Source organism: Nansenia antarctica, assembly GCF_963989245.1.
Source record: "Nansenia antarctica genome assembly, chromosome: 4".
NCBI lineage: Eukaryota > Metazoa > Chordata > Actinopteri > Argentiniformes > Microstomatidae > Nansenia > Nansenia antarctica.
The window spans coordinates 35,276,312-35,348,400 of record NC_137689.1 but is presented as its reverse complement, the minus strand read 5'-3'; positions in this window follow the sequence as shown (position 1 = coordinate 35,348,400).

The following is a 72,089-nucleotide window of genomic DNA, read 5'->3' as shown; positions in this document are numbered from 1 at the left end:
AATAAGTCAAAATACAGATTCCAAAAGAGACAGCCTGTGCATAGTGTACAACCTAGCCAAGCTACGGCTAATCTCAGCAGCTCATCAGACGAGGAACCTGTGTATGTCCTGTCAGTAGTGGGAGGTGCAGGGGGTTATTTCGAAACTCCACTGCTGGAGGGGAAACCAGTGCGTATGGAAATAGACACTGGGGCAGCAGTCTCTCTTATATCGTATGCTGTCTACAAAGAAACCCTGCCGCATCTGCCACTACAACCAACGAAACTCAAACTGAGAACCTACACCGGCGAGTCAGTGCCAACCAAGGGGGTCATCCATGTCACAGTCCAGGTGAATGGGCAAACCGCACACCTACCACTGTACGTCGTGGGGGGCGGCTTGTCATCTCTGCTAGGCCGTTCGTGGCTGGCGGAACTCCGACTGGACTGGCCCAAGGTTCACATGCTGAACAAAGGGGAATCCCCTCTGACTGCTATCCTGAACAAACATGCGGAGGTGTTCAAAGAGGAACTTGGAAAAATGAAGGACATCATAGTCAGTCTGAACATCAAGCCAGACAGCAGACCCAAGTTCCTGAAAGCGAGACAAGTCCCATACGCCATAAAGCCAAAAGTGGAAGCTGAGCTGGAATCATTGTTCAAGAGTGGGGTGCTGGAGCCCATCAGTCGAAGTGAGTGGGCCACTCCCATCGTACCAGTCATTAAAAAAGATACTTCGGTGAGAATCTGCAGAGATTTTAAAGTCACCCTGAACCCTGTGCTAGAGGCTGAACACTATCCACTCCCTCGCATAGAGGACCTGTTCACAGGCTTGGCTGGAGGACAAAGATTCAGCAAAATCGACCTCAACCAAGCCTACTTACAGATGCAGGTCGACGAGAAATCTAGAGACCTGCTCACCATAGTCACTCACAAGGGCCTGTACCGATACTGCAGACTACCTTTCGGGATTACGTCTGCACCGGCTCTCTTCCAGCGTGCGATGGAGCAGATACTGAGCGGCTTAGACGGGGTCCAATGTTATTTGGATGACATACTCATCACTGGAAGGACAGAACAGGAACATCTGGGGAACCTGGAGGCCACTCTGCAGCGACTGGAAGAATATGGATTAAAAGTTCGCAAGTCAAAGTGTGAGTTTTTCCAGTCTTCCGTCGAGTATCTGGGTCACGTGATTGACGCGGAGGGCTTGCACAAGGCTCCATCCAAAACCAAGGCCATCGTGGAAGCACCAGCACCTCAAAATGTGAGTCAACTCCGCTCTTATCTGGGGCTCCTCAATTACTACGGGAAGTTAATCCAGAACCTGTCTTCTCTACTGCGACCCCTACATCCGCTGCTGTGCCACGGGCAAGCCTGGGTATGGACTCAACAATGTGAGGCTGCGTTTGAGATAACGAAACGGGCGCTGCTGGAATCTGACGCCCTGACACATTTTGACCCCGCACTGCCCCTACAACTGGCGTGTGATGCCTCCCCATATGGGGTGGGAGCAGTTGTTTCACACATCATGCCCAGCGGGGAGGAACGGCCAATTGCATTCGCCTCCCGTACACTCAGCAAGGCTGAGAGCGGCTATGCACAAATAGAACGTGAAGCACTGGGGATTGTGTTTGGAGTAAAAAAAATTCATCACTATCTCTTTGGGAGAAAGTTTGTTCTCCTGACAGACCATCAGCCCCTCACAACAATCTTCGGGCCCCACACCGGCATTCCATCCCTGGCGGCGGGAAGGATGCAAAGATGGGCCTTGTTGTTGTCTGCTCATGACTACGACATCAAATACCGCAAGTCGGAGCTGCACGCCAATGCGGATGGCCTCTCGAGACTACCCCTGCCTGTGGTCCGTGCCGAGCCGACACGGACCGGCATTTTCTACTTCAGTCAAGTTGAGGAAGCGCCCATCACAGCAGCTCAAGTGAAGAGACACACCCGGAATGACCCTGTATTGTCAACGCTGATGGATGTACTGATCACCGGTAGGAGGGGAGACCTTCCCGAGCTCAAGCCCTACCTCACAAGAAGGAGTGAACTGTCTGTGCAGGCAGGATGTCTCCTCTGGGGACGCCGGGTGATTATTCCGCCTGTGTTACGGAAAAGGCTACTACTGCAGCTACATGAAGGACATAGTGGGATCGTCCGCATGAAGGAGCTTGCGAGAAGCTACTTTTGGTGGCCTGGACTGGATGGTCAGATCGAGGAGACTGTGAAAACATGTACGTCATGCCAGCAGGTGTGCTGCATGCCGCAGCCAGCTCCCCTCCATCCGTGGGATTGGCCGGAGGCACCATGGCAGCGAGTTCATGTGGACTTCGCTGGCCCGATGGAGGAGAGGATGTTCCTGGTGGTGGTTGATGCCCACAGTAAGTGGCCGGAAGTGGCGATAATGAGATCGACCACAGCAGAGAAAACCATCGAGAAACTAGGAGAGATGTTCAGTCGATTCGGGTTTCCAGAACAGCTGGTGAGCGATAACGGGCCCCAATTCGTCTCACAAGAGTTTGAGAGATTCCTGGAGGCAAATGGAGTACAACACATCCGCTCTGCCCCCTATCACCCATCCACAAATGGATTAGCAGAGAGATTTGTTCAGAGCATGAAAAACGGCCTGAAGGCCTCACAGGGACAAGGATCTCTCCACCAGCGGCTCAATAGGTTTCTGCTGTCATACAGAAATATACCGCACTCAACCACTCAAGTCGCGCCGGCAGCACTTCTCATGAAGAGACAACTCCGCACCAATCTCGACCTTCTGAAACCCCCAAAGACCAAAGAGACTGTGCACCTGAAACAACAGGCTCAGGTCAAGAGACGTGAGCAGAGAGCAAAAGAAAGGACCTTCCACCCCGGTGACCGTGTACTGGCACGTAACTATAACAACCGAGCTAAGTGGACGCCTGCTACAGTCCTGGAACAGACCGGGCCGGTGTCTTATACAGTGCGGACCAAGGATGACCTCGTCTGGAGGAGACACACCGACCAGCTTCTCGCGGGGTCTGCAACACCTGGGGAAAACACACCAGTGGTTGCTGCTGAGCCAAGCAACCGGGGCAGCCCAATCCAGAGCACACTCATCCAGGATACACCAGGTACAGTGGAGCCTGTTGACTCTGGATCCACTTTCACCGCTGTATCCGAGACAGATCTGTCGCCGTGTTCCACACCGAAACCTGTTCCGGATACAGACAGTGTAGTTCTGCCGGATGGCCGTACTACTCATCGCCAGTCACAGAGAGAGCGGCGACCGCCGAAACGCCTGGATCTGTAGTAGGGATGTGACAGACCCTCAAGAATGGGGCATAATAATCCCCTGGGTCATGTCAGGGTTTGAGTAGTCCGTAACTCATTCCCTTAGAATAAGATGAATGGTTTATAACAAGTTAACAAAGTGATCTTGTTGTTGTGATTGGAGTTCTGAGCGATTGTTAATTTCAAGGGCTATACCTATTTTCATCCGTGACAACTACATGTGGAATTGTCTGTTGCCAGGGGTGTAGGGGTTCAGGGTTTGTTAGTGAGCCTACTTGTTCATTAAGTGGGGAGGAGTTGTCATGTACTTATACTACCACCTTGTGGGGCATCTGGGTACTGCCTAGTATATATGTATGACGTGTTATCCGTTTCCGTTGTTGACTAATAAAGTTATCACCACTACAGTAACACGGTCTCCAGCTCCTGCTTGCTCTACTATATAGAAAGTATATTTAGTTATATCAACATACCTAGTTAGGATATAACACTATGTACATAAAATAGAAGATCTTACCTTACGAGTGGAGTGGAGTGGAATGGACAAACAAGCACGAGTGCTTCTCGTAGCCAAATCGATCGACCAATGAGAAAAAACCTGGAACCAGTTTATCCACTCCCACAAGGGAAGATTTCACGGCAGGATTCAGGCTAAAAATAAGCTTATTTTGTTGATTAAGTACACGTATTTAACTATCGTAAAACTGCTCGGAAAAAAAACGAGTGGGTAGTTCAAAACCTTAACTTGTGTCTGATGACAAAGAAACGAAATCTGATTTTTTGCTCTGAAAAACTGGCGCCCCCTTTGCAAATCGATGAGGTCACGTCACATATTTGAGGGGTTGTTTTGCAAAAACAGATACCTCCCTTTGTATTTATTATGTTAAATCATGTTTTTTATTTTAGATTAGATTAGATTCAATCTTATTGTCATTGACAAGTACCAAGGTTGTCACAAGGAAATGCAGTTCGTCATCTAACCTGCATTGTAGTAAAGCCAAGCATGTTTCAAGTTTATTGTTATGTTACATTTAAGATAGTACAATTCGTAGGGTTCTGTTCCTGACATGGCAGCACAAGACATAAGGCAATAGGCATAATACAAGATAAAGGTGACAATATTACAGCTAAGACAGGATACACTAGTGATGCAACTAGTAATAATAGATAGTTCAGTAATAAAGTGTCTGTGCGCTTAAAGTTTTCGTAGTCCGTATACTTAGGGATGGGGTGTAGGCCTACTTGGGGATGATAGTCAATTGTCTACAGTGGGCCTGTTCATGTTCTTCACTGTGTGGATATTGCAATCATTGGACTTATCGGGAACGTTACCCTTATGAAGACGTACATTACTGTGAAGTCAATGCGGACGGTGGTCAACCTTGCGCTACGTGCAATGAATATTTATGTAAAAGTAAATATATTTGCATGAATATCACTATTATATGTACAGTAAAGATATATGTATATAGTGTGATTCGTACAGGACAAGGACGAATAAGATATGTGCAGTGTGCACGTATCCTTTGTGTGCACTCCTTCATAATACGTGAGAGGCAATATTTCTTATGTCGGTGGAAATGGTATCCATTTCAAAGCGTTTCTCCTCTTTCATCCTTCTGCCAGCGGAGTCGCAGTTGCTCATTTCTCCAGTTTCTATGCGTACGCATGGGTCCCAGTGTGCTTAGAGGTGCGCACAGTTTCACGCCAAGTTCCTTTATTATAAATCCCAGATTTGCGGGAATATTTACATACGCATGTACGTACGCAAGTCACAGAATCAATCAATCAGATTCTAACCTCTCCATCATGGGCAAGACCCAAAAGTTTTATAAGGACGTCAGGGACAATAGTAGACCTGCACAAGGCTGGAATGGGCTACAAGACCATCAGCAAGCAGCTTGTTGAGAAGGAGACAACTGTTGTGCGATTATTTGAAAATGACAGAAAGACAAAATAACCATCAATCGCCCTTATTAAATCATATTTAATTGGATCTGTAATTATTATACATATTATACCAATACTTGGATGTTATGACATTATCATAAATAATAAGGTAAACATAGGACGAATCACATTTAAACTGATTCCGTTGTCGATGCAGTCTGGAACATGTTATATATGGTCTGGGGCATGGGCGTCAGCAGCTTTTTGAATGTGGGGGGGACACTTATTTTTCGGGGGGTCTGGGGGTCCTCCCCCCGAAATTTTTTAAATAGTAGATTCAATTTCCTGCATTCTGGTGCGTTTTACACCCAAAATAATCTCCCTCTTTCTTTGTTTTTCCTTGGAGCATGGCATGGTCTGCAATTACTGACTACTATTATGTTTTGGTTTAACTCACAGAGGCCTGACACTGACACTTGGCACTTTTTAGGTACTTTATTAAATATGAAGATTCAAAAAGAATCAAAGAGTGAATTAGAAAAGAATGAGGTAACTCAATACAACCTGTTAAAGACTTGCTTTTACTCCATTCTTTCCCCAAAATTTCAAAGATTCCCCTTTTTTGTCCTTTCATTAAATGTTCCATATCTCCTCCTATAATCATATTTCTCCTCTATTATCTGTACTATGCATACAGCAGGATTTCTACAATTAGAACATAAGACATCATACAAAGGCTCCAAAAGTGTGACCTCTTTTGTCATTTGCAGACACAAATGACTGGCAAATCTCCTTTAAGTCAAGTTTGTCAAGATGCTCTTGGTGGATGTGGCAAACAGCCACATGTTCAAGCGCCTTTGAGCATTGAGCACTTGTTCATATTGTTTTTCTCTAATAGAACATTTGACATAGAAATACAATCATCAATACAAAAAATACAATCACAAGCATTTTAGAAATAGAAAAATAAATGGAACAGGTGTTTTCTTCTTCTTTTTTAACCCTAGCTCAAGCAATCAGATGCAAAATTGATTCTTTGGGTGGGTGCAATGGCCAAATTAAATAGTGCAAATGCTCAGGGCAATGAACACGGGCAGGAGATGCAATAATGACAGGACAGGTAAGCACTGTGAGGTGTTTGTCGCCATTCTGTGCTTTTGATGACATTTCGCCTGTGTCTGTTCTGCATTTAAACATGTCTAACCGCACTAGTAATGCCTAACAAAACTGCTAGTGCCATATAGCTGATCTAGCTCGTATTTGGTTGCTAGTAGGCTATGCTAATTCTATTGCTAATACAGAGAATGTCTCATAAGGTGCTAACATTCTTATCAGAAAAGCTGGCTGTGTTTGACCTTGGGAGAACGCAATGTTGCTGTTTGGCCACTCACGGGAAAACTTGGATGACTTTGACTTACTTTTCTCTTCTTAGAAAAAAAAAATCCTTATATCCATCTTGGTGGATGATCTAAATATCGTCTTGCCTCAGTCTGAATGTTTTGAATCTGCGTGCGTGTCCGATGCTGCTGCTGCTGCCGTGTTAAAAACAGAAGTAAAACGCGGAGTGGATTTCTGGATATGGGCAATCCCCTACTCATAAAGTGGAACGGATTTGATTGTGAAGCAATGAAAATAACGCTGACCAGTCATGCAACATATTTTTGATGGCAAATGTGGGGGGGTCCAAACGACCTTGTTTCAAAGGTGGGGGGGACACGTCCCCCCCCAAATATATGGTGGTGACGCCCATGGTCTGGGGCCTCATTCATAGAACGTGCTTAGATCAAATTTTGATCTTACCCGTGTCGTACGTAGAAAACCACGTCAACGTAGTGATTTATACAATTTCAACGTGAGTCAATTTGATCGTGGAAACGATCGTAGCTCGACGTCGAGTATTCAACTTGCTTACGCACATTACCTACTGGTTATGCGGAGTTATTACAGGCATGTGAGCCGCACTGGAAAAACGTTGCCTACTGTAATTCATGCGAAGTTTAAGTGGCTCGTAATAAAATTAACGATGTTGTTACCAGCCGAGAAAATGGGTTAAATTCAAGATTTAAAGGGAACTAATGTTTATGATTGTATTTCAGTCTTTCTTTATATCCCTCCGGAGCTGTCTATCTCTCTTCAACATGCCTATGCTTTGCCCGACCACGCGCTAAATGATACTGGATTTCGAGTTGAGTCGGGATGAGGGGGAATGGCACCCCCCCTGAAATAAAAACAGTCCAAATCATCCCCCTTCTAAAACTGCCATCCCCCCTTTCCATCCCTTATGTCATTTTATCAATGAACGTGGTATTACTGCCCTCTCCCGCTTCCAGACGCACGCCTACCCTATAATATAGTATTAACGCCCTGTGATAGCGGCTCAAATAGCGGCTGAATGAAGCCAAGTGCTATAATATAATATAATACAGACAGTATATAATATTGTCAGTATTGTCCGTCTGTATTATATTATATTATAGCACTTGGCTTCATTCAGCCGCTATAATTGAGCCTCTATCACAGGGCGTTAATACAAACCTCATTCACCTGCGTTCAATTCCAAGTATGTTTGGTATTTATAGAAGGAAGCACGTACGCAACTTTAAACCATCTCAGCCCGTTTTATAAATAATGCTTACGTCCGTTTAGAAAAATGTGCTTACGTGAAAGTCAAAGATGACGTTCAAGTACTTTTTTATGAATGAGGCCCCTGGTCTCACACGGCAGACGTCAGGATTCAACGTCTGTCGTTCGCATCCAAACGTTCGTTGCGCGGAAATTGACTGATTGGGTGAAAAGTATTTTTTTTCTGCGTTCTGTCGGGCGTTTGACTGACCATTTATATGCAACGTTTGCAGGAAAAGTGCTATAGAAATAAAAAGTTATTATTATTATTATAGGCAACTATGGGCGTCAAAAAGGTAGGGACAAGACGCTCTTTCACGTGTGCAACAGAGTTTATTGGAGGCAGGTGTGGAACTTGCAAATTCCACTGGCGTGCGCACCGTTTTATAAATCCGAATGTTGGTGACGGAAATGTTCTTGCTTTGCAAAGGTGCGTAGGTACGCAAAGCGTAGGTAAGTAACGCTTTATAAATGAGGCCCCAGGGCATTAGCAAGCACACCTATCCCTCTCCGCCTCTCAATCCTCACCATTTAATTTCAGCTGGGACCATCTCACAGACATACAGCAGCCATGTGCCAACTATATTAAAGGAACCACAAATGAACATGCCCTTTTTAGATGCCCTTGAATAATTCAGGTCTTCTGAAATGGAATATGAAATAATCAGCGTATTCATAAATCATTGCCAGTTTTGACAGGACTCTAATCCTGGCATGAAAAATTAATCAATTTTGATTTTTTTTTTATGTTCTTAGGGGTTATTTATGTCACCATTGAGGTGCAACAATGTTATTTATCGAACCATTTCATCAAGGTGGTGCTTTTTGGAAAACATGTTCACTTAATGCCCGTTTGAAGTCGGCATGTTCCATTAACATGAGAACAGAAGTAATACAGTTAGACTCAAACAAGAACCAACATCACAGGTACATTGGTTAGTGAGATGTTCTGTTTATTTAGATAGGTGAGAAGGTGAGAACACCCCATTTGAACTGCACACCAAACAATCCACACGTGGACCGCCTGAAAAGGTGGGTCCCTGTCCTCATCCAAGTAACACAATCCTACTTTTTCCAGAAAATAACACAAGCTACATATACGTATTATGGGTTGCTGCAGACAGATTTCATTGTAAGGAGAGAACAAAGTTGCTAACTCAACGAGTCTGGGAAAGACATGGAGCCATGAGGGGGTGAAGTTTCTCTTCGATAGGCTGTCCATTAAATGTGCCAATGTGAAACCTAACCAAACCAAATGAACCAAACAAAGTAATAATTTAAACCTGTGTAGTATATTTTACTTGAACACACACACACACACACACACACACACACACACACACACACACACACACACACACACATACATGAATTGTATAGGATGGGCCTGTATTATTTGCCCTTTTGACTTGCATACGTTCTGTGGGATTCTCCTGGCTGTGGGGGTTTTACGAACCTTTGTTCTTGGAACCCATATGGTCATTTACAAGATGGAGGGCCAAAGTGACTGTACCTTAAGATGGCCTCCTGACCTCTGCCCCTTTTTCACACCTTGATCATCTCTAAAGTTATTGGATAGGCCTGTATATATACCTTGTATTTGCATATGACTGTTTACAAATAGGGGGACACCTCTGAAAATCGCTCTCTTACTCCAGCTTGCTCTCCACTCCAACAAGCAGCACCAGCACCAACTTTTTCTGTAAACTGTACTTTGTTTCAATAAATAGTCTTAAACTACTCAGAATTATATTCTTCATTTTAGTGTCCAACAAGTAGCTTAATAAACTACACCTTGATTCAGAAACATACAACAACATGGTCTCCTCAGATTCTCTCCCCCCCCTCTCTCTGTGTTCTCTCCCCCCCCTCTCTCTCTCTGTGTGTTCTCTCCCCCTCCTCTCTCTCTGTGTGTTCTCTCCCCCCCCTCTCTCTCTGTGTGTTCTCTCATGGCGCTTTTCCACTACAGGGCCAGCCCTGGTCAGCCCGGGCTGGCCCGGTTTATTATCCTTTTTCCACTGCCAAAAGTACCCGTGCCATTTCTGGTACCCGTGCCGAACAAGAACTAAAATAGTTCTTGTTCGGGATGGGTAACGAAAGTTGGGGATAGGTACTTTTTTGCCAGGCTGCGTGTGACGTGTGACGCTGCACACCGTTGATTGGTCAATGGAAATCGTCCTCCCATGTTCATAGATTTCTTCGCTAACCGCCATCTTTAAATACCACAACAGATTTCGCTCTAGGAAAATGTCACTTACTGTTTCTGTAATAACTTATTAATAAAGATTAGAAAAGTTATGCTAACCATCGTATTATCTTAGTTTAATGTCATTTCAATGCATCATAGAACTTTTATTTACAACAAGCATAACAAAGAAATCGCTATTATGGCGATGTGCTGTGCCTATGCTGTCCCTCAGTCCAGCTCGCTTCATCACCCCCCTTCTTGATTGATTGATTGATTGATTGAAAACTTTATTAGAAGATTTGCAGAAGTAGGTACATGAAAGTACATATTACATACAAGGTCAACTAACAGGATAAAAACCCAAGAAAGCCACTGGCTTATTTCAATTGGGGTCCTTGATTCTCAATTCATCGTTACATGTAAGACAGACAAAAAAAAAAAAAAACTAGTACTATCTACAAGATAATACAGACAAATAACTATTACTATCTACAAGATAAACATACATCCATCATGGGAAGAACAATACAACAAAACATAAGGTATGTACAGCGGGTAGGACAGGTGGGGACATACACCACAGGTGGGGGCGGGGGACAAAACACAAAGTATGGACAGTGGGTAGTTCGGGTCTTTTAATCAGATTTTTGATTTAGAGGGTCCAGTTACGGATTGCAGCCTCCTGTAAATGTTTTTTGAGAGTGGTTTTGAAGGTGGGCAGTGTTTTGCACTCCTTTAAGATTATAGGAAGGGCGTTCCACATTTTTACTGCATAGTTTGCAAACGAGTTTAACCCCTTGTTTGTGGTGCAACGCGGTTGAACGTGGTTCGTGGAGCTTCCTCTGGTATTGTATGTGTGGACGTTGTTCACTTTTTGGAAGTATGTTGACAGGTACTTGGGTGTCTTTGTGGTGTAGCGTATCTTGAAGACCAGGCCCAGTGCAAGCTGCTGCACTCTGTCAACTACTCGTAGCCAATCAAGGCTCAAAAAATGAGCAGCGGTTTGATGTGTCCTAGGGTTGAGGCCTAGCAGAAGCCTAACCAGTTTATTTTGGGCTGTCTGGAGTCTTGTTTTATGGGCCTTTGTGGTTCTATAGTACCATGATGTTACGGCATAGTCGAAGTGACATTGAATGAGAGCTCCTGATAGGGTCCTCAGTGTGTTTTTACTGACAAGTGAGGATATCCTGTACAAGAATCTAGTTCTATGGTTCACTTTTTTTATTACTTTTCCTGCCATTTTATCTCCGGAAAGATTTCTAAAACTGCCATCTCCCCTTTTCATCCCTTATGTCATTTTATCAATGCACATGGTATTACTGTTATTTCAACATTTAAACCTCTTTGACACATCGTTCCCTGTAACTTCAATGGAATCCCAAGCTGTGCCGTCCAGGCATTTTAGCCGTTCACTCGCCGTTCACTCAGCCAAATGCAGATTTGCGTCTTGCTCCCTTTATCCCTGTTTGCGAGATCTAAACTACAAATCTACTCGAACTGAAAGCGGCAAGTAACAGGCACGTAACATCCATATGCTGTATAAATAAATATATTTGACTACCAGCAAGACAGCGGTTGAGCCCCGCGTCATTCCAATGAGAGAAGCACACACAACACACAAAGCACACAAAATGAGAGAAGCACAGCCTTTCCATAGAAATACATTGCTCCCTGTATAACGTTATATATCTAACGTTACATGTTTTAAGGCTGATCTGTGCATGATGGTGCTGCATTTTGACATAATTCTTATCGCATTTCCCCCCGTTGTGCTGTGCTGTGCCGTTCCATATTCCAGCGCTTCATCATCCCCCTTCTAAAACGGCCATCACCCCTTTCCATCCCTGGCTTCATTTTATCAATGAACGTGGTATTATACATATTTACATATTACATATTTGTTGTTATTTATGGAAGTGTCCGGTTGCTGGAGGAACCAGGACGCCGGCTACACTGCACAGTTTAGCCCGAAATAGAGAGAGTGCTTTATCCCGCTAATAGAATACAGTTCCAGTAATAACACTTTTATGTCTATATTGTAATCATTCTCTTCATCTGTTTTTAAATGTTGATCTATTTATATCGATCTATTCTTGCCAATTCCTTATTACCAGTGGAAAGGGGGAACACTTTAGGACTTTCCGTTCAACTGAGGAATTTATGGAACTCGCGTAGAGTTCATCTCGCATTTCCCCCGTTGATGTGACGAACTGAAAGCGGCAAGTAATAGGCACTTAACGTTACATGTTTTAAGGCTGATCTGTGCATGATAGTGCTGCATTTTGACATCATTCTTATCGCATTTCCCCTGTTGAGCTGTATAGCGGCACTTATTACAGTGAAGTGCTCTTATGACACGTAACTCCACCTACAGTCCCGGGTCGCTCAGTATAATGGAGAAGCGTTTCTGAAAGTACGGCACGGCACGGCACGGCACGGCACGGCACGGCACGGCACGGATGCAAATGCGGCCCGGTTCGGGTTGGTAGTGGAAAAGCGCCATCAGTGTACTCACTCACATCATCCCTGCTCCCAAATGTGCATGCAACGAAGCATACAGTCAACCTTCGACTTTACTCAATAGCACAGTCATTAGCCTTCCAGCTCTTTAAAGCAATTTTACATCCAATTTTCTGTATAATGCATCAAAAACAATGCAATCATGAGTTTTGATTTCATGAATTCCCCCAATCTGTATAGGCTGTGGGACAGAGATAGCTTATTAGCCATTGTTGTTTAGTAAATATTATTAATGAAATTGAGTTCAGTTTTGAAAGTAATTTCTCCTCCTATTCTCTGTTAGAGACGATAATGTGAGCCACCAAACTGGAAAACCATGATTAAGCCATTATTAAACCATTATTCTTGCATAATGATGATGTGCATGATGAATATATGATGACTCACACAATGCATAATAAACTACCTTTTAGAAAAGTGTTGAAAAGGTGGCCTTAGCGAAAATGTTGACATGAAAACTGAAAAGTATATTTCATCTTTACCCTCACCCTTTACCCTTTAATAAAAGTACAGTGAGACTGTCAACAGTGTGATAAATGTGTATCTGCAATTTACCAGGCCTATTTCCTGGATGGTTTGGGCCCGTTTCCCCTACCACTCACAACGTGCCCTCCTGGATGTTCTTTTTTTTTTCTCAATGGGAAAAAAAATGCCTTTTAATAACTTTGCTCCCTTATATTTTACACTTCTGAAGATACCTCTTTTTGGGGGGTTGAATTGAATTTACTTTCCCTTTCTCAACTGTCTTATCTCAGTATGTCAAAGCAACGTGATAAAGCTTTCTCTTTTCTGCAATCTTTACCAACAAGACTTGTCAGAGCAGGAATTCCCTTTTTCAAGTGTGTAATTTAAAGTTCATGAGCACAGGCTGACAGTGCCCACTGTGGTTGTCACTGTCAACCAGTCACAAAACAGCACAGAACGCCACGACACAGCAAGATGTAAACCTAAAGATTGGTGGAGCACTCAACCTTGCGGAAAGTTTGAGATGTAGAGAGAGGGGAAAACATAATGATATGGGGGGAGGGGGGGTTAGAGAATCATCCTAGAGAGTAAACTTTGAGAGAACAGAGGGAGAGAGGGATGGACAGGCCATGGGAAACAGCATTTCAGAGATGAGGAAGCTAAATCATCATGTTAAATGTTAAACATTTTCATCTAAACACAGACCTGTATTAAGCCTTAAGAATTGATGATTCATTAGACTACTGTCCATCATTCTCTGAGTCACTGCACACTCACACCACACTGCCATTAATGTAACATCTTATAACCAACAAATTAAATTACTGTATCAGAAATGTGTTATTGCTTCCCACTTGGATAAGGTCTAGATGTGAGTTTTAAAGGAGAATGTAGTGGTGTGCAGATGGAAAGAGAGAGAGAGGGAATAACCCTCCTCCCCAAACTGCCACTCTCTCCAATGGAGCTAACTCAATTACAGGCACTGCTTTCCATCACCACAGTGTTCCACAGTGTTCCATCTTCTGATTGAATAGCACAGGAAATTCCATCACCTTCCCCATCTCTGAAAATGAAATGAAAACGTTCAGACATTCTCTCCTCTCTTGTGTGAGGGGTAGTGCTTAAAGGTTAGTTTTACCTCACCACCCCCCTGAGTCCAGGTAGTAGAATGTCAGTGGGTCTTGTTGGTGAATGCAGCCCCTTTGAAAACGTGATTAGTTGTTTTCTTGCATTAATAGGTACTTGATATATAGCAGTTGAGGGTAACATTTGTGTGCCACCAATTTAACCTTTCACATAAGCTTGTAGCAGTGGATTGTAAGAGTTTGGGTTAGGTTAATCTTTACCAAGCTTTCAATCACTTGTTCAATCACTTGTTCGATTGCAGTTCGGGACAACCCCATGGCTTGGTGTAAGTACATCGGTGTTAGCTGTTGCCATGAGGCTATTTGAGTCAGATGATTGTGACATGTCAAAGGTATGTGTTACGGTACATGTGGGAATACGGTACATGTGGGAAAACTAGGGTTAGGGTTAGGTGCTAGGGTGCCAGGGTTAAGGTTAGGGTTAGGGGTAGGGTTAGGGTTAAGGTTAGGGTTTGGGTTAGACATGCCAGCATGTACCAAGTCACCCTAGCACCTAACCCTAACCCTAGTTTTCCCACATGTACCGTATTCCCACATGTACCGTAACATATAGCCTGTACTACGGAGTATTCAATCAACATCACTAAAGTAAAATCCAGTCTTATTAAACTTGTGTTCATGCAATCAACAGGTCTGTAGATGATGCAGTCAATATGGGACTCCACTTCATCCTCCAGCACCTAGAGACACCGGCACCTAGGCCAGGATCCTGTTTGTGGACTTGAGCTCCGCATTCAATACCATCTTCCCTGCTCTTCTCCACTGCATAGATCACATCACTCCGGTTCTTCAACAACTCCATTGGCTTCCAGTTAATAAAGCATCGACTTCAAAATTCTGCTCCTCACTTTCAAGGCCCTTCACAATCTTGCACCCCCATATCTCTCTGAACTCCTTCACACCTACAGTATACTCCCTCTCACACTCTCCGATCCTCCGCTGCCTTTCAACTCACTATACCTTTGCCCGCCTGACCACTATGGGGTCTAGAGCCTTCAGTCACTCTGCCCGCTGTCTCTGGAACTCTCTCCCACAAGATATCTGCAACACTGATTCTCTTTGCACCTTCAAATCCTGCCTGAAAACGCACCTTTTTAAACTGGCGTATTTTTAATTGATGGTTGTTTTTAAGTCTTTTGTTTTGTCTTGTTTTGGTTGTTTTTGTTTGTTTGAATCACTGTTTGAACCTGTTTGAATCTGTTGCTTGTTTTTAAATGATGCTCTGTAAGGTGTCCTTGAGTGCTTTGAAAGCCGCCTATAAATAAAATGCATTATTATTATTATTATTATTATTATTATTACAAGCTATCCCAGCGTAGCGTGTCTGAGCCCACCTGGAGGTGCATCACTGACAGAAGGCAGCATGGCGGCTGGGCAAGCTTTTCTCCGAGCCCCAGACCAGAAGCACCAGAGCCTCACAAGGCTGTGTGCTCACTCCTCTACTCTTCTCCCTCTACACAGTTGCACCTCTAGCCCTTCTGTTCAACTCCTGAAGTTCACGGACGACACAACACTCATAGGATTAATCTCCGATGGGATGAGTCCGCCTACAGCCTGGCTTCCTGGAGCAGCCAGAACAACCTGGAGCTGAAGGCTCTAAACCCTGTAGAGACGGTAGTGGACTTCAGGAGGAGCCCAGCCCCAACTAACCCCCTTATCATGTGTGACTCTCCAGTTAGCAGTGTGGAGTCATTCAGATTCCTGGGTAATAATCTCACAGGACCTCAGGTGGGAGGAGAACATCACCTCCACCATCATGAAGGCCCAGCAGAGGATGTTCTTCCTGCAGCAGTAAGCGATGGAGTTCTACACATCCATCATTGAGTCCATCCTCAGCTCATCGATCACCCTCTGGTTCGCTACCTCCACTGCCATGGACAAAGGCAGACTACAGAGGACCATTCTTTTTTCATTTTTTTTCTTTTTGGTCACACATGTGGATTTTTTCCACTAGACCGTTTTGCTGTGCATTTCTCATTCCCTTTCCTTAGCCTCTACTTAGAACCTAGTCAACTCAATACAATACAACAATGTACTCCAATATTATCCGTTAGCAATGTTATCCTAAAACGCTAAAAGTCCCACCTCTTGGTTTTATCCTCTTTAGGGATGTAGACTGTGTAGCGACCATAGTTTGCTGAAGTTCAATTCCAATGAGGCAGTACTAACCCACGCTTTTCTGAATTCCTAGTTTTTTAGGAGACATTGCTTCATGATGATTGTATTTCTAACTTTACAACTATCCTCAAATACCTACTGTTCAGCCTCAAAGCTAGTTTTTACAAACCTGGGGCTGATACATGTTACAAAAGTGACATATTTTATGTGTTGAAAACATTCTGTGGAAATACTTCGCCACCATTATAAATGCAAAAAATAGATTCTTTGCTTCTCAGATATCAAGGAGAGGGGTTGTGTGAAACGAGGAAGGCGATGATTTGAACTGCCCCGTTTTATTTCAATTATACCTAATTGGCATCCCGGTCCACACAGTGAAAATGGAATACCAGATCTCATCCAGCGGCACTCTTGTAGGGCTCGATCAGCAAATTAAGTGGCGTCAATGAGATCAAACTCATACATTTTCAACAAGCACTGCTCTCGTTCCCTCTCTCCACTGCCCTGTTCCAGCTCCATCAGGCGGGGAGGCGGCCAGACACCGCAGGGTTAATCAGTGTCACTAATGGAGGCCGGGCCGCTTACAGACTTGGCCATTACCAGTCGAGAAGGGGATCATGCGCTATGGAATGCTGCAGTCAAAAATCATTTAAATCAGGTGTCTAGGGAGGATAGGAAAGAGGGAGTATTCTGAGGATGAAAATTCTCATTTCAAATTCTCATTTCAGAGAGGGCTGGTCTGAGAAGAACATTTGTGACACCTTTTGGTCCGCATATCGGCAACCAATCAACATGTTCAGACTTTTATTTTGAAACACAGAACTACGTTTCAACGTTGTCGGGAATCACAACACAAACTCGCTAGTCAAGCCAAAATTCTGCAATGCAATGGATTGGGTGAGTAATCCCCACTGCTACCTAGTTAACTATAACACTACTTTACATTGTTAGCAGGCTCACAAAACAAGCTGTGTTAGTTGACTAGCGATGTGTCATTGATTTTCAACAATGCGGAAATATATTCAAATTTTTCGAAGATCCAAATATGAGAACCAAAGCATTAGAACGTGTCACATTTGTGAGGTGTATTCAGTCATTGTATTCTGTTGGTAATGGATTGCGATGCAGTCATTAAATGTGCCAATGTTATTCATGATCTACATGATGTATTCTACTTCTCCCTCCCTTGATTATTGAGGAAAGCTGAGAGCGTGCCTGCAGGCAGACAATTATCTCCCCACCAGTTCACCTTTGATGGATTTCACCTTTCAGTTGTTGATATCACTTCACTGCGACTGTCACTATCAGTTTTTGGTTTTGCAATTGTCATCATAGCTCAGTATGATATATGATCAGTTTGTTTGTGTCTCTCAATCTGTCACTCATTATGGGTAAAGATTGTCTTCGTGCCCCTCCAAACCAAGCTATCATCCCACCCCAAAATTGTATGTATAAAGCAACTTAAAAAATGACCCAAGCTGTGAGGATAACCATTCAACCAGTGAGTGGTAATGAAAACATTGCTCTTCTCAATTAAAATTCATTCATCTTGCAGTACGCTTTGGGCATTCGCTGTATGAGATGATCTCCCATCAGCTGTAACAATCACAGTGCCACACAGTGAATGTTGAGTGAATATCACCGGGCTCATTGACATGCAAGGTGGGGGGGAGCCGAGTTGCCAAAACAGTGGTTGGCTGGCAGCAGCTGTTGTGTTTGGAGCTTGGTATTAATCTAGATCAGTTGGTGCCAAATTACCTTTAGCGTTGCAAGCAGGGATAATGAGGTTAAGCTGAGTATGGCAATCTGGAACGCATGGTGTGTTCGTGCAGGGCGTACACTAACTATGCTGGGCTTTTTTCTTTTGACTTTCTAGCCCACCTCCTAAGGAAACCTTTGCACAAACGTGATCTTTGAACATTTGGAGTTCACACACTTGCTAGTCAAGCCAAAACATTGCCATGCAATGGATTCGGTGAGTAATCCCCACTACTCTACACTAACTAGGTAGTAGATTTTCACCAACGCTGAAATGTATTTACATTTTTAAGAATAAAAGTCCCGGTTTCACCAGCTGCTGTCACATACTGTATGTATCTTGTGTATTCTGTATGACGGTGACAGGTCTTTTGATAACAACATTTACATGACAATGCGGATAGACGTACAGTATAATGGTAGTATAGGGTAACTAAACAAATTGATGTTTGCTATGAAAACAATAACGGTATTGAATTTAATTGAGAAATCATTGTATACTAAAGCTTTTTGCCTTTATAGTGGTATTTTTTCTTCAGTTAACACAGATATCGTGTATGTAGCGTTGATGAATTGTCTTACAATGTATCGATTATCGCAGAATCACTGTACCATAATACTATTGGTATCAGGGGCAAAATAACGTACGGTTATCGATATGTGAGTTACCCTGCTATTCCTACCCCTACCATTGCCACTTTGGTGTGCCTGCTCAAACCTCCAGTGATTTTGATGTACAGTAGCTTGTCAAGCCTCATTTAAAATGTCAGTTTCACGGCTTGAGTGGCTGTCGGGTAACTTTAAGGTTAATTAGGTTTCTCCCTTACTGTCAGTGGTGCAACTTTTATCCCTGATGATACTGAGATGCTGCAGGGTAATTACAATGAATTGACCTGTGAAATGGATGTGTCCTTCACTAGTCTGCTGGATGCATATAGTATTAGGGGTTTTGGAGAGGGTGGAGGATGTGGAGACAGTGGAGAAGTCTAAGAGGGAATTATCTCCTCTGCAAAAACATAGCCAATAGATTTGAGATACCACACCACACCAACGTTGTGCTTTGAGGTGCATGTTTGTGAAAAACATCTGTAGAATTTGATGTTGTATTATTTACTTCCGAAGATGAAAGAGAGATGAAAGAGAAATAGCATGAAATTTAGCTAAACTCAATTCCAATCAGGTATGATTCGAAGCTGAAAAACAAGAACCCTATGATTGAAGAACAACCACCCGGTTGTGAAGAAGGACCCTGGTTAGTAGTGTAACTTCAACAGCCACATAAACTCAAACTAAATCAGCCTAATATCACCTGAAAAACACAACAAGAATGAGAGGTATCATGTCAAGACCTTGAAAAACTCACCCATGTATTTGTTTAGAGTAGACTTGATTATTGTAATGGTCTACTAACAGGCCCATCTAAAGGGGCTGTTCATAAGCTGCAGCTCATCCAAAACGCCGCTGCTAGGGTCCTAACAAAAACGAAGAAGTTTGAACACATTACACCAATCCTGAGATCCCTGCACTGGCTACCAGTCTCGCAGAGAATTTAATTCAAAGTACTCCTAATTGCATACAAATCACAAAATGGTCTTGGACAAAAAATACACATCAGATCTCCCACCCTATATTCCCGCAAGGTCCCTAAAGGTGAGCTGAAACTAATTAGCTAATCATTCCAAGAGTGAAAACAAAACACGGTGCAGAAGCTTTCAGTCATGCTCCTGGAACAAACTCCCTGAAGAAATATGTGTAGGCCCAAACCCTACAAATATTTAAATCCAAGCTAAAAACCTTCATGTTTTACAGCAATTCTGATTAAACACAAACACTTCTATCAATGTATTTTATCCATAAACTAATGTCTTATTGAATGTTTATCCATTTACTTCTTATATTTGCTTTTATCTATTTATTTCTTATATTTGCTCTTATTCATTGTCATTTTTATTTTCTTACTATGCTCCTCTTGCTGTATTTTAATAATGTATGTAAAGCACGTTTAATTGCCCCTGTTGTATGAAATGTGCTGTACAAATAAACTTGCCTTGCCTTGCCTAGTGTACTGTATCTTGAGGGGAAAAGCTACTCATAGTTCCCTGCTGAGTTTATTACTTGTACTTGAAGATCAATCTCTGTTTCCTAATGCAATTTATGGTCAGATGGACCCGAGCTACACACGCCATGCACACATGCACGTACACACACACACACACACACAGTGAGGCAAGTGCAATTATTTTTACACCACAGTGGAGACCTCCTGGAGAGTTGGACCAGAGGCTAGAGCTCTCTTGGTGCACTGCCTGTATGACTGATGCTCTGTGGTTGAAGAAGAACAAATGAACTTTCTATATTTGTAGCAGACCCCCAACAGCACTGCTCACAGTCCCAGATACAAGACAATGGGGAAAGCAGGCTAGTGGCTATAGCTGTGTTGTGTTGTGCTGCACAGAGGGACTTTATGGCAAAGGGCTCATCCATCTGACCCTCAGATAGATGGTTTCATCTTCTCCTGCTGTGTGTTATTAGTTCTACACTGCATGGAGGGAGGGAGGGATGGAGGTTTACCTATTACCATTCCAATTATCAAGACAGCATTTCCATAGGCCTTCTGGTACTGTGGAAATGGCCCTTTGTATAATAGCTTACTCTGCAGCACTTTACATTAAGGTCACATTTGTAAAGGGTTTATAAATGTTTTTTTTTAAATTCATTAGTTTAGATTGATCGATATTCACTTGGTGCTTTCTAAATAGTGGGTTTGCAATCAGGAGACAGTTATTCATGCTTTATAAATGCTTTATAAATGCTTTTATTAACGTATAAATGCTTAGAAAACTAACCGTGGTGTGAAATAATGCAACACTGTTCGGGTCACCATAGACGACAACATCAGCGAAAACACCAAAGAAAGAAAAAACTGTCACTGTTCAGACATTCCCCAATCAAAAGCCATAGGTTAACAGCGACGTCTGAGCTTTGCTAAAAGCACGCCATTAACCCATGGCTTTTTTACTGGTGAACGCCCGAACAGTGACAGTGGAGACAACGCCGATACGTTTCCTGATGAAGCAGCATTTAACTCTGGGGATTTGGATGAATACAATAATTCAGACCTACGGAAAGCTATCAGAGACACTCAGAGGCAACACAGGGACAAGATGGAACCATAAAACCAGCACTGACATGATAGGTATACAGCATGACATGATAGGTATACAGTATGACAGGACATGATAGGTATACAGTATGACATAATAGGTATACAGTATGACATGTTAGGTATACAGTATGACATGTTAGGTATACAGTATGTGGCATGGGCTGTAGATGATTATGGACACTAGAACAGCCATGAGGAGTAAAGAAACATTTTAAATCCTTGCACTTGATCAAATTTCAGGACCCTCCTTTCATGACTTTTCCTAGATATGTGTGTTCTACCACCCTGTATCCTTACATTTTCAAAATCACATCAGTATAAGCTAATATAAATCAATTGTTTTGTTTTTCTGTGTAGGAAGCAGGCTAATTTACAAGCGGCCAACTAGTGGTCGTTGTGTGTGAATAGCAGCTTGAGCATTGTAAAGAGGGGATCTTTTAGTAGGTAAAAACGGCACGGCTGTTCTAGTGTTAAAAGGGGAAACCTGGCAGTACAGTATGTGCACTGATGCTTCGCTTCCTGACGATCTCAACACCTTTTACACTCCTCACAGAGGCTCCCGCTACAACATGGTCTCATCTACACCCAGGGACCCTCTATCATCTATCACCCAAGGGGTAGTGGTGGTCTAGTGGATAGTGAGTTGGACTTGTGATCAGAAGGTTGTGAGTTCAAATCCCGCCTGAAACCACACCACTACTAGTGTGCCCTTGAGTAAGGCACTTAGCCCTCAGTTACTCCAGGGGGAATGTCCCTGTAATTTGTAATTGTAAATCGCTTTGGATTAAAAGCGTCTGCTAAATGTCAAAATTATTTAAATTATTATCTAGTAAGAGCCCCAAAAGTGACCCTGCATGCGCCCCGGGCCGATGTAAAAGTTGGATGGGGGGCGCATTATAAATAAAATTAACATTAACATTAACATTAAGGAGAGTGAGCAGCACAGAAAACCACACAAACTCCTATATATGAACTTGTATCTTCAAGACCATCACTTGTTAAATCACCCCTATAATATGACATGCTGAACATGTGAACCACAAACGTGCCAACAACCACAAAGCACAGGGCCCAGACGGCCTCCCTGGCTACGCGCTGACGAGCTGGCAGAGTCTTCATGGACATATTCAACCTCTCCCTGTCCCCGTCTGTAATCCCCACCTGTTTTAAGGTGACCAAAATGAAAAATGTAGTTGCCCAATGTTTATTTTATTTTAGTTTATAGTTTTGTGGACAGTCCCCATTCATTAACAGCAGTAAAGCAGGACATGGAGCAGCTTTAGCCTGCATGGCTAATTTCCAGCTGTAGTCCCTGGCAAGTTGTTAATATGCACCCTAAAGTACATTAGTTAAAAGAAAAACAATGACAACATATTTACAAATAGAGCAAGCATAAGCAAAATTAAGAAAGACATACAAACATATTGCACACAACTGGAGCAGGCACAAGCAAGCACAGATGAGACTATCTGCCACACTGGACCCACTTCAATTTGTATACCGCCCCAACAGATCCACTAATGACGCCATTGCTTTCAACCTGCACACTGCCCTGTCCCACCTTGACAAGAGAGATATCTATGTGAGAATGCTGTTAATTGACTACAGTTCAGCATTCAACACCATCATTTGACGACCAAACCAACCTCAAGACCACCAGGACCAAGCACCGGACCTGGGGTGATAGGGCCTTTTCAGCCGCAGCCCCGTCCCTCTGGAACGCCCTCCCCAACCACATCAGACAGGCCGACACCCTCCCAACATTTAAACAGGCCCTCAAAACCCACCTCTTCAAGCTTGCCTTCAACAGTTAACCCTCTCCCCCTCCCCTTCCCATGTGTCCCCAGCACTACCTTAATTAGACCCCTATACTTTCTTTTATTTATTTATTTTCTTTCTTTTTATTATTATTACTCGATCTTTTCAGTTTGTAAAGCGTCTTTGAGTGTCTAGAAAAGCGCTATATAAGTGTAATGTATTATTATTATCCCCTCCAAGCTCCAAGTCACCAAGCTCAGGGACCAGGGTCTTAACACCTCCCTGCTTAACTGGATCCTGGACCTACTATTTCATGATAATTGTCTAATACTGTAATAATATGTCTCTATAGTCCAATATTGTCTACAGTGGTAGAATGAAAGAGACATAATGCACAGGCAACGCTGTCCTAACAATCATAGTCTGAAGCAATGATGGTCAAGGTCTGGTCAACGGTGTGACATCAGTTATACATGTTTGTACCTCTTATAATATAAGAGGTACAAACATGTATAACTGATGTCACACCATTGGGTATACCAATGAGTAGACTGCATTGATAGTTAAGCCTTGTGAGTAATCTTCTATTCTGTGTCTTTATGGAGAAAGGCTCTGATCGATCAGAGCCTTTCTCCATAAAGACACAGAATAGAAGATTACTCACAAGGCTTAACTATCAATGCAGTCTACTCATTGGTATACCCATACCAGCTCAGAGCACTAACCCACATTGGTGAACACAGAGAAGGGGTAAGTAGTGGATATATAAAAAAAATACAATCTTTAAACCTGCACGGTGGACATGTTTAAATGAGGAACGTGTTGACATGGTGACAGCTGTACTGTACTTTGGGAGATCTTGGGACAAGAACATGCAGCAACAGACTGAAGAACAGCTTTTTTCCTCAGGCCATAAGACTGCTAAATAAATAACACACAGACACACACACTAACACACTGACACTAACACACTGACATGACACATACAGGATGACCTGTCCTGGAAGACCAACACAGCAGCCATCATCAAGAAGGCACAACAGCGGCTCTACTTCCTGAGAGTCCTCAGGAAATACCACCTCAAACAGGAGCTGCTTGTGACCTTCTACCGCTGCACAGTGGAGAGCATCCTCACCTACTGCATCTGCGTGTGGTTCTCCAGCTGCACAGCCGCAGAGAGGAAAGCGCTACAGAGAGTCGTGAGATCGGCCCAGAAGATCATCGGCGCCCCCCTCCCCTCTCTGGAAGAGCTGTACAACACACGCTGCCTCAGGAAGGCCTCCAAGATCTCCAGAGACCCATCCCACCCTGGGTACGAACACTTTGCTCGGCTGCCCTCGAACAGGCGGTACAGGACCATGTTCGCAAGGACAAACAGACTGAAGCACAGCTTCTACCCCAGGGCCATCCAGGCCCTGAACACAGCAAAGACCTAGGTTCTGGGCCCTGGACAGTCTGGACGGATTGATGGCAGCTGCTGGATTGAAAATCAGGTGTAGTGCTGAGGCACAAATGTGTACATTTCAAGCCTGCAAACTGCGACACTTTAAATGAATGTGCAATAACACTATGTGCAATATGACAACCCTAGGGTACATAAGGTTGCAGAGAATAGGAAATGTTAGAATAGGTATAGCATAGCATAGAGTACAGCACAGTGTTTTATTTGTACAGTATAGTATAGTGGATAGTGTACATAGCCTTTATTTATGTAAACCAGCTCCTTTCCCTTCTTGTTTTTTTTTTCTTGTTTTTTCTTTCCTAGCACCAGGGGAGCCCCCCCCTCCCAAATTTCGTTGTTTGGTACCTGTACTATATCAATGACAATAAAGACCATTCATTCATTCATTCATTCATTCAATACTGAAACACAACTGTGAACATTTCAAACCTGCAAACTGCGACACTTTAAATGAATGTGCAATAATACTATGTGCAATATGACAACCATCGTGCACATAAGGTTCAGAGATAGGAAATGTTAGGATATTTATAGCATAGCATAGAGTACAGCACAGTGTTTTATTTGTATAGTATAGTATAGTGGATAGTGTATATAGCCTTTATTTATGTAAACCAGCTCTTTTCCCTTCTTGTTTTTAGTATTTTTTTCCTAGCACCAGGGGAGCCCCCCCCTCCCAAATTTCGTTGTATGGTACCTGTACTATATTAATGACAATACAGACCATTCATTCATTCATTCATGACCACCCCCCACACATCACACATAGAAGCACACCACACACAGGCATGCACACACACACACACACACACACACACACACACACACACACACACACACACACACATACACACAAGTGCTACCTAACTCATGTGCAACATTCTTCTAAATGTATATCTTGATTGTATATACTGTATGTTTTTCTCCCCTTAAATGTATTCAATTAAATGTTTTATATATTTTCCTTTGCCTCTTATGTTTTGTTATTATATTCTATATGTCTAGGTTATTTATTAATGTTTATATGCACCTAGGTGGAGCCCTCCCAGCGAAAGTATCTCACACCATTGTACTTAACCGGAATGACAAATAAACATGTTGAATATTGAATACTGTATCTAAATATGTGACAGCAGCTGGTGAAAGCGGGAACAAGTCAGCAACCAATAAAAATGTTCAGACTTTTATTCTGAAAAAAAAAAAATATGTCAACGTTGCTACTAGCGAGTGGGTAGCGACTGATTTTCAACAATGTTGAAATGTATTCACATTTGTCTGAATAAAAGTCAGAACATTTGAGCGGTTGCCGACTTTTCACCAGCTGCTGTCACATGCACTCACTGGCCACTTTATTAGATACACCTTTTCAACTGCACGTTAATGCAAATATCTAATCAGCCAATCATGTGGCAGCAACTCAATGCATTTAGGCATGTAGACTACTGGGATTTTCCCGCAGAACCATCTCTAAGGGTAACAGAGAATGGTCAGAAAAAGAGAAAATATCGATTCAGATGACCTTCACGTGCAAGTAACAATGACTCCTGCCATGCTCTGTTCCTCTCAAACAATGTAATCCTAAATTAAGATAACCTACACTTTTAATTGATTAAAGTTAGGGGACATATTTGATGGATAATCTTCTGGACATTGCCAGACGTTCATATGCCTTAAACTACGCAGTACTGGCAGCACCGCAATGGATCCTGAAGCTCTTGGCAAAATTATCAGAGAAATCGTCTGAGAGGAGATATCAACTGCGCTCGACAACAAGCTCAAACTCTCTGACACCACCCGCCACAGAACCAAAACCATCAGGCCAGACTGTTTGCAAAATTCATCTAATCTTTATTCTTTAATATTTTCCTTTTTTGGCGGACAGTCTGTCTTTTCTTCCCCCCATCCAGCTTTAAAACATGCTTCTAGCTGAACACTGACGCATGGCAGGCGACCAGGTATGGAAAATATCCTCAAATAAATAGGATTATGGTCATCTCTAATGTTAAAGTATCCTAAATAGCTGGCTAAAAAGCCTAATTCTAAAAAGGGTATGGTAGTTAAGAAAGAGGAACAATGTGTATGGTATTGCTCTATTTGTCCAAGCTCTGCAAGTGATGCGGAGTGAAAGGAGTCATCCAGATGGGAGGGAGGGGACATTTCTCTAACGAGTGAATGTAATGGGTGTTTTGGGTGGGAGATTTTTGTGTTGTTTTTCCGTTTGTTTGTTGGGGTTGTGGTGACCCAGGTGTGGGGAGGAATAGATCTCTTTCTGAAATTACTTGTATTCATTCAATATTGTTATTGTAGGCCTACAGCTCATGAGGTGTCAGTATTCCATGTTTTACCCAGACTAGTTTTACAACAGATTGCTTAATAGGACTAGGTGTTTCAATCCCTGAAGATTCAGCACGCAACTTACCTTAAGCTGTTGTAAAACTAGTCTGCAGCCTATAGTCTGTTGCAAGTTGGAACATGAATGGGCTGAATGCTCATATTAAACACGAAATGTTTAGATTATTTGCGGAGGCATGATATTGACGTCACATCTATACAAGAATCGCACCTGAGAGAACCTGATGTTAAACGGCTTGCCAATAGGCATTATTATGCGGCTGCTTCCTCCTCATTTGATTCCAGATCATGCGGTTCATTAGTTGCTCAAGCATAATCTTTCCCTGACAATCTTAGAAAGTTTCGGCAGCACTGATGGCCGCATATCTTGACCGCCCCGTCATCGTTCTAAGATGCAGTGATCTTGTCCGACTCACCATCCCCAAAGCCCGTACCGTTGTCGGTCGCAGCGCTTTCCGGTTCGCTGCAGCACACGACTGCAGTGTTACAGAACACCCTCAAACTCACCACCCTCACCTCACTCACTGCTTTCAAACAAATCCTGCATCGAACCATAGTCGATCAATGCACCTGCTGATCACCGTCTCTCACCCATCCCATAACCCATCACTGCCTCATTTTAAGTACCCCTGCTCCACTACCCCCGCTATCCCTCACCTCCGCTCTTCCTCACCCCTACCTCCTCCGTCTCTCTCCCCTCTCTCTGACTGTTAGTATTTTTTTATTTTTTTTACTTTATTTTTATTGAGATGTTACAGATATACAAAAATAATACTTTTCAGTTTTGGTTTGTTTTTTCACAAAACACGAACATGTCCCAACCCCCCCCCCCCCCCCCCCCCACCCCACAAAATCCCAAGTGGTGCATCCCAGGACGAAGGATATAAATAAATAACAATAAATAATAATACTAACAGTGGTGATAGGTAATGAAGACAGTACAGGTAAGTAAACAAAGAAATAAAGAAAAATAAAGTGCAATTCATTTGTAAGTGAGGATAGATGAGATGGTTTTGATTGATTGATTGAAAACTTTATTAGAAGATTTGCAGAAGTAGGTACATGACAGTACATATTACATACAAGGTCAACTAACAGGATAAAAACCCAAGAAAGCCACTGGCTTATTTCAATTGGGGTCCTTAATTCTCAATTCATCGTTACATGTAAGACAGACAAAGAAGAAGAAAAAAACTAGTACTATCTACAAGATAATACAGACAAATAACTATTACTATCTACAAGATAAAAATACATCCATCATGGGAAGAACAATACAACAAAACATCAGGTATGTACAGCGGGTAGGACAGGTGGGGACATACACCACAGGTGGGGGCGGGGGACAAAACACAAAGTATGTACAGTGGGTAGTTCGGGTCTTTTAATCTGATTTTTGATTTAGAGGGTCCAGTTACGGATTGCAGCCTCCTGTAAATGTTTTTTGAGAGTGGTTTTGAAGGTGGGCAGTGTTTTGCACTCCTTTAAGATTATAGGAAGGGCGTTCCACATTTTTACTGCATAGTTTGCAAACGAGTTTAACCCCTTGTTTGTGGTGCAACGCGGTTGAACGTGGTTCGTGGAGCTTCCTCTGGTGTTGTATGTGTGGACGTTGTTCACTTTTTGGAAGTATGTTGACAGGTACTTGGGTGTCTTTGTGGTGTAGCGTATCTTGAAGACCAGGCCCAGTGCAAGCTGCTGCACTCTGTCAACTACTCGTAGCCAATCAAGGCTCAAAAAATGAGCAGCGGTTAGATGTGTCCTAGGGTTGAGGCCTAGCAGAAGCCTAACCAGTTTATTTTGGGCTGTCTGGAGTCTTGTTTTATGGGCCTTTGTGGTTCTATAGTACCATGATGTTACGGCATAGTCGAAGTGACATTGAATGAGAGCTCCTGATAGGGTCCTCAGTGTGTTTTTACTGACAAGTGAGGATATCCTGTACAAGAATCTAGTTCTATGGTTCACTTTTTTGATTACTTTTGCTGCCATTTTATCTCCGGAAAGATTTGCCTCTAAGATGGAGCCCAGGTATGTAATATCCTCTTTTCTTGTGATATTAATGTTACCCACTTTTATTTTAAAATTTTCAGCCTTTCTGAGTTTAGATGGGGATCCGTATAGGATGGTTTCAGTTTTACCTAGGTGTATTGATAGTTTATTGTCAGCTAGCCAGATGCAGATTCTACTCAGTTCAGTGCTTAGCGCTTTTTCCACCTGCAATATGTCCCTGTCAGAGACCAGCAGAGCCGAGTCATCCGCGAACAGGAACAAATTGCAATCACATGCTGATGACATGTCATTCACATATATTAGGAACAGTAAAGGTCCCAATATGCTTCCTTGTGGAACGCCGCAGGTCACTGGGAGGGGGGGGGGACAGTGTTCCGTTCACACTAACCACCTGTTCCCTCCCCTCTAAGTAGGATTGCATCCAGCTCACCGATGTTCTATCGAACCCAATTGCTTTCAGTTTATCTAACAATATGTGGTGATCTACTGTGTCGAAGGCCTTCTGGAGGTCCAGCATGACCATGCCGCAGTATTTGCCCGAGTCCACCTCATGGTTGATGTGGTCGTTCAAATAGAGAAGGCATGTGTCAGTGGAATGGGATGTTCTGAATCCTGATTGAAATTCATACATCAGATTTTTTTCGGTAAGGTACCTATCAACCTGTTCATGGTCGTTCATGGTCGTGTTGGTCTATGATATCATGTCTGTTATGATTGTAATATTATGTCCCTCTCTAGAACGAGAACTCTAGGGGTTTATCCTGATAAATAAATTCACAACATATGTCATCACTCAGCATCCAGCGCACTTGCATTGTCAGGGAGGGTTTTTAGTTTGTTGAAATAGGATATTATTGGGTTCCAGGTGAAATAAAAGCGGTCTTTGGACCCCCTAAGTGTGTATTTAATCTTTTCAAGTTTCAAGTGAAGCATAAGGTCAGTCAACCATAAGGAGGAATTCGGTGGTTTGGGGGATTTCCAACAAAGCAAAATCCTCCGTCGAGCAAGTAGAGTGGCAAATGCCACAATGTCTTTATGCTTGTTAATAATCTGTTGGTCAGTTGGCGCTATGCCAAAGATAGCTGAGTAGGCGTTAGGTTGCAGGTTCAGATCTAGTGCCTGTGAGAGGGTCCTGAAAACTGCTGACCAATAATCAAATAATAAGGGACATGACCAAAACATGTGTGTTAGCGTTGCCGGAGCGTTATGACATCTGCTACAATTCTTATCTACGTTAGGATAGATTCTGGCTAGCCTAGATTTGGAAAGGTGAATTCGATGCAGGACCTTAAATTGGATTACGCCTAGTCTAGCACATGATGTGCTCCAGTTAACTCTCGTCAGAACCTCAGTCCAGGAGTCATCGGGTATTACGTCCCCTAGCTCCTCCTGCCATTTCTCTTTAATTTTGTGGAGGGAAGTGTCTCCGAGGGATGATATGCTAGAATAAATACTTGAAATTAGGCCTTTTAGATTTAGATTTATGCAATAAAAGTGGGTCCAAAGCCAAAAGCTTTCAGACATTCAAATAAGTACACCCACTCCACTCTGTCAAAAGCCTTCTCCGCATCCAGGGAGATAACCACCTCAGGTACCTCCTCGGACGTAGGAGAATGTATGACATTTAGAAGGTTTCGGATGTTAGAGAATGAGTGGCGGCTCAACATGAAGCCAGTTTGATCAGGGGAGATCACCTCGTCTGTGACGGACTCTAGACGCCGGGCGAGTGCTTTAGCTAATATCTTGACATCGCTGTTGAGCAGCGAGATGGGGCGATGTGAACCACACTCTGTTCTGTCTTTCCCTGGTTTCGGTAAAAGGGTTATGAATGCCTCTGTTAGTGTCTGTGGCAGGGCCCCATTATCCATTGAGTCATTGAACATTTCTAAGATGAGGGGAGTTAATTTGGTTGAGATTTTTTTTTAGAATTCGATGGGGTATCCATCAGGGCCCGGGGCCTTACTACTTTGCATAGCTGTGATTGCATTATAAATGTCGGTGTCTTGGAAGGGTAGTTCTAGTTCTGCTTTATGAACAGGGTTGATAACAGGGGCATTTAAATTTGTGAAGAAATGTTGCATATTGGTATCATCATTGGGTGCCTCAGAAGTGTACAATTTGGAATAAAATGCCCTAAAAGTCTCATTGATTTCGAGGGGGTCAGTTGTAAGCTCCCCATTTTCTCTTTTAATTTGTGGAATCTGTTGGTCAGAGGATTTACATTTTAATTGATGCGCTAACATTCTACCAGCCTTTTCCCCATGCTCATAAACAAAGCCTCGTGATTTCAGCAACATACGTTCTGTCTTATCGGATGTTAATAACTCGTATTTGGCTTTGAGATTCAGCTTATTTTTGTGAAGCTCCGGGGTGGGAGAGTCAGAGTATTGATGATCTATGTCAATCATTGAGTTGAGAAGTTGCTCCTGTTCTTGCCTCCTAGCTTTGTTCAACCTAGATGTGTATGCAATAATGTCCCCCCTTATTACTACTTTAAGGGTCTGCCAGAGCAGGGAGGGAGAAACAGTGTCGTCCCTATTGGTTTCCAAGAAATTGTCTATGGCAGTTGAAATCATTTGGCAGAATTCTTTATCTGTTAGTAGTGTGGTATCAAGTCTCCATGGAGCGCGGTCAGAGTAGTTAAGTGAGAAGGACAGATCCAATAGTACTGGGGCATGGTCAGATTCAATTATGGTTGAATATTCTACGTTTTTGACAAAGAGAAGTAATGTTCTGTCTATAAAGAAGTAATCAATTCTGCTATACGAATGGTGGACGTGTGAAAAAAAAGAAATGTTTTATCGTGAGGGAATTGGAAGCGCCATGGATCGACACATCCAATTTGGTCCTGACAACATTTTAGCCATCTTGGAGGGTTTCTTTGATTTTGGGTTGGAACGGTCTAAGGAAGGATTAATCATGCAGTTTAGATCGCCACCAAAAATAAGGCAGCGTGAGTTTAGGTCAGGTATAGATGAAATGACCTTTTCCATGAATTTCTCGTCGTCCCAATTGGGTGCATACACATTGACCAAAACTACAGGTTTATGGTAGAGGGACCCTGAGACAATGATAAAACGGCCGTGTGGGTCAGATATAATATCAGTGGCGTTGAATAGTGTTTTCTTGTGGATTATGATTGCTGTGCCACGTGATCTAGAATTAAAGTCTGAATGAAAGATTTGGCCAACCCCTGATTTTTTAGGTCTACTATGATCTCTAACCATCAAATGTGTTTCTTGTAAGAAAGCAATTTCCCACTTTAAAAGTTTAAGATGTGCAAATATTCTGGTCCGTTTAACAGGTCCATTCAAACCTTTAACATTCCATGAAATAAATATTGTATTCGCCCCCCCTGCAGTCTGACTACTATTCTGTGTCCTGTTCATAATCTATGAAATGTGTTGGTAATACTTATAAAGAAATATATGTTATGCCATATCACAGCCCAGCACTTACTGGAAAAAACACGTATAGCAAGTAAAAAGGTACCTCCACTTATAAATGTATAGTAAAATGTTGAAAACAAACAATTAAAACTGCAAAAATGACCAGGGATGCACACACCCAATACCCTATTAACCCAAACAAAATCCCAGATTACCCTAGATAACAATACAACATAGAAAAAAATAACATAAACATTGCCTATGTTTGCGTCCCCAATTGAGGCAAACTGCAGGCTCACCAAATCTTCGTTAGTCTTCCGCGAGTGTAGGCCTATTTCCATTAACCCTATTTTCACTCGAGGAACTCCCGATCAATTTGTATAGGTAGTAACATCACTACAAAAACATATAGTAAAGATGTCGAAAGAGGGAAAACGAATAAAATAATAGAAACAGATCTGTATAAATATAGGCAATATTAAACATAGCAATAATATAATTACTACAATACAATGTAGCCTACCATATACTATACAACCATAATACCACTACATAAAATAAAATAAATGACCCAGCACATTAACAAATGTAAATTTACATGTTGGGGTAATACATTAGTTGTTTCGTTAGTGTCAGTCCAAAAGCGAACATTAACATGGACTGTCTATTACACTGCTGATGTGTACAGCTAGAATGACTCGAAACAACAATAAACTTGTTCAAACCAAACGATTTCCAACGTGTATATTGCAGAAAAAAAGGCAGGGAGAAGAATAATGTACCTGGAAGCGGGTTCCCATTTCAGACAGTAATAGACTGTTAGTATTTTAATGCATCTGTATTTGCCAGTGTTTTATTGTTGTAAATTATTTAACCTTGTTTTATTTCTAGCTCCCCCCCCCCCCCCCCCCCCAAAGAGCCATTGCTTTTTGGTCAGGCTGCATTTGTAAATAAGAATTTGTTCTTACATGTTTGCCTGGTTAAATAAAGGTTAAATAAATACATTTAAAAATATATTATCTTAAAGGTGTTATTGCAGGACGGAAAATGTGCTTCATGTCTATCTATGCTCCGTACACCGCTGGACTGGCCATACAATCTTTCTGCCCGCTGGCAGATGGGCCGCGCTAGTTTTGGGCCGGTCGGGCCGCCTGACCCCCCCCCCCCCCCCCAAAAAAAAAAAAAAACTAGCTCGGCCCAAAATAGCGCGGCATCAACTAACGCTGAATCAAGCGGCGGCCCCCGTTTATACTAACACATGGGCTGGCCCAATCACATGCTTAGGCCCTGCTGTCCATCGGCCCCCTCCCCCACTCTGATCCCTCGGCCGACAACCCAAGTACAGTGTCATAGATAGATAGATAGACTTTATTTGTCATTGCTACAGTACAGGTACCAAACAACGAAATTTAGGAGGGGAGGCTCCCCTGGTGTTTAGGAAAGGAAAAAGAAACACATTTTAGAAAAAGCATAGATGCATAAAATCACAAGAAGGTAAGGAGCTGGTTTACATCAATAAAGGCTATGTACACAATCCACTGTACTATACTGCACAGATAGTCAACTAGGGTTGTCATATTGCACAAGAAAGTCTTTTTTCACATTATTTTAAAGTGTCACAGTTTGCAGGCTTGAAAATGTACATGTTTGTGCCTCAGCACTAGCTGCCATACAATCCGTCCGGACTGTCCTGGGCCCAGAACTTAGGCCTTTTCTGTGTTCAGGGCCTTGACGGCCCTGTGGTAGAAGCTGTTCTTCAGTCTGTTTGTCTTAGCGGCCAGGGTCCTGTACCTCCTGTTCGAGGTCAGCTTGACAAAGTGTTCGTGCCCAGGGTGGGTCAGGTCCTTGGAGATCTTGGAGGCCCTCCTGAGACAGCGTGTTTTGTACAGCTCCTCCAGAGAGGGGAGGGGGGCGCCGGTGATCTTCTGTGCTGTTCTCACGACTCTCTGTAGCTCGTTTCTCTCCGCTGTTGTGCAGCTGTGGAACCAGTTGGAGATGCCGAAGGTGAGGATGCTCTCCACTGCGCCGTGGTAGAAGGCCACCAGTATCTCCTTCTTGTTGTGTTGTTTCCTGAGGCATCTCAGGGTGTATAGCCGCTGTTGTGCCCTCTTGATGGTGCCTTTAGTGTTGTCCTTCCAGGCCAGGTCATCCCGCATGTTGTGTCCCAGGAATCGGAGGGTTGAGACTATCTCCACGCTCTCTCCGTCGATGAGCAGGGGCAGGATCTCGGACTTTTTCCTTCTGAAGTCTACGATGAATTCCTGGGTCTTTGACTTGTTTAGCAGCAGGTTGTTAACCTTGCACAGCTTGCTCAATTGCTCTACCTCATGTTCGTAGATAAGATAGTGAAAGGGGGTGCCCAGAAAATTAGGGAGAAAAAAAGTAAGAAGCTAGCAGAGGATGCCTCAAAATGTCAGAAACTGACAGATATGTTCTCTGCATCGACTGTGGGGGCTAGGCCTACTACAGCTGCGGCTGCCACAGCAACATCTTTACCGCTAACTAACGTTAGCACTGATGTGCCGTTAGCAATTGAGGAGGAGACAGAGGACACAGCTAGAGAGGTAAGCAATGTTGTTACTTGGTTTTACAAAAGCAAAGTTATGTTAGTCGCTTGCATTGGCCAGATTAAGGGAGCAGCAGCAGAGAATGTCTTATGACTTATGCTAACCCGTACAGGCAGCATGATTGCATTGCGCTTCACCAGGACTTGGCTGGAATTCATGCACACACAATGATCTCTCTCGTGGTGTAACGTTAGTGCTGCTTGGCTGTGGACTCTATAGCTAACGTTAGATGGGGGTGTTCTGCATTTTGTTGCTAGCTAGCAAGTTGAGGTATCACTGTCACTGACATAAATGCAATACCAACAATGGGTGTTAATAATACTTTTTATTTGGAAAAAAAAGATATAAAAAAAAAATCTACACTAGCCTAGTTCAGAACTAATGAATGCTTTTTATTGCATGGAGAAATAAAACTCATGCAGTCTGCAACCCAATAATGTTGTCTTGCAACCTTCCATTTGAAATGACTGGGCTTCTGGTGTAACATAATGCAATCATGCAGCCTGTGTGTACATGTAAATGAGAACTTTGCTGATTTTGACAACCAGTTAGTTTACTTCTCTGTCCATGTCTTGTTGAACCAGGTTGAGCTGCTGCTGCCCTCCCCAGAAAAGCAGAGTGTCAGGGAAAGAGAGGAAAAGGAGAGAGAAAAAGATGAAACAGAAGAAACAGAGTGCCACGTTCAGGACTTCAATTACTTTGCCTGTCCTGAGCCTTCCATGCTAGATCACTTTTTAGATTAGGTCGATAGATTTTTAGATTATTAGTCTTTCAGACTGCCAGCATGTTGATCGGCGGTGTCGGACCGATTGTGTTGGGCCGGTCTGAGCCACATGGCAGGGCCTAATTTTTGTCCCAGTCCAGCCCTGGCTCCGTATCAATTTGAATCAGATTTCTATAAGAATGTCACTGAACTCCTATCACACATTCAAAGCTTTGCTGTTATTATAGGCGCAGATATGAACGCCACTTTGAACCCCGGGCTCCACCGTTCTCATCAGGGGGACCAGTATTCTCATAACCCAGAGTCTGCTGCATTTCAAGGTCTCATATCAGATTTCAGCCTGACGGACCTATTCTGCGCCATTTATCTTTCATCTAGACAGTACAGTTTGTACTCTAATAGACATAAAACATACTCTAGAATATATTATTTGCTATACCAACTGCTATACCAACTGCTATATCACAGGTTCATGATGTAAATATGCTCTCTAATTCACTCTCTGACCATGGTGTAGTTATCGCTAAACTATTGCTCACGGGCATACCCATCAGGGCCACAAGATGCCGCTTTAATATAACTACAAAAAAACACAGATTTTTGTGAATACTTTAGAGCTGAATTGAATACATTCCTGTCTGAGAGGAGTTGCTGGTTCTGTCGATGACCCCGTCATACTTTGGTATGCAATAAAAGGCTGTATTAGAAACACCTCTATATCCTTCTCTTCCAGCCTGATCAAAACTAGACTGGGTTAAATATCGGAACTGGAATCAAAACTGAAATATTTGGATCAAGAACAATTACATTTGGGGTTTTCAGAGGAAAGAAAGCCATGGACTCAGTCAAGATGGACTTAAATGTCCTTTTGAGATCTAGAGCAGAATTTAAAATTCAAAGAACAAGAAGGAATTACTATTACAATGCGGCTAGACCCAGCCCCTCCTCGCAATGAGATTACAGAAAATGTTGAAATATTCTAACATAACATCTATTAGATCACAACAAGCCCTTCTATCTGATCCCAAAGAGATCAATGTAGAATTTCGCAAATGTTATGCATCACGATATTCCTCTGAAGTCTCATTAGACAGAGATAAGTGTAAAAACTTCCTTAGCGATTTGAACCTTTCCTCTCTTACTCAAGAGGAAGCTAACCATATCAGCAGATCCATCACACTGACCAACCTGGTCTCACACGGCAGCCGTCAGGATTCGACGTCTGTCGTTCGTCTCCAAACGTCGAATTCCGACGAGAAAACGAGCTCTGAAAGCGCAGGGGTGCGCCTGATATGTGCGCCTGTCGGGCTGCACGCCACATTTTGAGATACAAGCGCTTCAACGTTCATTCATTTGGAACTGCGAGAATGAGTAACATTAGCCCGATTGCACTTGCATTAATAAAGCGTTAATATATTTATTCTTTAAACAAACAAATCTGGGGGAGTGGTCGGAGTTAACGAGATATTGTTCCAATCCTGGCCATTCAAGTTTGCATTGCCTAGCGTGTAGGCCCGTGAGAAATTGAGAGCATATAAATCACTAGATGCCTACAACTACGCAATCTGTGGTCATGTACAGTACATCAAATACCATGATATAGATTCTAAATAAGAACAATATTCCATTTGCTTACAGATTCCGGGGTGTGGCGTTATTTGCCGATGTCCGTGTGAGTCGTCCGCGAATACATGTGTCTTCCTCTTTGCTGGATTTGTCTGCTTGACTGCATCACGTTGTTTAATTATAAATAAGAACAATATTCCATTTGTTCATTTGCTTTAATGAAATGACAATAATTAAACAAGTCCTGAGCAGGGCGAACGCAGGTGTAAACATTAGAACAGTCTATCTATTTCCTCTTCCGGTGCGTGCACCTAAACATAATATGACCGTAGTGCAATATTCCCTAGATTCAGACTTTTATGTCTTGAAATCAGAAGTCCTCCCAAGCCAAAGACAAGATAGGTTGTCTTACAATCCGTGCGTTTAATTGCAAACTAATTGCTCTCGTTTCCTCAACACAACACCCCCCCCCCGTGACCTCCACCAATCACAGGAATGCATTTGCACACAACACAGCTCACAGTAACAGTGCTAACATTGAATTTCTGAGCATTAATTGCAACATTAATGAACATATTATTACACGGTTGCTACAATACTTTACCTGATATAAAATGGGCGGCACATGCACAAGCATTTTTTTTTTATCTTGTCCTCAGTCCAGTTGACGCCGCCTGTTGCTCTGAAATGGTCTGATCCTGATGGAATTCGGTAGAACTTGAGTCCGATAGTCGTGGAATATCGATTCTGACAACCGAACGCAACAATCAGACATTTCTTTATGCTAGTAGCCGTTGTAAGCTATTTTAAGCGTACCTAACTCTATGGAGGGTGGATCGTGCCACATTTAAATGCAATACACACATCGGAATGCAATACACACATCGGAATGCAATACACGTGTAACACTAAATACAATGCAAAAATACGGCATATTTGTGCCAAAATAAAATCAATGTGTATTACATTTGAGCGCAGCGTATTACATTTGGTCATGAGTGTATTCCATTGAGCATGTGTATTACATTTGGTCACGAGTGTATTCCATTGAGCATGTGTATTACATTTGAGCGCAGCGTATTACATTTGGTCATGAGTGTATTCCATTCGAGTGTCGGTGGAAGAGTTTGAAGCAGCGGAGACAGGGTTGCCAGATGGGCTGTTTTTTGTGGATTTAGCTGTTTTTAGACTGGTTAGGCTCGAAATTGTCAATCCCATCTGGCAACCCAGAGCGGAGAGTCTACAGATAGTATGTTTACAGATATCGCACTGCTGGAGATGCACTCTACACGTTCTTAAAAGAAATAAAGCTTTATTGTACTTAAAACAATATTTCGTATGTGTTTTTTGAGAGTTCTTTACATCAAATGATATACATCATGTCAGCTGTGTGCCAATCAATCAGGGGGGTGGCACCTGGGGTGGCCAATCAGATTTCAGGGGTGGCACGTGCTACCCCAGGCCACCCCCTGGACACGCCCCTGGCTGCACTTGCATTAATTAGTTAGGCCACATCATTAGTTAGGCCACATCATTTTGAGATACAACCAACGGAGAACAGATTTTAATAGGCCACATTTTGAGATACAACCAACGGAGAACAGATTTTAATAGGCCACATTTTGAGATACAACCAACGGAGAACAGATTTTAATAACAACAGCAGAAACAATTGTCATCTTCACTGTTTTATTCGCTGTCAATAGGCCTATCAAACTAGGCTATTTTACAACCCGACGGCAGTGCGCTTCAACGTTCATTCATTTGGAACTGCGAGAATGAGTAACGTTAGCCCGATTGCACTTGCATTAATTATAGGCTACATTTTGAGACCGGTCGGATCTATTCATACAACAAGGGACACAGCACTTTCCCGTTTTCCCCATATTGTCAGGGTATTTGAGCCTCGGAAAAGCGCTATATAAATATCATTTATTTATCAAAGTGGGTGTGGCTTAGACAGTTAGGGGGAGTGGCTTGTATCAAAGTGGGTGTGGCCTGTCGGTGGGGCCGAGCCGAGTCGGAAAATATCTGAACCGTGTCTGTGGCACCTACGGTTGCGACGCTAAAGTCCTTTAACCTTTAATGTCACACTAGACTAGGCCCAAAAGCCTGAATTAAAGTGCTGGGGTACGTTTGGGCCCAGGGAACGGGCTGCGAAAGAGTCACACTCACCAAACTCTACACACTCCTTCCCCTTCATGGGACATTGTACCATGTCAACTTTCACCCTCCTAGGCCATTCCCTAGAGGCCCTGCACGCGACTGCTATATATTAGCAGGGACCTGCTATGCTAGGAAGCAAGTTGCCTAATGGCATGAAAATGCAACATGTTGTACTTGTTGTGTGCCTGTACGTGTGAGAAGATGTCTTTTTCCAAACGGCACTTCCAATCAAGCACTAGAGCTCCCTACAGTGTTCCGCCTCGTCGCGTGCAGGGCCTCTAGGGAATGGCCTAGGAGGGTGAAAGTTGACATGGTACAATGTCCCATGAAGGGGAAGGAGTGTGTAGAGTTTGGTGAGTGTGACTCTTTCGCAGCCCGTTCCCTGAGCCCAAACGTACCCCAGCAGGAGCACCTTTCAGTCAAAAGGCAGAGACCTATGAAGGCCTCTAGGGAATGGCCTAGGAGGGTGAAAGTTGACATGGTACATTGTCCCATGAAGGGGAAGGAGTGTGTCAAGTTTGGTGAGTGTGACTCTTTCGCAGCCCGTTCCCTGGGCCCAAACGTACCCCAGCACTTTAATTCAGGCTTTTGGGGCCTAGTGTGACATTAAAGGTTAAAGGACTTGATGTAGAATTTCGCAAATGTTATGCATCACGATATTCCTCTGAAGTCTCATTAGACAGAGATAAGTGTAAAAACTTCCTTAGCGATTTGAACCTTTCCTCTCTTACTCAAGAGGAAGCTAACCATATCAGCAGATCCATCACACTGACCAACCTGGTCTCACACGGCAGCCGTCAGGATTCGACGTCTGTCGTTCGTCTCCAAACGTCGAATTCCGACGAGAAAACGAGCTCTGAAAGCGCAGGGGTGCGCCTGATATGTGCGCCTGTCGGGCTGCACTTTAATTCAGGCTTTTGGGGCCTAGTGTGACATTAAAGGTTAAAGGACTTTAGCGTCGCAACCGTAGGTGCCACAGACACGGTTCGGATATTTTCCGACTCGGCTCGGCCCCACCGACAGGCCCCACCCACTTTGATACAAGCCACTCCCCCTAAGTGTCTAAGCCACTCCCACTTTGATACAGGCCACACCCACTTTGATACAAGCTCCACCCACTTTGATACAAGCCACTCCCCCTAACTGTCTAAGCCACACCCACTTTGATACAAGCTCCACCCACTTTAATACAAGCCACTCCCCCTAAGTGTCTAAGCCACTCCCACTTTGATACAAGCTCCACCCACTTTGATACAAGCCACTCCCACTTTGATACAAGCCACTCCCCCTAACTGTCTAAGCCACACCCACTTTGATAAATAAATTATATTTATATAGCGCTTTTCCGAGGCTCAAATACCCTGACAATATGGGGAAAACGGGAAAGTGCTGTGTCCCTTGTTGTATGAATAGATCCGACCGGTCTCAAAATGTAGCCTATAATTAATGCAAGTGCAATCGGGCTAACGTTACTCATTCTCGCAGTTCCAAATGAATGAACGTTGAATCGCACTGCCGTCGGGTTGTACAATAGCCTAGTTTGATAGGCCTATTGACAGCGAATAAAACAGTGAAGATGACAATTGTTTCTGCTGTTGTTATTAAAATCTGTTCTCCGTTGGTTGTATCTCAAAATGTGGCCTATTAAAATCTGTTCTCCGTTGGTTGTATCTCAAAATGATGTGGCCTAACTAATGATGTGGCCTAACTAATTAATGCAAGTGCAGCCAGGGGCGTGTCCAGGTGCCACCCCCCTGATTGATTGGCACACAGCTGACATGATGTATATCATTTGATGTAAAGAACTCTCAAAAAACACATACGAAATATTGTTTTAAGTACAATAAAGCTTTATTTCTTTTAAGAACGTGTAGAGTGCATCTCCAGCAGTGCGATATCTGTAAACATACTATCTGTAGACTCTCCGCTCAGGGTTGCCAGATGGGATTGACAATTTCGAGCCTAACCAGTCTAAAAACAGCTAAATCCACAAAAAACAGCCCATCTGGCAACCCTGTCTCCGCTGCTTCAAACTCTTCCACCGACACTCGAATGGAATACACTCATGACCAAATGTAATACGCTGCGCTCAAATGTAATACACATGCTCAATGGAATACACTCGTGACCAAAATGTAATACACATGCTCAATGGAATACACTCATGACCAAATGTAATACGCTGCGCTCAAATGTAATACACATTGATTTTATTTTGGCACAAATATGCCGTATTTTTGCATTGTATTTAGTGTTACACGTGTATTGCATTCCGATGTGTGTATTGCATTCCGATGTGTGTATTGCATTTAAATGTGGCACGATCCACCCTCCATAGAGTTAGGTACGCTTAAAATAGCTTACAACGGCTACTAGCATAAAGAAATGTCTGATTGTTGCGTGTTCGGTTGTCAGAATCGATATTCCACGACTATCGGACTCAAGTTCTACCGAATTCCATCAGGATCAGACCATTTCAGAGCAACAGGCGGCGTCAACTGGACTGAGGACAAGATTTTTAAAAAATGCTTGTGCATGTGCCGCCCATTTGATATCAGGTAAAGTATTGTAGCAACCGTGTAATAATATGTTCATTAATGTTGCAATTAATGCTCAGAAATTCAATGTTAGCACTGTTACTGTGAGCTGTGTTGTGTGCAAATGCATTCCACCGGAAGAGGAAATAGATAGACTGTTCTAATGTTTACACCTGCGTTCGCCCTGCTCAGGACTTGTTTAATTATTGTCATTTCATTAAAGCAAATGAACAAATGGAATATTGTTCTTATTTATAATTAAACAACGTGATGCAGTCAAGCAGACAAATCCAGCAAAGAGGAAGACGCATGTATTCGCGGACGACTCACACGGACATCGGCAAATAACGCCACACCCCGGAATCTGTAAGCAAATGGAATATTGTTCTTATTTAGAATCTATGTCATGGTATTTGATGTACTGTACATGACCACAGATTGCGTAGTTGTAGGCATCTAGTGATTTATATGCTCTCAATTTCTCACGGGCCTACACGCTAGGCAATGCAAACTTGAATGGCCAGGATTGGAACAATATCTCGTTAACTCCGACCACTCCCCCAGATTTGTTTGTTTAAAGAATAAATATATTAACGCTTTATTAATGCAAGTGCAATCGGGCTAATGTTACTCATTCTCGCAGTTCCAAATGAATGAACGTTGAAGCGCTTGTATCTCAAAATGTGGCGTGCAGCCCGACAGGCGCACATATCAGGCGCACCCCTGCGCTTTCAGAGCTCGTTTTCTCGTCGGAATTCGACGTTTGGAGACGAACGACAGACGTCGAATCCTGACGGCTGCCGTGTGAGACCAGGTTGCACTGACTGACTTACACAAGGCGATCACAGGAATGAAGAAGGGAAAGTCCCCGGGCTGAGATAGGATTCCCCCTGAGTTTTACCAATTTTTTGGGAACGAACTTGGTCAGTTTTTTGGGGATATGATTATTTTTTCCATTGAAAAGGGGTATTTTATTAGAGATGCCAACTCAGCTATAATAGCAGTGTTACCTAAACCCAATAAGGACCACACACTGTGTAGCAATTATAGACCCTTGTCCATTTTAAACACAGAAATTAAGGTATATGCAAGAGTATTAGCCACCCGAGTAGATGACCAATGATGACCAAACTAATTCACCATGATCAGACAGGTTTCATTAGAATCCGCTTAGCATCAGACAATGTGTTGCCTGTTACATGTTATTCATGCTACCAGAGATATTGACTCACCCTGTGCGGTCCTCTGCTAAGATTGTCACAGGGAATAAATAATATCTCTGCTCAATTTCCCATCTCATGGTCCTGCCGTCAAAGCTGTCCTTTTTCTCCATTGCTATTTGCTCTCTCGCTAGAACTGCTAGCTCAGACAATTAGACCACCCCCCCCTCATCTCTCCTATTACATTTAATGATACTAAACACCATATTACACTGTATGCAGATGATATACTGTAGGGAGTCCACCCACTGGTCGTAGAACGTGCGAAAACGGGGTTTTGCCAGGGTTGCGCTACTTAATCACCATTAAAAATACATTTTTGGAAGATATTGTCTTACATGTGTCAACATACATGTCCATATGTATTATAGTTTTAGCTCTGTGTACTTGTTTTCGATCTACTTATTGTTTTAAGAATGTAATTTCAATGTTACCGTTGCTACTCACTGCCGCATTCAGCGGCGCCGTTCTAATCCCAGTGATTTTCCGCTATTTACAAGCACTCTTTCTTGCCATTTCCGCGGCTCTGATCAATAGTAATCCTTTTAATGGACGTGTCACCTGTATCTAAGGCATCTTGACTTCCTATTGGTCTTCCGCCAGTCTCCACTCATTGGAGGATTTTTTCCTGTGGTAAATTTAAGGAGACACTTGACAGATCTTCATCATTATTGACGTCTGATCATCTTCGCGGTGGGTTTCTGTTCAATTCAACTTGTTTTCTATCTAAAAATATATACATATAGCTACATGTTTGTCTTGTATCCATGTTTGTCTTCTAATCCTTTTGATTAGAAATACAGTCTACTCCGCTCCGGTTGTAATTTCGAGAGCCTACTCTAGCCCGCTAGACGCTGTTTGTGTGAATGTGAAACCTCCGGTTTCGAAGGGTTAATAGTAAGATTGCTAGATAAGTGTATATGTTGTTTTATGTCCACATAAAATGTTATCCATGTAACACACAGTACTGACTAGCCTAATTTCGGTTCTTTGTTTTGATAAGTTCATATTTGATTTTTACAGAGTCTAGCTATGGCCACAAACGCACCTCAAGTGTCACCTCAAGTGTCACCTCTCCAAATTTTACCTCAAGTGACACCTATCGTTACAAACGGCTGGCTCTATGAGCAGAGTTTAAAGGGGAAGACTGCAGCAGAATTAACTGAAGAAATAATTAAATTGGTTCCTAATAAATATGGACGCTCAAACAGCCTCAGACAAAAATGCCCTCTCTAAAATCAAGAAAATGAAGAAAAACAAGTGTAAAGACCTACAATTATTTTTGGCAATCTGAATTCCTTCCACCAAAGGCCCGAACCCCAAATTCAATTGAAACCCAACTCAAAAAAGAAAACCTATCCCTAAGCAGAAAGCTTCAGTCATCAGAAGAGCAGGTCTCTCAAATACAAACACAGCTCACAGCCATGGAGGAAAACGCAGCTGATAGTCAGACCAAATTCCAGACCAGTATATTACAGTATCAGCAGGCCAGCATAGATGCCACATTGGACAGACAATCATTGAAATTACAATTGGAACAATTTGAACTTGAGAACTCTAATCTGACCAAACAGTATGACCTCTGCCTACAACAATTAATTAGAGTAAAAGCAACTTTACCAAGAAAAAGAGCATTGGACATGAAAGACAAAACAATTAAACCGCTAAAAACTACCATTAAGCTATCCAAGGAGGATCTTGAGGAGAAAGAGGGAGTAATACAAGTGCTCACTGAGAAGTTGAGCCTCCAGGACAAGTGGAAGCAGGAGAAGGTGGCCCTTCAGAAGAGGCTGAGTGTGATGAGAGGGAATGTGGCGAAAGCCAGGCGGGAGAGGGATGAGGCTGAAGATATGGCAGAGGCCTCCATTCAACACCTGGAAGCTGAGGTAAAGCAGCTGGAAAGGAGAGAGCGAGAGCTTCAGTCTGTGATAGACTGCACTGAGAGGGAGGAGGTTGCCACATTTGAAAATGGCAGATACACAAATGAAATCCGGGAGGTCTGCATGACACTACTGACAGAGGGGAATGTGAGCATCCGAAAGCTGCCAAAGGTCCTCACTACAGTAATTAAAAACCTGACGGGCAAGGTACCACAGAGGCTTCCCAGCAAGACACTTCTCAGCAGTCGTATTATGATGGAGGCCAGAATAGTGGCGAGTAAGCAGGTAAAAATATATCTGAACATGATATTGGTCTATTGCTCAACTTCTTGAAAATGTTTTGCCCATTTAAACACAATTATGTTTATGGCAAATTCATAATAAAATCAATTGTGTCCATTGGTAAGGTTGCTGAGGAAATGCTGAAGGACTTTGATCCGGAGATTGGTGCAGGCACAACACTACACCAGGATGCCACCACATTTAATCACAGCCATTACCAAGGCATGCAGGTATGTACTGCCATTGAGCCCTCTAACAATAACCATAATCCTCTAAAGTGTGTGTGTGTGTGTGTGTGTGTGTGTGTGTGTGTGTAAACAACATGTACTTGTTGTTAAATCAGGCAGTAAATTATTATACTAATTTATACATTGATTGCAATTCTGGATTTACATAAAATATATAATATATGTAAGTATACAAAATGCATTTATTGTTATTGTGAATTTGCTTTAAGGCAAACATGATTGAGGTTTAAAAGCGGTTACGGTGTATGTTTTAGGTGTCACTGAAGTCAGGGAAACACCTGACCTTAGGGCTGAGGCAGGTAGCAGGAGGAGATGCTGAGACCTATCTGACCGCTTTCAAGGAGAGCATAGACAGTCTTGCAGCAGCAATCACATCAGCTGAGGAGGAGAAGTCAGTAATCGTGGCATCACTTGTGTCGAGCATCAAGTGCTTGATGTCAGACCAGGCAGCAGTCAACGGGGTCTTCAATCGACTTCTGGCCCAGTTTCGGGAAGAGCTACTGCCAACAATAATCCCAGCGTTTGATAGGTATAATGCAGTGATTTTAGATAATCCCAGTTTGATAGCAGTGCATTAGGCTAGTTATTTCAATAAGACCAGGAGGCTTCAATTTGTTTTGTGTGTTAATAGAAACAATAAATGAGTATTGATAAGAAATTAGAAAAGGACAAGAAGAATTATAGTTAGTTAACTGTTAACTCTGATTCTTGTGAGTAGTGTTTTATTTTGTGCAAACACATTTTACACACATTTTACACACTTTAATCTAATCTAAAGCTTTTAAAATATTTTTTAGTCTTTCAACAGACCAGCAACAGCAGCTCGTGGAGATGGGGACCTTTGCGTGCCGAATGCACCTGCTGGTGAATATGGAGCATGCAGCAGCCCGTGCTCTCCATGCTCTGGATATCACACTCTCTGAGGGCACCAATCCCCACAGTCTGCACAGTAAGGAGGCAGGGACACAACGAGTGATCAGAACCGCTGCAGCCCTATTCACACGGCGTGGGTCTGCAGTTGCTGGGGCACCCGACATGTGGGAGGTTTTTTTGAGAGGCAAAGGGCAGACAAAAAACTATCTTGTGACCTACCGAATGAACATTTCATTTCAAAATGCCCTGGCCCTGTACTTCCACTGGGAAGATGCTGCTATGTTCCTCACTGACTGGCCTGCTGACAACGACCTGGTAAAGTCAGTGAGGTATGACATTAAGGAGCCTCTGTACAGGGCCGGGTGCAGGGCCATGGGCCTGGTCTATGCTCTCCTCATGGAGCCTTTCGAAAGGATCCTGAAGATGCCTGGTAACATCCTAGATCTGAACAGTGATCTTGAAAGGATGCTCTCCTCCCTCCAGGTGTGGTCCATCGATGGCTCCATGGCGATGAAGAGGGGTTCAGTGTTCGCCGTGCAGCCCCTTGACAACGAGCTGACGGCAAAGATATTCAGAGAGGTGGAGAATGCGGAGGAGAGCGCCTTCACCCAGCTCGCCATTGAGCTCATTAGCGCGGAGATGCTGGTTGTGCTACAGAGGCAGGCTTCCATCCAGCTGCCAGGGGGGAAACACTGGCACCCCAGCACTCCAGTACAGCAGATGGCAAGCACAGTCCCCAAGACCAACATGCTGGGTGAGTGTGACCTGGCTGTGCTTGACCACCTGCTCCGTTCCAAGCCCTCCATCTCCAATCACAACCTGGAGACGCTGGTCATGTGGTGGCAAAATAAGCCCAGCAATTATCTGGAGAGCCTGAGCCCTGCTGAGAGAACAAAGGTTCTTGATGAGGCAAGGCGTCAAGTTCCTTCCTTCATTTTGTCAATGAAGGAAAAGAAGGCTACACTACAATTGGCTCTGGAGGAGAAGATGGCGAGCAAGATAGAATCAAAAAAAGCTAAAGATGCCGCACTTCGGACCACAAAAATTCAGTTGACACAAGGTGTCACCAAGTTGGGGGGGCCATGGTCCAAGGAGGAGGTGCAGTCGCGGCTCAACGAGATGATGAGTGAGTGGAGGGAGGCGCTCCTGGCCCAGATAAGATTTCAAAAAACCGTCCTGAACTCTGCGGGGGAGAGGCATCTCTTCAAGGAAACAAGGGAGAAGAGGAAATACTCTGTGGAAGAACAAAAAAAAAACTCATGTCCATCTTGGAGGCTAATGTCAGTGTCCCTCAGATCATTCAGCCTGGTGGTCTTGTATATAGGTCCAGGGAAGAGCAGCAAATCACAATTAGCGACTGCAGAGCCAAAATGCTCTTTAAATTAAAAGAGTTTGAGCAGAAGGGGAAAATACAGCAGGCTATGTCATGGCTGGAGGAGTTCGGTAGAAGGCCTGAGCTGTTGGTTGGCAGGAGGGTCATGCACCTGTGCAAGGAGGATGGGAAGGTAGAGTGGTTTCCAGCAACAGTCTGTGGACTTAAAGAGCCTCAAGCAGAGGAAGTCATTAACACTCTGTTCAACATCAAGTATGATGTTTGTGAGGAACACTGGTGTTTTCCTCTTTTAAAGGATATTAAAAACCACGATTTGTACTTTCTCTGATCACTCCCCACCCTCCAACACCCCGTCCCATTGAATAAATGTTTTGTTACCTACCTTTAGTGCCTGGACCTGGATTATTTATGCAATTTCTTGGTCATAACTATTCCTCTCTTTTTGAATTATGCATAGTTGTATGCATAGCATTTATACACAAAAACCTAACACAGCATTTACAAAAGACAACAAAAACATTACGGTGGCCATGTTAGATTTAGTCTGCCCTCTTGGATATGAATTGTGTGATAAATGTTTATATTTGCTATTAATATTGGTCTTAAAATTCTCAAAAACATGATATATAGGTTTATTTAATAAAAATGAACAGTTTAAAAGATACATTTGAATTTCATAATTGGTGTATCCAGTGTCTTAACGACAGCCATATTGGATTTAATCCGCCATCTTGGATATTAATTGTGCGATAAAAAATGTCATTTGCTATTAATATTGGTCTTAAAATTCTGAAAAGAATGATATATAGGTTTGTGTAATAAAAATGAATAGTTTAAAAGATAAAGTTGAATTTCATAATTTGTGTGTTCCATTACTGCACAGCAGTGACCACTTGTTAGGTCTAGATTCTATTGAGATAAATTCCTGGAATTCACATGTGTATGTAAAGAGGTAAACCTTGATAACTTTTGAACCGTACACGATAGAACCATGGGGTTTTGACCATTGTTTTTCTCATGAAATTCTCTGTGAGATGGACATATTTATTTTAATCTAAAGTGAAAGCAAAATTATATGTGTGAACACCCTATATACTGTTGTTTATAGATAATGCAGCCTCTTCTGTTCCACCTATTTTAGAGACATTCAGAGAATTTAGTACTATGTCTGGCTACAAAATTAATTGGAAGAAATCCTCACTATTGCCATTAAACATTAGACCCATCTGTGCTACCTTCTCATATACAAATAGTAGAGAATTTCTAGCACTTAGGGATTGATTGATCTATCCATCACTACCAAATATCACTACTAAAAACTATAACGGCATTCTGAACCATATAGAGATGGACCTAAATAGATGGTCACATTTTGCTCACTCACTACGGGCCTGTGTTTCTATTATTAAGATGGACATTTTACCACAAGTGAAATCTTTTTTCATCTATGCTACCTCTAGCCCCTCCCACCAAATACTGGGACAAAATTCTTTAGTCCCATGAAATTCATATGGGATGTAAGGCAACATCGATTTAGAATGTCTACCCTACAGTGACATCGTAGGAGTCTCTAGGCACAGAGGGAGGTCGACACAGGAGAACGGTTTGTATTACACGTTTTATTTCGCGTATACTCAGCATACGCCACTGGCGTGCTGGAGAGAGTCTTTGCCACACAATAACAAGCGCAGAAAATAATAAATGTTGGTCGCCGTCCTGGGCAACCACACCCTTTCGGGAATCGCTCGCTCACGTAGACACACCCTTTCGGCGCTCGCTCACTCACTGTCAGCACACTCTCTCTGTCCGGTCAGCAGGTTCTCCCTGCCGTGTTCACTGCCCCGGGGGAACAAACACACACAGGTTAAATAGACCAGTTGGGTCTGCTTACTGACACCTGTCCGTAATCAGCCCGTCATCCATCCTCCACCACAGTCTGGCTCCACCTGCAGGCCAGAACCTCCGCCCGTATCCCCAGCCAATAGAATCAGGCCATTATCCGGTTGAGTGTTTTGTCGTATCCTAAGTGGCCTGCCATAGTGTTATAATGCGCAGCCTGGAATATAGCTTCCCCGCGGCTCCTAGGTACCAACAATTGGGTTACTTCCTCGTCCCTGCTAGTGTCACGACTCACTCTATACAGTCTGTCCCTAATCAATAAAAAAACGGGTGGGCGCGCACAGCGTCGGGCCATACCAGAACACCTTATATACTTATCACCTGGTCAAGGGCGCAGCGTAGAGTGGTGTCACAAGACTGCTCGAGGGGGAAGTCGGCCACCGGAGGGAACGCAGGCGGCGGATCCGCGGGTGCCGGACCCGCCGCCTCCCCCGGCTCCTCGGCAGCGTCGGACGCCCTCGCATTGTTAAAATGATCATGCGGATACGGTTATAATCAAAGACTTTACTCGCAGTTCAAGGACAATACAGAACGTACATCTTATGTCTGTGCTAGCATAGTAATGAATGTATCAACAAGCTCAACAAGCTCAACAAGTTCACTCGTAAGTAACACTCACTGCAGGTGGTGCCACCTGCAGGTCAACTCTCGTAACATCTCCTTTCACATAATCAATGAAGCGATTGAAGCGATTCTCTCAGAGATACTGAACTTAAACATGTAGTCCTTACAGTGGCCACTCAATAAACAATGAACAGTAAATAAGATAATAAACATTCCATTATCATTCCTCTTCTTTTTTTTTTTTTTTTTTTTTTTTTTTGGGGGGGGGGGGATTATTATTGTTAAGTCACATAGTCTTTGGTATATTTCTCCGGTGGCTTGATGTTGGACCTGGTTCTGGTCTGCCGGAGACCTTGAGGCTCAGGGTCTGCCGGCTGGACTGTGTGTTCATCCAGTGCTGGAGCGTACTCGTCGGGATTAGTTTCAGCTCGACCCCATGTACCCCAGTCGTCCTCTCCTTCAGGGTTCTGAGGCGGTGATAGTCGGAGTGTTTCGTCCACTGGACGGATGTGTTTCCTGTTCCTTCGGTATGTTTTACCATGTACCATCACTTCATATGACCGGTCACTCTTCTGGTCAGTGCAAATGCCAAGCGCCCATGCACTGTTGGGTACATTGGGTTGTAGCAAGACTCGGACTGTCTCCCCTTGAATGATCACTGGCATGTCATGGGCATGTGCATCATAGTGGTGTTTTGAAATAAGCCCCTTTGTTTGCTTTTTTTCTATCACATTGTGCACTACCAGAGGTTGAAGCAGAAGGTCCTTGGAGGGCAGGTGTGTTCGTGTGTGTCTGGACATGAGTCGCTGAGCTGGGGAGCTGTCAAGTCCCTCCGTTGGAGTGTTTCTTCATGCCAGCACTGCCTTCCATGGGTCCTCTCCTGCCAGCGCCGTCTTCTTTAGCAGTGTTTTGGCTATTTTAACAGCTGACTCCGCCTTGCCATTGCTTTGGCTGTGGTATGGTGATGACGTTACATGTCGGAAGTCCCAGTCATTCGCGAAGGTCTGAAAGTCAAGTCCCGAGAAGGGTGGGCCATTGTCTGAGATTACTGTGTGAGGTATGCCATGACGGCTAAACTGGTGTTTGCATCGATCGATGACAGTAGAAGCTGTGGTGTCCTCCAATTCATCCAGCTCCCAGTAGTCAGAGTAGTAGTCAACCATTATAAGGTAGTGTGAGTGGTTCACAGTGAATAGGTCCATGCCTACCTTAGACCATGGGAGTTTAGGGAGATGATGGGGATTGAGTGATTCTTTTGGTTGTCTCCTCTGAAGGGAGTTGCATGTGCTACATCTGGTGACATAGTCCTTGACATGTTCTGTTATTCCTGGCCAGAATACTGTGTCCCGTGCCTTCCTGAGGCTAGCTTCACTGCCGGAGTGCCCTGAATGTATCTTTGATAGGAAGTCATTTCGTAGTAACTCTGGGATGAAAACCCTGTCACCCTTGAATATCAGGCCATTATCGGTTGCCAGCTCCTCTTTGAATGTCCAGAACGGTCTCAGTGTTTGATCTACTGCCTGCTTGGAGATGGGCCAGCCTCCAGCGATTCGGGCATGCAGAACCTGACATAAGGGATCTTTGAGTGTGGCGGCTCTGATGGACTCTTGGGTCTTGGTAGAGATGTTGGTACAGCTGCTGTGATCCACGTGTTCGAGGGCTTCAGCGGTCAGGCCCATGGCGTAGACTGTGGCTGGTGTTTGCATTTGTGTGTGTGTTGTATTGGGTTGAGCAGTTCTAGATAGGAAATCTGCCACATGTAGCAGTTTGCCCTGTTTGTATTGTACCTGTAGCTGATAGCGTTGGAGCCGTAGTAGCATCCTCTGTAGCCTCTTGGGGGCTGTGAGAAGGGACTTCTTGAAGATCACCTCGAGCGGTTTGTGGTCGCTGTGCACTGTGATGCTCTCCCTGCCATGAATGTATTGATCAAATTTGTCACATGCAAAGACAATAGCGAGGCATTCTTTTTCTATTTGAGCGTATCTCTGTTCTGTAGGAGTTAGAGTCCTGGAGGCGTATGCAACAGGTTGTCCATTTTGCATGAGAGCTGCACCGAGGCCCGTTTCACTAGCATCACATTGAATTGTCACCTCCTCCCTTATGTCATAATACTTTAGTACTGGGTGATGAGTGACTAAAGTCTTCACAGTGTCAATGGCTGTGTCATGTTGTGGAAGCCACGCCCATTGGATGTCCTTGTCGGTCAGTCTCCTGAGTGGTTCACACACATCAGATAGGTGGGGAAGGAATTTAGCTAGGTAATTTACAAACCCCAGAAACCTCTGCAGTGCTTTGATGTCAGTTGGTGTCTGCATGTTTTGCACCGCCGTTACCTTCTCTGGGTCCGGGAGTAGGCCCTCTGTGGTGAGAAGATGACCCATGTATGGCACACTGGGCTGCTTCAGCTTGAGTTTTTTCTTGTTCAACTTTAAGTTGACCTCTCTCGCCCTTTGCAATAGGGCTGCAAGGTTTTTGTCGTGGTCAGCTAATGCTGTCTCTTGTGTGTCTCCACAGCCATAGAGAAGGATGTCATCAGCTATGACACTCACACCAGCCAGTCCCTGTAGTACATCATGTTGTCTGCGCTGGTATTCTTCAGCTGCTGGCTTGATGCCAAATGGCATCCTTAACCACCTGTATCTTCCCAGAGGTGTCCAGAATGTAGTGAGATAGCTGCTTTCCTCATCCAGCTTCACCTGCCAGTATCCATCCTTTGCATCTAAAACTGAAAATACCTTGGCATTCGCGATGTCTGGCAATATCTCCTCTATGGTAGGCATCTGATAGTGGGACCTCAGCAGAGCCTTGTTGAGCGCACTCGGGTCAATGCAGGTGCGCAGTTTCCCTGGCTTCTCGATGACGACCATGTTGCTGATCCATTGCGTGGGCTCAGTGACTTTAACAATGATTCCTTGCTCTTCCATTGACTTTATCGCTTCTGTGACCTTTTTCTTTAGTGGTATTGGAACCCGCCGTGGCAGGTGTTGTACTGGCCGTATATCAGTGTCGACTTTCAGGTGTAGCTCACCAGGTAGGCAGCCAAGCCCTTCAAATACATCTTCATACTTGGATATTATCTCCTCTGTCGTGTGTGCTGTATGCGTTTTGGTGGGCGTTTGTGGAGTGTCCAGATGATGAACTGCATGTCTGTGATTCACCCTGATCAAATCCAGTTTCTGGCACGTGTCAGCTGACAGCAGAGGGACCTGTGATGACTCCATGACCTGGAAATTTAGCATGTGAGTCTGTCCATCATGTTCCGTTTTCAGTCTGACTTCTCCAGTTGGCTTTATCAATGACCCATCATATAGCTTGAGAGTGGCTTTGCTGGGACGAAGAGCAGGGTTGCCATCCTGTGTAATGCATTGTAGGTCTCGGTAGCTTAATACATTGACAGTGGAGCCTGTGTCTAATTGACATTTCACTGTGTGGCTGGGGTCATATGTCACTTTTCCATGCATTTGTGGGGTAAGCTTCAGATTGACAAACAGTTTGTGTGCTGTGTCCTGTATAGAGTTTACATGTGAAATGTACCACATTTCATCTGGTGATTCACTATCTGGCTCATTGTATGCATCCTGCATTACGTTAACATGACGTTTGTGTTGTGCTTGTTTGCATACCTTAGCAAAATGGTTTTTCTTGCCACAGGTTTTGCAAATGGTTCCATATGCTGGGCATTTCAGACGTTCATGTGTAGACCCACAGTAGTGGCATGTGACTCCTGGTTTCCTTTCTCTACTTGTGGTGCTTGGAGGTTCTGTCGGCTTGTGTCGAGTGAAGCCACGCCCCTCTGAATGTCTTTCTCTTGAAGCATAACTCACAGTCTCCTGCTCACCTCCGCTCATTCTTTTGTTTTGTATCTGTGCTTGTTCGCTTGCCCTGCACGTGTCTACGGCTGCCGCTAGGGTGAGTTTAGCTTCTCTCAGCATGCGCGTGCGTGCGCTAATGTCTTTTGTCCCAATGACAAGCCTGTCACGTATCATTTCTTCATTCAGCTGGCCAAAGTTACATGTATGTGCTAGCTTCCTTAAGTTTGCAACATATTGGTCTACTGACTCACTCTGGCTCTGTTGGGTGCTATTGAATATATACCGTTCATAAATCACATTCCTGGATGGTTCGAAATGCTGTTCAAGTGCATCTAGAATCTTGTCAGGTTTGAGTCTGTCTGCTTCTGTCATGTGAAGGTGCCGTTGCAGCATGTGGCATTCCTTACCTATTATGGTTAGTAGGGTAGCTATGCGGATCTTGTTGTCCTTTTTGTCCAGCCCAGTTGCAATCTCGTAGTTTTCCCACTGTGCTCTAAAGAATGTCCAGTTGCTATATGCATCCCCTTTCATGTCCATCCGTTCCGGCACTGGAATCGCCGGGTAAATAGCTTTAGCTTCAGCCATTGCGTTCGTGATAGCTAGCGCGGTCCGTCTCAGCAGTAACGATAGTTATCAGAATGTTTTTTCGTCTTTGGGTATGTTATTCCCTTCTTCTGTCGTTTGCCGCTGAGTCCAGTTCTGACACCATGTTAAAATGATCATGCGGATACGGTTATAATCAAAGACTTTACTCGCAGTTCAAGGACAATACAGAACGTACATCTTATGTCTGTGCTAGCATAGTAATGAATGTATCAACAAGCTCAACAAGCTCAACAAGTTCACTCGTAAGTAACACTCACTGCAGGTGGTGCCACCTGCAGGTCAACTCTCGTAACACGCATCATCAGGGTTAGGTGCTAGGGTGCTAGGGTTAAGGTTAGGGGTAGGGTTAGGGTTAGGAATTAGACATGCCAGCATGTACCAAGTCGACGTAGCACCTAACCCTAACCCTAGTTTTCCCAAATGTACCGTTTTCCCACATGTACCATAACATATGTGTGGTGGCCTGGGAAAACCCGTCGGATGTCGCTGGCGTTCGTTCGTGGCAAAGAGCAAAAATAGATGGAAATCGCGATTTTGGCGATTTTGATATTATGTGGTATTCTAGTACTTTGAACTCCATACTACATTATGGTGAATAAACATTTTAAGAAAACAAAAGAGAAAGTACTTATTTGTATGTTTTTGTGGTGGGTAGTTTGCTAGAGAAACAAGGTCATTCTCATTTCCTCATTTCCTCATTTCCTCATTCTCAGTTAAGCAACGCACGCACACATGAGCGAAAGGAGAGACGATACTTCCACCTGTGTTATTGCCAGTTTACTGATGCTCACAATATAAGCATAAAGTAATAACATCTTAACTAGAAGACACACAAAATTGGATCTGTCCCTCGCATACCGACGAGGCGAGCAGACTAACACCGCATCACAAGCAGACAAACGAGACCGGCCGATCTGCATAGGCTCCTCCCCCGACCCAGAGGAGAAAGGGGGAGAAATCCACTTTTTTTGACATGATACATTAAAAAGAAAGGGGGAGAAAGGGGGAGAAATTCACTTTTTTTGACATGATACATTAAAATGCTCATAACTTTTTAAAATAAAGGGCTATCTCGGTCATTCAACCAGTTATGAATAGCTGAGAACTTCTAATTTATGGAAATATAAAAAAATGAAAATGTCAAAATGCCACCATGTGAAGGGTTTTCCCAGGCCACCACACATATATATATATATAATATATATATATAATAAATGCTGGTCGCCGTCCTGGGCAACCACACCCTTTCGGGAATCGCTCGCTCACGTAGACACACCCTTTCGGCGCTCGCTCGCTCACTGTCAGCACTCTCTCTCTCTCTGATCAGCAGGTTCTCCCTGCCGTGTTCACTGCCCCGGGGGAACAAACACACACAGGTTAAATAGACCAGTTGGACAACGAGTCTGATTACTGTCACCAGTCCGTAATCAGCCCATCATCCATCCTCCACCACAGTCTGGCTCCACCTGCAGGCCAGAACGCGCCATGCTCTCCACAGACATATATCTAAGGGTGGTCTTTCGGTCCCAAATTTCTAATATTACTTGTGGTCTTTTGTACTTCGCCCAGTCTCAGTATGGTTCAACCCTAATGCATCAGTGAGAGTGAGAGAGGCTCGCCTTTCCCCACAGGCTGCAAGACTTGGTTCATGCAGCTGTACCACTTAAACGCTCTACGTTACAATTAGGGACCATTGTTTCTTATCTTATCACTGTGTGGCGTCACTGGCGTGCAGCAGAGAAAATATCTAAACCAGTACAAAAATGGCATCTAAATAGCCCAATTTGTACCTTTGTCTTTTCCTGCCTGGAGTGACAAAGGCATACCTGTCTGAGATATTTTCGATGACAATGGTCTCGGTACTTTTGATGACGATGTGACAACTGACAGTGAAAAGAGCTACCTGTAGGCAATATCTTTTTTCTGTTTTTTACATGTTTCTGTTTTGCGCCTGGTAACTCCAAATACGATAGGTTGCCATTATGTACTACATATAATCTACCTGGGTTTTCTTTCTTTTTATATCTCCAGTTAACGTCTTCTATGAAGGCATATGGTGTCCTGTGGAACACACAACTCATCCCTCATGCTTTGCATAACCTCTTATACAAAGAGGGTGAACCCAAGAATTTGGTATCTGTGTTGTATTCTCTGTTCCATCAGTCTTCATACAAATCTCTTAAAACAAAAACGGCTTGAAATATTTAACGTCATGTGTTAGTCTCACTGTTGCACGATATACCGGTACCAACGATATACCGCGGTGCCAAAATGTCACGGTGCCTACTATACCATAAGCTTTATACAACGGTACTACCGTGGAATACTATACTACCGTGTTGAACACGGTACCAGCGGGGCAATGTGTTACCTCTATTACCAAATTCACTGGTTCTGCTAATGAGGACAAGACTGGCTCGCGACACCGTTGTGACAGATCCCAGTTTGTTTGCTCGCGCACATCTCCGCAGTCACAATATTACCTTATATATTGACGTTATCTGGATGTCTGTCTGGGCGCGAGCCAGTCTTCTCAGTATCGTCATGGCAGAAGCGTTCCCTACCCATAGCGTCGCACCATCAACGCCAAAATTACTAAAGAAAACTAACTCAAAAAGTTTTATCTGGAACTATTTTGGTTTTAAACCAGATCGCGAAGGTAAAGCAATAGATGATGGCCGTCCGTTCTGCAGGAGATGCAATCATGCCATACAGGCAAAAGGAGGAAACACGTCAAACTTAATAAAGCACCTACAATGTCGTCATCCAGACCTTGCACTGGAATACAAGCAAGCTAATGAGGTTATATGGCTTTATTTGTTATAATTATCTGTGTTCTTGCAATTAGCTAATATTACAAAAATGAATGAATAAACTTCTTAGCTAAAGTGTGCGGCAGCAATGGGGAAGGGGGAAAGGGGGCGGGGCTTAAAGGGGGGGCGGGGCTTATTTTTCTTCTATTTTTTCATTCACCTTTTCCCCAGATAAACAAGATAAAGCAATAAGGTGTTTAGCAATACACAGAAGCTACAAAAAGAGCTGGAAATATACACCAACATAGAGGAGATTGGTGCAGAAGAAAACCCACTTGAGTGGTGGAAGCTAAATGCAGGAACTCTGCCACTCCTCTCACAATGTGCAAGAAAGTACTTGTGCATTTCAGCATCGAGCTGTGCCTCCGAACGAGTGTTTAGCACCTCAGGAATGATCTGCAGTCCAAGGCGTGATAGATTGGCTCAAGACAGGGTGGACATGCTTGTTTTCCTAGCCCAAAACCTGCCTAAAATTAAGGAGAAACTTCAGTAGGACTTGAGTGAATTGTATTGTAGGTGTAGGAGGACTGCTGTTGCTGAACCACACTTCTGCCCTGCTTAGTGACAATCTTTGGAATATGACCACTGAGTTTTCTTAAGTTGAGTTAAGTCTTGAGCTACAGTTTGGAAGTAGCCCTCTATATTTTTGATATGCCAGTGTTTGCTTTTACTTTTCAAGTTCGTGAAAAAGACCCCACAGACGGACAGACATACAGACACAGAAAGACAGACAGACAGACAGACAGACAGACAGACAGACACACACACACACACACACACACACACACACACACACACACACACACACCTACTTTGCTATACTCTTGCAAAAGGCCAGTTGGTCTGTTTGATGTTTCAAACTACTTATTAATTAACATGTTATTCACAAAAATATCGGTTTCAGTACTTTTACTTACCTGTAGAGTTACAGTGTAATGCATTAAATGCATGTTATTCATGCACCACTCATTAAGTTATTGTAACTTGTATAAATACATTGCATGTTCATAAAAATAAAAAGTGTTACAAAAGTGCCGCGGTATCGCGATACTACTCAGTATCGTTATACTTGGGCTGGTATAGTATCGCAGGGTAAAATATTGGTATCGTGACAACACTATGTGTAATGAATCTAGAATATATACACTACCGTTCAAAAGTTTGGGGTCACCCAGACAATTTCGTGTTTTCCATGAAAACTCACACTTTTATTTATCAAATGAGTTGCAAAATGAATAGAAAATATAGTCAAGACATTGATAAGGTTAGAAATAATGATTTTTATTTGAAATAATATTTTTTTCCTTCAAACTTTGCTTTTGTCAGAGAATGCTCCCTTTGCAGCAATTACAGCATTGCATACCTTTGGCATTCTAGCTGTTAATTTGTTGAGGTAATCTGAAGAAATTTCACCCCACAAGTTGGATTGGCTTGATGGGCACGTCTTGCATACCATACGGTCAAGCTGCTCCCACAACAGCTCAATGGGGTTGAGATCTGGTGACTCCGCTGGCCACTCCATTACAGACAGAATACTAGCTGCCTGCTTCTTCCCTAAATAGTTCTTGCATAATTTGGAGGCAGGGTTCGAGTTATGTGGGAGCCAATGGGAGCTGAGCTCCCATAAGGAAGGTCTGATCTCCCATGAAAGCAGTAAAATCATACATCTGTGGGGGTCGCTAATAATACATTACCACAACCATTATTTGATCATAAATGTCAATGTAATGAGTATTATTTATATTATAAATATTCTAAAATAAACACGTTTTCCAAAAGAACTACGCGCACCAGCATTAATCTCCTGTGAATGACAGTATGCCTTTGACTGCCTGCACTTTAATATTCTACTGCGCCCCATAGTGTCTTGGTGGTAAACGATCATATTATGATCGTTGAGAGCTTGCGAACGTGATTATTGAGAAGGAAACATTCAGTAGCTAGCTATCATGCTGCCCCAAAAAAGGCCACTGCTGCCGACCGAGTCGACAAGTGTAAGGCAATCAACTTCTCCAGAATCGATTTAATTGAGTCGTCACTTACAAGCGAGTTCGTTTAATCTCAACGAGACGTCCTTGATATCACTTCTTAAGATGATATGATCCAATCAAATATTAGGCACCACTACTGAACTGTTCATTAAGATAATATTTATTCAAGCACATCAGCAAGCAATAATAGTTCATTTTCATGGAAAAGTGTCTCATCTAGTTTCACCTCTGCAGGCCCGTCTCAGCTAGCCGTCAACAAGTTAACTGCAGTGGCTCCACCAAACAAGAGTCCCCTTTCGCCTTCGTACACAGTCTTTATACATTTGATTTAACATTTGGGGCTGGGTGATGCCTCCCCCCCTATCTGGTAGTTTTCCAATTGTCAGCACAAAGTCCGTTGCAGCTGCAGCAAGTGTTCTCGTTAGCATTGGCCTTCAACTTCACCCTGTGTGGGTGCGCGAGAGTGTACTGTGTGTTATCAGCAGTGTGTCCTGCTAGCCTCCCGTTCTCATGGTGATATCCGTACTTTGTATAAGCAGAGCATTGTGTCAGTGTCCTTATCAGAATGTCTTGTTATCAGAATGTCTTGTGAAAACACAACTATTGAAGTTACACAGTAATATTAGGATTCGATTTACAAGTTAAAATATAGTATTAGAAGAATAGACTTATCATTAATCATTAGTTATGAAAGTATAAAATCAGTACAGAAAAATAGAATATTATAACAGCAGGTGTAAAATGGTTGTTAGCACATAGGTAAAAATAAGTAATTTACAGGCAGTTTGAATCATAAAACGTTCTTTTAGTCAGGAGCTTGTATTCTTCTTGTCGCTCAAAAACAGAACCTCTCTTTTGGCTTTGCGTGACCTTCCTATTGTTCTCAACTGACCTCAGTCACATATTATTTAAATGAGCACATAGTACATGATTTATCACTTCTAGTTATTTTAATACAAATTCCCAACAAATCCCCCCTTTGGTCATTAAACAAAATTATGACCATTACAGAGAATTTGTAGCCAGACATGGTGAGATGGGTCGTAGACCGCAAATGCCTTTATTTACACCATTCCTTCACAAACCTCCATAATTACAACATATCTTCAACTCCTGTATCATGATCCATGATCTCCTCACCCTCCAACAGTGACTGCTGCTGCTCAGCAATAAGCATTTGTAATTGCATCTGTGTTCCAGCATCAACCTTGGTTAGGGCCGTAGTAATCAGTCGCTGGGCCAGGCCTCTAATGCAAGGGACAATGCCGCAGCCAAACAGGATCAGCACTGTGGCAGAGATGAGGAGGGCAGAGAGCATAGACATAGCCAGATTTTTCCATTTACCAAAAACAGAGTCGAACCACTCTCCAATAACATTGCTAACTCCAGCGTTTGCATACACCTCTGCACGGAGCATACGCAGACCCTTCAGTGCTCTTGTGACGGAGCCATCAGGAGCGGTGTTATTGGGTATGACCGTGCAGCAAGTGTCACCAAACATAGTGCACACACCTCCTGAGGAGGCTAGCAGAAAATCAAGCGCAATCCTGTTTTGATAAGCGGTAAGGGTGGTTGCATCTAACTGTGCCGCGAGCCCTGTAAGAGCATCCTCAGTAAAGTTAATAAATCTCTGTTGGTTATAGTATATGTAATTTATCCAGTCTACATTTTTATTAATAGTGCACCACCAGCACAGGACCGACTCAAAACCGGCGGCAATCTGATCCCGAGCCTTGAATTTGTTCGGAACGCCGCGTGGCACTCCTACCGCATCAATGTATACCTGAGTGTCATATGACCCTTTAGGAGCGTCGCGTTTGTGTCTAGCAGTATTGGGAGATGCGAGGGCCATAACAGTACTGCTATCTAGTATCTCCATCTTAACAACCATTACCACGCGTGTACATAATCCCTGCCAATCTAAAGGCAGATATCTATACAGCTGTGAACCCCCACATTTCCAAAACATGTCTGCTACAGGTTGTGTCTGATTCCCTGTCACCTGACCAGTCGGAATACCATAGCCATTAAAAGTACAAGTAGCGCTGTTACCGCTCTGGCATAAAGTCCTACAGAAGCGCGTAGCATTAAGGCGTCCCACATCGCCCCCCTTGCCCGTCCTGTCTTCATTAGGCCTGCAGGGGCCGTCCATCATTAATGCCCCATGGGCATATGCTGAGTCAGTGTAAATATTGACACTGCGTCCTTTAGCATGGCGCAGTGCTTCCGTGAGCCCCACTACTTCTGCTTTTTGGGCTGACGCAGGCTGCGGAATTATTCCACTGACTACCGTGTTGTAAGAGCCATTGACCATTCTTTTCACTACTGCAAATGACGCAATATTACCATCCGGGCCTCTATAACAACATCCATCACAATACAGTGTCAGTTCAGCACATGAATTTGCCTGTGCTTCTAAGTCAGGTCGTATCTTGTGTTCTTTTCTTGCTCTCAACTCACAAATGTGTGTTACACTATTTGCTGAGAGTCCTTCTGCCATATTTACCCCTAGTGACGTATATGTGACATGTGGTTGAGTCAGTATTCGTTCTAGCTTTTCTTCTCTCGAGCTGGATAGAGAGAAGGCCTTTGATTCTAAAAATGCCACCACACCATGGTTGGTGTGGACTATTATGGGGTGACACATAGTCATTGATGCTGTCTTTTCTAGGGCCGTACTTATTGCTATCAGGTGTCGTGTACAAGTAGTCTGTCCCATTCCTACACTGTCCAGTCTGCTGCTGTGATAGAGTAACACTGCCCTTCCTTCTGGTCTTTTCTGAAATAGTACTGCATTTATCACTCCTTTATTCTCTCCTACATCTAAGTGAAAAGGTTCTTCATAATTTGGTACTGCCAACTGTTCAGCCTGTGCCAAGGCCTGCTTCATGTTTAGGAATGCTTCCTCAGCGGCGATGTTCCAATCCAATGTTGCTTTTAGGTCTCGGTGGCCTGCTGTCGCCACTATGTCTCTCAATGCCGCTCCAGTCTCCACATAATGAGGTATGTATTGTCTGCTGTAGCCTGTCAGCCCTAAGAATCCCAACATGTCTTTCACCGTCACAGGCTTGGGGTAAGTCAACGCTGCTGATCTTTGGGATTCCACCACTTGCTTCGTGTTGGCTGCTATCACTCGTCCGAGGAAGATTACTTTTCTCCGGCAGCCTTCTACCTTTTCTTTCTTGACTTTGTATCCTGCCTCTTCTACTGTTCTCAGCACGGTTTCTGAGGCCATCAGGCAGTCCTGTGCATTTTCACTTGCTATCAAAATGTCGTCCACGTATTGAATTACTGTGGTTCCTTCTGGGAGAGTGATGCCTTGTAGGTCTTCTTTTAGTGCCTTATTGAACAGGCCAGGGCTCTGCTTGTAGCCCTGAGGCAAACGATTGTATGTATATTTGGACCCTTGGTAGGAGAACCCAAATATTTCTTGACTGTTTGGGTGCAGAGGCAGGCAAAAGAAAGCATTAGCCAGGTCTATGACTGTGAATCTGACTTGTTTGGGGGTCAGGCAATTCAATGCAACGTACGGGTTTGGGACGGCGATGTCATGGCCTGCCACTGCGTCATTTATTCTTCTGAGATCATGGACCACCCTCCAGGTCCCGTTAGGTTTCTTTACTGGTAGTATTGGTGTGTTCCACGGGGAGCAGCTGGGCCGCAACACCCCTGTTGCAGTCAGTCCTCCAATGGTTTCTGATATCCCTTGGGTGGCCGCTGGGGAGATATTGTATTGTGGCTGCCAGATCACTGCTTGGCCTTCTTTTAGTTTTACTTCGATCTGGTGATGGGGCACCTGACCCACATCATGGTCTCCCTTGGACCAAAGTCTTGGGTTTATTCTGTTCACCATCCCATCCCAGTCCTGGTGATTGTCATTCTCTCGGCCATGGTCTCTTTCGAGATCTTGTCTCTCCCCGACGGTGTTTTCGTCCGTGCAATTCCCTATTCTCCACATCGTCAGGTCCTTGCTTCGCCAGAGGAGGGGGTTTACAGTCGACCTCCATTCCTGGGCTTGTGCTCTTTTCATCATGGGTCCCAATTCCTTTGCTACTCCACCGTGAGTGATGGCCAGGGTTATGTGCGGCGCGCTCTCAGCTTGGAGGGCGTACCACTGGTGCTGCTCATCCGTGAGTGTGCATTCCGCTGCTACCCCTTCTGGCCCCACAATGATGTCTGTAGCCCTTAGCACGCTCTTCTTTCCTTCTTTACGGGTTTCCCAGGCTTCTTCATAGGACTCATCTGGTTCTCTGATGTAGTTAAAAGTGCAATGAAGAGGGTCTAGGGGAGGCCCATAGGGCCTTAGCTGTTGTATCCATGTCTTCCATTGATGACAGGTCTTAGTTACTCCCTCAGTGTTTTCCGAGAGTAGTCGAGCCCAGAACACAGCCGTGGTCTGGGCGGTGGCTCCTGGTTCCTCTCTCATCATTAGTATTCTGCATGGGGCTTCCCCGGTGACTTTCCTGCCGCCGGGAAGTGTTACTGTTAATCCGTCTGGTCCACAAGTTACCTCCGCGTTCAATTTACATAGCAGGTCCCTCCCCATTAAGTTTACGGGGCATTGGGGAGCGAACAGGTAGTTGTGTGACAATTTCTGGTGGCCTATTTCTGTTTCTAGGGGGATTGTGTATTTCTGTGTCTGTGCCTGCCCGGAGTAGCCTACTGTCATCATGGCCAGATTTTCCGACAGAGGAGGAACTCTACCCTTGTGGTTTCTCATGGTGGACGCTGCTGCTCCAGTATCTACCATGAACTGTTTTTTCTCTCCTCCCACCAGTATTTCAATCATTGGTTCTTCGTTCGGGTGGAAGTGGTAGGTTCCTCTTTCGCCTCCCGGGCATCCCTATAGGCTTTGACCATAAGGAGCCCCTCCTTGTGGTTGATTCATCATGGAGGCCATCATGGTTGGTGCCGGTTGGCCTGGCATTGGGCCCCCCCACTGTTGCTGTGTGGGGGGTCGAAACTGCTGGGGCTGCCATTGCTGCTGTTGCGTTGGTCCCCACGACTGCTGTTGGCCCCCTTGGTTAGGGCATTCATTCTTCCAGTGCCCTGTTACTCCACATGAGTGGCAGGCACCTCTTGGTCCTCCGCGGCCTCTTCCGCGGCCTCCTTGCCCACGTCCTCTCCCTCCGCCTCTCTGTTGATATTCGGGGAAGGATTGGTACTGAACCGGGGGCTGTGGTGCTGCAGAGGCCTGCGGCACCTCTCCAAGCTGGACCAATATCTTGCCTTCTTTACATTCCTTCTTCCTTGCCGTAGCCACAGCGTCAGCTTCGGTCACCTGCATTTTCAACAACCTCTCACGCTGCACGGCCTGTTTCTCCTCGGTCTCGTCGGTTTTTCTTTCTTCCTGGTTGCTATGATGAGTGAGATTTTGTACCCATAGGCTCTCTCCCATAGAGCCCAGGCCTACTACCGTGCTCAGCCTTTCTTGGATTGCTTTGCCTAGGCCTCGGCCCACCTCTGCTCGGAACAACATTTCCGTCGCTTGGCTGTGATCATATCTGGCCCCAGTTCTTTCCTCCCATGCCTCAGCGGCCCTCTTGATGAACTTATGGAAGTCTTCGTCCGGCTTCCGCTTTATCCCTGTCATGGCTGCTGTATCCGGGGTGTGGGGCCACAGTGTCCTGAGCGCGGTCCACAGGGCCGTCCTGTGTTGGTTCAGTGGTGTTTCTCCGGGGATATTTCCCAGTCCCACCAGGTCTTCCACCTGGTTCCATTTTCCTTGTCCCTCCGTAGAGGCAATGAGGGCCTTCACATCCCCCCAGGCCACCCTATCTGCCATGGTTCGGGCCTCAAACGCTCGTATCCACGGGGCGGCCCCTCTGGGGAGGGAGGGGAGGCTGTTCTTGAGAGCCTCCATGTCCCGATGTCCCCATGGTTGGTAAAGTAATCCTCCTCCTGCTACGGCAACTAAAGGGAACATGCCTGGTCGCTGCTCTTTCTCTGTGGCAGGGGGCATGCCTCTTGTTTTCATATCACACGTCTGAAGGTACCGCTGTGGTTGTTTCTTGACTCGTGTGGATCTTCTGGGGAGTGGGGTCCGTGCTCATGCCTCGCTTGCCCTCTCCTCTTCTGTGTCTGACTCACCGCTGCAGCTATTGGTTTCCCACCCGCTGCTTCCTTCCTCTTCTCCTTCTGTCACCCCTGCCCTTTTAAACTCGCCCCTGAGTCTCAGCGTGAGTCCTTGTTTCCCCCTGTTCGCCTTCTTCTTTTGGCGTTTCTTTTTCTTCTCTCCCTCCTTCCATTCCTCTTGGCTCCGTTCGGAGTGCCTTCTGCGCAAGTCGTCTTCTTTTATTTGCACAGTCAGTTCGTCCAGTCGATCAGCCAGCTGTTTTTGTATGTCCTCCATATCTTGTTGGCCCTGTTGTATTTGTTTCTGCAACTCACTTCTCCCTGGTGGGCCGTTTCCTCCGTGGGGCGTGCCGATGGTGCATGGCGATGCTCTTGGAAGGGCCATCGATCCTAACGTACTCCAAAGCAGATCGTCGCATTGTCTTCCAGGGCTGTGATCCCGGGTAGAGTGGAGAGTGTTGTGCGCCTCCTCTGGTCGCGCTTGCACTGCCACTGTCCCACTCATAATGTCAAAGACTGGTGCCTGTATGGGGGTTGGCCCTGTCAGGTATTCTTTGGTAGGTTTCAGAGGGTTCACATCCCAGGCATATGGGGGAGGGGTTGAGCTCAGTCCCTTTCGTACCTCCAGGGGCCAGGTGCTTTTTAGGGGAAGGGAGTGTTTTTCTGCCTCCGACCCCCACCTCGCTGCTTGTAGCAATGCGGACAGGGGATACAGTTCTCTTGGAGGAACCACAGCGACTGAGGCCGTCTCCATGGGCACGTCGGCTGTCGGAGCCACAGTGTCTGTGCCTTTCTCCCCCGCCTGTGCTTCAACTGTCTGTTTGGCTTGGCGTTGAGAGTGTTCTGCTCCTCTGAACCATCCGACCACTCGTCTTGTTCTCACCTCCTTTTCCTCCGCCTTCTTTGCCTCTCGTCGTGCTGCAGACCACCTTCCCTTGCCTACGGCAGCACTCTCCTTCTCTTTTGATTTTTCTATGGCCTTTTCAATGATCGCCAGTCTTTGCTCTGGGGTGGGTGGCCCTTCTGGGGGGAACAGACCTGCCTTCTTCCATTTAGCTACTGCTTTTACCATCTTCTTTTCCTCTTGCTCTCTTCCGTCATGGTCTGTCCTTCTATGCATTTCCTTCAGGGCCTGAAGCCACCACTGTGGAGTCTCTTTCATGGTCATATTGTTTCTTAACTATACCCCTTGGGGTGTCTTAATGCTGTGTCTTAATGCTGTGTCTTAATGCTGTGTCTTAAAGAGAAAAATAAAAATAAAAAGAAAGAAAGAAAGGAAAAAATAAAATAATAATAATAATAATAATAATAATAATAATAATAATAATAATGCCTTTGGTAGTATTCAGAGCCTTTCACTTTTTTCCCACATTTTGTTGTGTTGTATATATAGACTCGATTTAAAAATGGATTCAATAAAATGTGCCATCAATCTAACACACAACACAGAGTCAGAATGACAAAGCGAAAACTATATATTTTTTGGTGTGTGTGTAAATGTATTAACAATTAAATGCAATAGTTCATGTATTTATTTTCTTATTCCTTTGTATTTATTTTTTTATTTTTTAATTTTTAAAATTAATTAAGGTCTTATATTATATCTTATAGGGTCTCTGTGTGTATCTATCTTGTCGGTCCTCTATTCTATGTATTCCCTGTCTTATGTGTTCTGCATTATCTGCTCATCTAGATAGTCATTCTACTGAAGGTTCACTGTATCGTGTGGCTATGCTGCCACCCTTATCATCAATATTATTATTGCCAACCAATACTAAACAAACTGAACAACTAAACAAAACCACCCTTACCCAATATGTCAATATCAGAACACACCAAAAATACTACTATTATACAACCCGTGAGACACAAATCACCGTGCGTCAACAGAGACATTCCTAGTGAGCTTTTTCTCCTGCTGTGTGCGCTTCAATGGTGGATCACACCCGCAGCACAACACTTCTTTAAACACCTTGAACGAGGCATAACATATTTTACAACGTTTGCAAGTGATATTTGAGCGATACCAAGCCAGGGAGCACTCAGTCTAGACCAGGGGGGCACCCCATCAACGCCGCCAAAGGAAAAAACCCGGCCCACCTCCGACAACTCCCGCGAGACCCAGAATATGCCTGGATATTTTTAGGAACTCTCGCGAGACCCGTCAGACCAAACCCGGACTCTCCCCCAGTGACGCCGATGGAACACCCCCCAGTTGCTCCAGGGCGCCTCACTCAACTATCCCTTTTAATAGTAATAATTACAATAATAATAACAATTCCAACTATGATTTACATACAATATTACGTAACACCTTTGCATGAGTTTAGAATTATAAGGTTCTATCTCCGTTTAGGGTAGTTCAGAGACACTGAGCGTCAAAGTTTTTACATTCCACTATGTTCCGTGAGATGGAACCCTTGTATTTTATGAATTACCCACTCAAAATGTCAACATTTTAAAAATAACACCACACATTAATAAACACCTAATGGATCAGATTATGCAAAAAACTAAATTTTGACTAAAATGATGATAGAACCTTATAATCCTAACGTCACAATTGTTTTAGCGCCCGCTGTGAGAGGAGGCACGCTAATATAGGACCTCTACCGGACTGCAGTCCTGCCGTAGACGCTACCCTATTCGCAATGTCCTACAATTCTCACTTGGTTGCAAGGCATTTCAACCTGGGGCCTGGGCCTGATTACCCCTGGTTACCCCTGCCTGGGGCCTGGGCCTGGTTACCCCTGGTTACCCCTGCCTGGGGCCTGGGCCTGGTTACCCCTGGTTACCCCTTAATATCCAGGACTTAGCTACTGTCCCTTCCTTAGACCTCGGCGGGTCTATTACAAGTTAATACAAGATGTGCTTATATCAGACAGTGGTGTTCAATAATGTATAGAATGTCAATTTAATTAATGATTATCCTTACTTTTGACGGATCTTCACAGACACAGATCAGAATGGGTTTGACACACGATTCAGGCCCAGCACTTTCCACCTAAAACACTATTGTCTACCTAAGCAGATTTCATTAAATGGCTCTGCTCACCTCTTTTGTCTTGGTACCGTGGAAGTGCTCAGTCCGAACCCAGCCTCGCCCACTCCTCCTTGCATCCCGTTGAAGATCACGTCGGGGTCACCAATTTTGTAAGGCGATCAACTTCTCCAGAATCGATTTAATTGAGTCGTCACTTACAAGCGAGTTCGTTTAATCTCAACGAGACGTCCTTGATATCACTTCTTAAGATGATATGATCCAATCAAATATTAGGCACCACTACTGAACTGTTCATTAAGATAATATTTATTCAAGCACATCAGCAAGCAATAATAGTTCATTTCCATGGAAAATGTCTTCAACTTCTCCCTGTGTGGGTGCGCGAGAGTGTACTGTGTGTTATCAGCAGTGTGTCCTGCTAGCCTCCCGTTCTCATGGTGATATCCGTACTTTGTATGAGCAGAGCATTGTGTCAGTGTCCTTATCAGAATGTCTTGTTATCAGAATGTCTTGTGAAAACACAACTATTGAAGTTACACAGTAATATTAGGATTCGATTTACAAGTTAAAATATAGTATTAGAAGAATAGACTTATCATTAATCATTAGTTATGAAAGTATAAAATCAGTACAGAAAAATAGAATATTATAACAGCAGGTGTAAAATGGTTGTTAGCACATAGGTAAAAATAAGTAATTTACAGGCAGTTTGAATCATAAAACGTTCTTTTAGTCAGGAGCTTGTATTCTTCTTGTCGCTCAAAAACAGAACCTATCTTTTGGCTTTGCGTGACCTTCCTATTGTTCTCAACTGACCTCAGTCACATATTATTTAAATGAGCACATAGTACATGATTTATCACTTCTAGTTATTTTAATACAAATTCCCAACACAAGCCTGGAAAGTTTCGGGTTTTCATCCTAACAATTAACATCCTTCAGGCTAACAACATCAAACCAACAAATATAAACTCAACAATTAGAATGTATATTTTAGCTACATTAACCTTATTGTAACATGTAAATACTGATACTCATTCTGACAAATCTATCCCACGTTTTCAAACGAAAACACTGGTGCATCAACTGCCACAATGTAAAGTGCGTTCGTAAATTTGCTCTGAGAACGCCGGAGCGCACACTGGGTCAATGTCATAAAGGGACCAAGTCATTTGATTGGACAAGAGGCATTCCATGAGAGCTGATCAGATTCCAAAGCGAGTTTACGAACGCAGCCAATGCAAACTGTAAATAGAGCATCTAGGATGTGTAGTATATTTTTACACATTAATGGCCTTCTTATATTCACGTATATTTTACACATATATTCACGTATATTTTACACATATTACACGTATATTTTTATTACCTCAAATACACTTTATTGAATACTTTATTATTTCATTTACAAACGATCTCAATTGTCGCACATGTGCTGACACACACACACGAGTTGTCGCACATGTGCTGACACACACACACGAATTGTTGCGCATGCGCAGTCACACACACACGCATATGCACGCCCCCGAGGGTCTAGGCCAATCAGAGGCCTAGGAGGAGGGCTATAAGACTTCTGTGCAGAGGCGCGAGCGGCCTGCTCTGCTGACTATCTCGACTGTGACTGTTTAGTGTGCCTGTAATCTGAAGACCCGACCTTTTTTGAATAAATACTTTTAAACCTGGGCCAGAAGTTTTCACCTCTTCTTTATCACTGAAACAGAGAAAATATTCGACATAAGTGGCAACCACGAAGGGACCCTTTTTAATAGCTCTGGATCGGTCGTTTTGCAGCTCTCCAGGGGAATAGTAAGTACAAGGCGAAGCTGTGCAAATTAGACTGTGTAAGCTATATTTTAAACGGATCTTCTTTAATATATAACTGGGTAGAGTAGTCAGAGAGAGCCGGGTTATAAAGCCTGTATTGAGAAAAGTGTTTTAATTGTACGATTTTTTATCGTGTGTGTGGTTATTATTGTGGTATAGCAGAGAACAGCTGCTGTAGTCTTGTTTTAAGAACAAGGTATTAGCATAAGCTAGGGGAAGACGTTTTTCTAAGCGGGCTAATAACTGTGATTTGTATCAGGCAATAGTCTGGTGGAGTGTAAAAGCTCAGGAGATAGCTCTGTTCAAATGGTATGGAATTGGAATTCCTAGTTTGAAAGAGCAGAGTCCGTGCTAGTGAGCAGAAAATAGCGCTATTTTAGAGATATGCATTGTTAAATTACTTGGGAGCACGGAGGAAAAACGTGGCTAGTTGAAAAGGGCGCCATATTATTTCTTTGTCTGAAACGCATGTCAGACCTGCGAACAAGGCCGCTAGTTGGAAAGGGCGCTATTTTTTCTTTGGGTGAATGCATGTCTGAATTGGCGCCAATTTCTTCCTTTGTGTGAAAGGATGCAGCCTCAGTAGACACACAGGGCCTAGTAAAAAGCATGTGCCATTTTAGAAGTATTTGAATAAGATTATCTTGAGAATTGCTGTGTCGTGGAGAATAATAATTATTGTGGAAAAGCAGTGTTGTGAAGATTAATCTTACAGTCTTGGCTTTTTTCCCCCTGACATTCATTTTTTTCAAATACACACGCGCGGGTTTTGATAAATGTCAGTACTCATCTCTTAAAAGATAACGATAAAACCATACACATAGACTGGGATTGATAAAAATAGAGATAGATTGTGACTTTAGGTTAGATTCAAAGCATATGTGGCATTTGTGCGTGAGTCTAGACAAGGCTGCTTTCCCTGAGCAGAATCACAGCAGGGTCACAGACCCCAATAAAACGGCCCTGCCTGCTTGCATAGAATGTTGACGAGAGATCTGTAGAGATCACTCATAGATTGATGTTTTTAATTGATTGTTCTATAGCAAATTACTTTAATTAATTTAATTAATTACTTATCAGTTGAATTAATTATTCAGAGCATTCATTTTCTGTTTCCCAGAACAATTGATTGATTCCATAAGTTTTAAATCAATGTATATGATGATATAGTGAATAAGTCTAACGAATCATTCATTCATTTCACTTAACAATTGATTTAGGGTTAGATTGTAAAAATAAAAAAGATAGATTGAGAGTTTTAGGTAAGGTAGTCATTCTGTAAAACATCTTCGGTGTGGCGGCCTCTACTGGTCAAGACACGATAGGACGTTTTTAATTCTTTACTGCCATCTGGTGGATAAAACAAGATAGGACGTTTTTAATTGTGTACTGCCCTCTGGTGGATAAAACAAGATAGGACGTTTTTAATTGTGTACTGCCCTCTAGTGGATGAAACAATATAAGACATTTTTAATTGTTTGCTGCTCTCCAGTGGACGGAATACGAATCACACTGGAACACTGGTTCTCCATCAGTGCATCCGCCTGAGGTCGACGATATAGTCTTTTACAATGATAAATGGAGGGTTACTTCAATTAATTTAAGTAATTACAAATTGATTTAATTAATTATTCAGATTATTTCATTTTCAGTTTTCACAAAACTTTGAGCAATTGGTTTATAGTGGTCTAGGGATGACGTTTTCTTCCACAGGATTTCATCAATGAAGTGTAAATGACTAAGTCTAGTTGATTGTGCATTCCTTCCGAGTAGCAGGTCGATTTCCTTCCAGATTGTAATTGATAATTGATCATTTTGTTCCTTTCAAATAACAAATCGATTTCCTTACAGATTGTAATGAATAATTAATCATTTTATTCCTTCCCAATGACAAGTCGATTTCTTTACAGGTCGTGATTAATATTCGTGTTTTACATCTTTTTATTTGAAGTTAAGTTCTTTTTTCACAGTTCTTGATTAAAGAATAGCAGAACAGTTTCTATCTGAGGAT